At 41.1% G+C, this 72,089-nt stretch overlaps 1 protein-coding gene across 1 annotated transcript; it reads left to right on the top strand.

Annotated features, from left to right (window-relative positions):
* The first annotated feature begins 26,920 nt into the window (after positions 1–26,920).
* Positions 26,921–42,544, top strand: LOC133999820 (neurexophilin-1). Its single transcript, XM_062439139.1, has 2 exons — positions 26,921–26,977; positions 41,771–42,544. The coding sequence occupies exons 1-2, from the start codon at positions 26,921–26,923 to the stop codon at positions 42,542–42,544; spliced, it is 831 nt and encodes a 276-aa protein (XP_062295123.1).
* The last annotated feature ends 29,545 nt before the right edge of the window (positions 42,545–72,089 follow it).

Here is a 72,089-nt window from a genome sequence, read left to right as displayed (position 1 = left end):
ATACATTTTAAACACACTTTGGCCCAGAAGAAGAGCTGTGGAGTATGTCTCCCATTACTTACATTGAAAGTGCATTATTAAGGAATCTTGTAATGGCCACTATGAACAGGAGGAGAGCTGCAAAACCCCCAGAACTCTAAAGATCTACCAGACATAAGATGGGCTGATTGAGTAAGGAGCAAGTGGTGCAATGCCCAAGGCTTCTAGAGCACCTTTGGACGATCTATAGGATGATCTAGAGAAGGGGAAAAAGTGCCTAAGGAAACAACAGAGGTTTCAGTTTACCATTACAGCCACAACACTCAGGCCAGCCATGGTCCTGATGTCTGTATAAACTAAGAAAGTGGTTTGCTAAAGCTAAATGTTCCTTGGGAAGATCAGATGGAGGAGGCACAATAAAAGAAGAGAGCCAGATACACATATCTGGTAGCTGGGTGTTGAAAGAATGGGTGGAAGGTCCACTGTGAGCCAGCCGAAGGGGCTTTTGCAGGCCAGTCTCTACACCGGGTCCTGGAACTTGAACGGATATGTGGGCTGCAAAGAAGAAGAACTATTAGGAACATCTTGGAAGCTGCGTAAAACGCCTGATTGAAGAGGGGTTAAAGAGCGGTGACGCATGGCCTAACATGCTATGAGGACATAAGTCAGAGCTTGATCACACCCAGCTGGGTTGCCTAGGTGTGAGCGCGTGATATTAAGACCCAAAACACCTACTATGACCTGGCTGCACCACAAGGTGTATCAAAGACCAGCAAAAAAACATGTGTCAGTGCTCATTTAGGCACCTGAATAATGTTTTAGGTTAGACTTGAAAAATTGTAAACCTTTCCTTTAAATTAACATATAACAGCATTAAATGAAAACTAAAATGAGTATTACAAAAAACTGTAAATCCACTACAGTGCTCAGAATATAATTTGCATGCATATTGTATCATCAAACATAGAAAACATACCATATAAACAACCCTGAACACCATAAACATGCCACCCTACACCACACACTGTAAAACTGTGGTGTCCTGATGTGATTACGAAGTCATAACGATGCCCAGCAGTCAACGGGCCGAGTACTTCATCCGTAAACATGTGTATGGCACACTCCACTGGCTCACTAGGGCCCAGATGGGTCTTCCTAATTACCATAGATTAACACACAGAGTTGAAATACCAACAGAACCTCAGGAGACCACCACCCACCACTGCCAACTGTGCAGAGCTGGTAGCTTCAGTGGAGAGGGTCTGCAGGATGGGGGTGTAATGTTTCAGTCTCGCACAGCAGTGGTCAGAATTGCGGTTGTATCCTATTAAACCACCAGTGACAACCGTTTACATACCGACCAAATCGGCCTCTTTATCAATCGCACATGTTCGAACTGGACGGACAGCTGTTGTGACAGATGTATCATACAGGAAAATGGCTGCGGGTAACAATGCAATATTATGGATTTAGGTTGAAAATAGAAAGCAGGATTTGACTTTTGTGAACTGCCGATATCTACTTGACCTTTTTTTTCCCTTCACTCATGCCGGGAAGGTGAAGTCAGATTACCTGGTGTGTTCAGATAAGAGTCTGCTTCACATTCACATAGCTGTACACATTCAGTGCTGGGAGCCTCTCAAAGCAGCCACAAACCTCAGCTGATCATGTAGCAGCTCCCGTGGAGCAGTTGAGGGGTTTTTTGGAGGTGTTTCCACACTTGATCTGATAAGTTGATTCTGAACATAAGGTCACTTCAGAATTGTTTTTCACCCCCACAATTTTGCTTTCATACACAAGAGAATTACTGAAAACCATGGTGTGTTTCTGCCTATTGCTCTATATCAACAGTGCCATTTTTTGTAATTTCAATTTGCAAACACAGAATAAAAGTACAGGTTAAATTTCAGTTTTTGTTTTTGCCAGGAATGTTTTCACTGTAAGCATCAATCATGTTGAGGTTTATTTACTGTACAAACCACTGAAACTGCACCCAGTTTTGCGCTATGCTCTACATGCATTTCAACCCAATTCTCTGCTACAGTCAGATACTTCATCTCCCTTTCAAATTTTGGAATTCAAGACATTATGTAGACACATTTGTGGAGCTCATCAGTTCCTAAAAACATCAGGAGAATATTTACATAAAGATTGTCGGCTAGATTGCTTCAACACTTGTTGCAGACTGCACCATGTTTCATATTTATGGGAACCCAGGGTTTTTACTTTCATTCAATCCCATTCCACTTTTCAGGACTCAATCAGACTTCAAAAACAGTTTACCGACCGACATACTTGCAGCGTGAAGAGCCTCTCATGTGGAAAACATCCTAAACACCTTCCTCAAGGGCGCCACAAGGTTGACTGAAAAGGAATGGAGCTACGTTACTCATTCATTTTATTCCATCTGCCTTTTTCCAGGGATTCAAGAAAGCTTGAAACCATCCAGTTACAAACCCACACTTAAAATAAATCAAATTCTGTGATGCATAATGCAGCAAAAGCACTCACTAGTATTACACTTCAGTAAGGCCCGCTCACTATGCATTAAAACAGTCCCTTTTGCATAATTAATGAAGCACTTGGTTCCAAGTACCAATTATGAGGGGTACAATGGCAGAGTCCAATTGAACACTGCAGCCATCTGCTCCAGAGCTCAGCTGCCTAACCAGGACAGAGGCATAAATAAAGCTAGAGCAGCAAGGGCCCACATGCCGAACCAGACCAGCTGTGTCTTTGTCAATATGGAGCCATGAACAGGATGTTTCAGAGGATGCAGAGTCAGGAGGGAAGAGGAAGAAGAGGAGGAATACACGTTGAGCAAAGAGAGGATAAGAAGATAGAGGACAAAAACGAGGGCATGAGTTACAGTGAGGACATGGGAACTGTGGGAGGGGGAAAAGTGGAAAAAGAAAGAAAGTTGAGTTTTTTGAGAATGCCAAAACATTGTGGTGTCATGCATAATTTTTAAAGTTTTTGCCAAAATCAAATTGGTGATTTCTGTGACACTACTGTTATATTTTTGCAAGAGAAAAAAAAAGCACCAAAAAAGTGTGCCAGAAACTTTTTTCCAGGTCCTTACCAAGTTTACTCAACATCCAACCCTTGCTATCCTTGTCAGAATAAACAAGAGAAAAGTACAAATATACCAGTGAAAGAACACACAAACAAGAGTAGCAGCATACAATCAGCTAAAAAAAAGGGGGAGCAAACAAAGGTTGGAATCACAAATAAAGCAGTGCTGCATCATCGTAGCCACAGAGAGGCGAGATCAGATAAAACCACATGATGAGCATGCAAAAACAAACGGTTGAAGCCAGAAGACAAAGAGGAGAGGTGATGTGAAATGGGCAAATGGGGAAAATAAAAGTGCAGGATCTATTGGGATGGATCAGTATGTAGTTGGGGTAGGCTGTTGGAATGTGTTTGACAGTAAATCACTCACTGTGAGGAAAAGTGAAAGCATAAGGGGATCGGAGGAGAGAGGAGACAGCTGGGAAGAGGGGGGGTCGCTGAGCAAATGAGAAACATCTTTTGATTGTTTCACTCAGCAAATATCCAATGTATGATGTAAAGCAAGCAAACCAGCAGTTGATATATACAGAAACACAATGAGGAGGCTGTATACAATTCAAAGGGATGATACAGTAGTTTAAATCGAGATAATCAGCCGTCATCATCGCAGTCAGAGTGTTCAGCAGCGATCCTCTTTGTAAGCACATCCATCAAGCAGCTGCCTGAGTCATAATACTGCTAATCCATTCAGGGTCCTGACAGCAGTATGTTTCACTCAGCGGAAATTAAACAACTGAACACACCAGTCATGCAGTCTGTGATTTTGTAACAAAGTTGGACCGACTACAAGCTGAGCTCAACACTGAGGCCCAACCATAGTAAACAGGCTCGCTGACAATTACAACTACTCCGAGCAGAACTGTACTATTGTGCAGCATCAGGTATTTAGACCCAAAGCGAGCTTGTAATATGGATTACACAGAAGGAGCTACGCTGAGATGGTTTTTCATAAAGAAAGAACGTCTTCACAATAGATAGTGCAGCCAGCTGAGAGTCTTGTCTTCCTGCTTTCATTTTTTTTCATTCTGATGGGTCCTGGGTGGCTGCCTGGCTCAAGTTAAACAGAAACAGAAGACTGTAATAGAAACTGTCTGCTTTCTGCAAAACAAAGCCATGAAATAAAAATAGTCTAATGTCTTTTTTTTCTTCTCTTGGGATTTTTAGCATTAACGATCAAATGCTGACAGAACATTTCTCACACTCAGCTATGAAAAATTGTGCGTGTTCATGTGATTTCTTTTTATCTGCTGTGCATATGTGTACTGCTTTAGGTGATGGTGTTATACGCGTGTGTGTGTATGTGTGTGTGTATGTGTGTGTGTGTGTGTGTGTGTGTGTGTGTGTGTGTGTGTGTGTGTGTGGAAGATGGACACTCTAATGCGCGTCCTAAACCTATTGTCTCGGCTTGATCATCGTTCACTCTGATAGCCCTCTACAGCAGAACCTTGTGAGCCTTTAAAAACAGATTAATGAAAATAATTTTCTCCTCCCTCTGACAGCAGCCTGGAAGGCATTACAGCAGGGAAGGCAGGCAGACCTCGGACGATCTCCAGGAGCAGGATTAGCAGCATTAACCAGACAAATTAGGGCCTCTGCGCCCTCACAAAGCCAAAGAGAGAAACTCTCTCTCTGTCTTCCATAAACAAATCTCCCCAAGTTGTTAATCTAACTGCAATCCCACTTCTGAGGCCACCCGGGCTCAGCATGCCCTGATCCCCCCTCCCGATTGGTTACCCAGCTCAGCATGGTGGAGTCAAGGTCATGTTCACCTATTACAAATGATGGGAAAACAAATAAGTGAGCGAAAGTATATCGAGCAAAAATGGGTGTGAAAATAAACGACAACAACAGACATTACACGCCTCGGCAGAACAGTGCTTCATTTGTGACCAAACTGCACTCCCTTTATTTGCTTTATCAGTCAAAGTTTAAAAAACTCACCAAGCCTTTACAGATGTGACACTGATTTTAAGCTCATTTTCAGTCTGATTCACATTTACAATGAAACTCCTGTGTGAGTTACGAGAGGTTGTGTTACACCACGTATCAAAGCACATAGCTAATGCCACATATCCGACCCTCGCCACTGTGGGTTCCTGGCGCCGGAGGAGCAGGAGGTTTGTTTCGGAGAGGCTGTGAATCACGATCACTGCACCTCTGCACTATCCATCATGGGGCAGAGCACTGAGGCTGCCAAAGAAGGGCAGAGGCCTCAACCCAAATAACATCAGATAACAAAGTATAGGACGTCTCACTCGTGAAGAATCACCTTGACAAAAATGTTCCCCCTCTACCTACAGGAGGTGAAGAGAGTAGGCGCTGCTCTGTGAGCTGTAAATAAAACTTCACCTCTCATCTGGTTTCTTCCTGTCCAACACTCCTTCATTCCCTCAGCTCATTTGTCAAATTGTGACTTGGTGTTAATGGAATTTGAGTGATTGGTTATTGCTGACAGAGGCTCTGCTAGGACCTGCTCAGCCTGCACTACACTCACACAACTGTGGCTGACACTAACGCAGCATAATTTAATGTTCACTTCCAAAATGTTCCTCACATTGGATTAATAAGTCATGTGTGTGCATGATAGCTAAGTTGCATCTATGCTTTTGTTTCAAACATATCAAATATTTTATGTCTTCTCCTCACATATCAGTTTGATATTTTCCCATTTCTCCATCTCACCCAAGAGGAAGACAATTGGCAAAAGTAAATATTTTACCAGACCCAATGACAGAAAAACTCTAACTTCAACACTGAAATATACATTAAACCCCACTGTATGCCTGGCTGTCTGCCTCAGGATCCAATATTGTAGTATAATCCCATGTGGTCTTGACGATAATGGAAAATACACATATATGAGACTGAATCTCACTTTTTTGTTTTTTTCATTAGGAGACATGGTATGTGTGTCATTGCCTTGGCATTTACATAAAACAGAAAAATCTGACCGGGAGTCACTAATCTAATGATAACTCCCTGTCCTGTGTATTGGGACAGAGATTGTTTATGAGTCTTACTGAGATGGATAACACAGCACTGGTCCTCACTGAACTCTCTTCCTATAAAAGAAAAATAAATACTTATACATTAAATTTACCTGCAAACTATATATTACAATAAGTAATGATGCTGAACCCAATACATGTCATAGGCCTACACTATTGTTATACTTGTACAAGAAAAAAACTCACACTGACAAGTAAACACAGCTGGCAAGGCTGCTGTTTGGAAGACATGAAGAACCATTACTCAGTATCCATCAAATCAGGGCTGGAATGTAAATTTAGTGTTCATCATAAACATTCATACAGATGACTCGAATTTGGTCTGGATTTGTTGCAGGAGATGCAAATAATACACAGCTGGATGAAATTTTAAAAAAAGAAAACCTTTCATCTCAAAAATCAGCAGATTAACCCCCTGTAGAAAAAGCTGTGTAGTGTAAACTGACACACAGAGTCAAGATCAAAACAAGGAAAAACGAAGTATGATGAAGATCCTATAAGATTGCGATAGAAGTTGGTGCATTAGGGTCCATGTAACGTATCTCCTGTCACAGCAAAAGCATTGTGTTGAGATAAGACAGGCGTACACAGTAAAACCAGCATTGCAATCAAACAATCACTCTAAAGCCACTTCATATTTTTTAAACATAGCCAGACTGCAGTTGATTTTTTGCTCTGAGGTATAATCAATCATACTTGTGAGTCACCATTAGCATCGTGAGCACCTAATGAGTCTCCGGGTGACAAAGTGCGTCGACAAACAACTTCAACTCCCATCAGACAGCCGGTCACGTACAACTTTTTCATTAGTCACCGCATAGAACTGGTTTAATCAGCAGCACTGCAGGCCTGCGTTTGGATGCACACACACACACACACACACACACACACACACACACACACACACACACACACACACACGCATAATAAAAATGAGCAAAGATATCAAAGGGGCAGGACTCAGCTGCTCCTCAAAGTCAACTTCCCCTCTATCTGTGCTGGTCCTGAGCGGGAGAGCAGGAAGGCTTAAAACTGTCCATGGAATGACATGTATGGTGCACGAGTGAAGCATTTCACATCCTGTCATGTTGCTCAGCGGGTAATCCACCTGTAATCTAGTATTAGTCTAGTGTTGAAAACCAACAGGAGGGCATATCTGCAGGATCTGGATGCAGTCGTCATGCTTGACTCTATCCTTGGAGCCACTTTTATGCCTGACACGTCTTGGGATGCACAGCAGCCCGCCATTCCCACTATCAGAATCACGAATTGCTCTTCCGACCGCATAAAATGCTATAAATAGAATAAATCATGAATATAAAAAGCCCATAATATCAGAGAATAATATTGGCACTTTGTTGTATTGATTCCATATCCTCTGTGTTTGTCTGTGGTAGTGCTGAACTAGCTGTGTTTACGCAGGAATGGTCCGAGTACAGTCCAAGGGCAAAGATTTGGAGTTAAAAATCGCTGCCAGATAGACACATGGTCAACATTAGCCCTCTGTGAGAAGCGCATGTCTGTGTGTGTATGTGTGTGTGTGTGTGTGTTTGAGAAAGAGTCAAATAAAGGAGAAAAAGAGAGTGTGATATTGAGAAAGAAGAAAAAAGGGAGTTAATATAGTTGGGATGATGACAACGATGGTGATAAAGACAGGATAGGTCGGATTTTTCTTGTGTATGGTAAGATTTGTCCTGGATTTGTTTTATTTATGCGGCCGTATTAGAGAGAGAGAGGAGGGAAAGACACACGAGCAGAAGGCGGGAGGTACGCTGAGGATGTTGTGCTGACAGTAAAATAACAAACATGGTATTTCTAAACCGCTGTGGGCAACTTCGCATGTCAGCAGCTACAAGTGACAGTGACGTAAAACTTTCTCAAAAATCTGTTTGAACTTCCCTCAGAAATTATATGATGTTATGTCAGTAAACTGCCAATAGCTTGCTGATGTACGTATGTTTCCCATACTGGTCTGTGTGTGCTTTGGATTAAAGTGTTCTCATAGGCTAAATATCCAACGCTGCGGAGGCCTGCTTTCCTTGGATCGAGCACTCACTCACTTTGATGTTTTCATTCTTCATTTCTTGATTTCCTGCCGCCAGAACCGAACCAGAACTTAATTTAAACAAATAGAGGGGGATCAGTGGTGTCACAATTAAAGGTGAAGGGACCAGAATGATATTAGGACTTTGTTAGTGCAGATTTAGAGGGGAGATATCATGCATATTTTCAAGTCTATATTTATTTTCTGGGGCTCTGGAATATCCTTCCACAATTCACATTAAAAAAAAACCTCCCTATTTATATTTTTATGTTATTATATTCAGTCTCTGTCTGAAATAGTTTGTTTTAGCTCTTTTGTGTCTTTAAAGCCCTCCTGCTGATGAGCCTCGGCTCTCATTGGCCAGCTCCCCCTCAGCCAACTACTGACAGCTCGGGAGGCTACGTAAACAAACATCAGTACTACAATTTCACTTATTTTTCCTCATCTATTACTCAAAATGGAAACTTCTCAAATGCATCCATATATCCATAATATGCGAGTGGACAATGTGCATAACAAATGACACAACGTTGTTACAAATAGTACTAACGGCTGTTTGTGGGCATGTACAAACAATCTGCTGTCAACACAAGGAGGAAGTAGAAGTAACTTGAAAAGGCAAATTAAACAATCACAGCAGGCTCAAATTTTTGACTTGTACAATCACCTCAACTTTGACCATGTTTAACATATACATGCAACATCATGACAGTATAAAAATAACAAAAAATGTTGGGCCCATAAAGAAGGTTTGAACGTGCAGAGGGTTTTAATTACTTCAATGATTGTGTGCTGAACCATGAGTAAAAACATAACTGATCTCTCTGTTGGTCAGTTGCCAGCATCGTGTTGTGGTCTGGAAAGTCGTACAGGCAGATGGAGGACATGTCCTCTCTACCACCCACAACTCCACAGGACTCAGCGAACAGCAACAACTGTTTTGAAAAATTTGCTCGGTTGTCTGTGTGTACCCTCTAACGCTCTAATTTCCAGCTCATGTCCCCAGCCTTGTTCTGTTTGACTGCCTTGCCTACAGATTAAATAAATAAACTTCAGCGTTATCGGTTTTCCATACAGCACAGCTCCCTTGGTCAACAGAAACATGTCAAACCGCGCAAATAAATAGGTCCCCTGTAACCTAAATAGTGTAATTACTAAGATCCTGCGCCCCTGCCTGCTCTTTTCCTGAACATGAGAACAAGCTCAGAAACTCCCGCTGCCCCCATCTGGACCTAAGGACAGGAGACTCTGTGTGCCCCAAGCACTTTAACACCTCCAACTCTATCCACTCTGTCCCATTTCTGGATGAGGCCAGGGGGTCCAGTCCCCCCATGCACCCCTCTGATATAATGTCAAACAGTGTACAACGTCAATTCAAAAGGAAACTTAGTGATTCCCACAGGGCATTTCAGGGTCATTACCAAAAGCAGATAATATGTCACAGCAAGAACATACTATAGAACATTTAAAAGAGTAGAACAGTATTTGAGATTATTAACAAGCTACAGTACATAGCAATAAATTACAGTAAAAAAAAGCACAAATTGAAAATATATATAATATAACCTAAAATATGATGTGCTAATTGGCTCCTAAACCCAAGTAATAAAACAACATTCGTAATGAGGTTGAGAAAAAGTTGGAATATTACATTTAAATTTAAACCGCATAAAAAACATGAGCATACACACAGCATGCCAAATAATAGTCGTGTGAAGTATGCAAGGGGAATATCATGACATCTCATTACAGTTTTTTGTGGTCACAAATACGCGTTTATACTGAGTTTATTTTTTCAGTTTTCTTCACCAGCGCTCAGCTCAGCAGAACATTTAATCTCACATCCAGAATGCACAAAAACAACTAAAACACTTCATCCGTATCTCAGGATCAACTCTTGTACCCGAACACAAAAGAAAACTTTTTTATTCAGAACAGAATGACCTGAAAAAACACAGACAGACAGCATTACAATATGTATCACTACTGTCTTTGTTGTAGAATACTTTCTTAGAAAAACCCAAGATTTCAGGACCCAAAAAAAAGAGACTTCTTAATTGCATGGATTGTGCCTGGATCTTTTTCCATGTCTGATCCATTCCTGCAAACCTCTACAGAAACTATGTCCAGACATCACAGGCACCAGATCAATTTCAGAAGTGCAGGGGCCAAAAAGTTTGTGTGTGCTTGTGTAGTGGTCAAGCTGTAATGGTCTAGTTCCAGGTCTGAAAAGTGAAGCCAATGCACAAGCGCCTTAAACCTGCCTTCTCTCTAATGGCCAGCAGGGGCGGCTTCATTGTTTGTAAAAAGACAGATTGTATGGAAGTCTATGAGAAAATGACCCTATTTCTCACTTGATTTATTACCTCAGTAAACATTTACCCTAATGAGTTTATCATCTCAGTCGCTATTCTGAAGTCTTCTTCAACACAACATGATGTTCATTTTGTAAGTTATGGTCCCATTTTGAGTAAAATAGACGATGAAGTCTATTATTAAACCTATGATTAGGCGTGGCTAAGTTGTGATTGACAAGTCGCTTCTATGGCAACAACATTGATAATGTAATGTAACCATGACGTAACCCCAGGGTATAGGGATAGCTGCTTAATTGTTAATAGTCAATTAGTTAATGAAGAAATATACTAAAACTGAATAAAAGTAATATATTCTACAATTGCTTGATTTTGTTTTGTGCTTTGTGTTTCTCAGAGAAAGCATCCAAGTCAATAATTTCTGACCAAAGACACTAGTTGTACTGAGATGAGTGAGCAGCCTCTTAAATCTGACCATGGACATGGACAAGGAGAAGAGGCCATGCATCCTCCCTTCAGACAAGTAAAACTTGAACTTGGACACAGCACATCCCAGGGAGCAGTCAAGAGACTAATTTGCATTTGTGATTGATGATGTTCAGCCTTTCTCCTTGGTTGAGCGGCCTTCATTCAAAAAGCTTGAGGGAATTGGTGGTGTGCAGAAAGACACCCGTCCAGTGTATTGAGAGGGAATTTGCTGTGATGAAGGAAAACTTGTGTGCAAAACAATGGACTTGTGGACTGCACATGACAGAAGTGTCTTTGGTATGACATGCCACTGGATTAAGGAAGACACTATGGAGTCTATGGAGGCAGCATTGGCCTGTGCATGAGTGAAAGGACAGCATACTTAAAATCTGTGAAATATGTTTAGAGTACAAAGTACCACACTAAGTAAGGAATAAAGCTCTTGGATATGGATGAAGTTCTGGAGATGGAGGGAGATGAAGAGCTTCATTTTTTTCCCTTTTACCCTCATCAAAGATGTAAAGCACATACACTTAACCAGACTGCAAGCAATGAGGTAGATAAAGCAGGATCAAAAGGACCATCCTGGAAAGTGTACTAAAGCACAATGGGAAAGCGTGCTTCCATATGGAATAAGGAACACTGGTCCAGCTGCAGAAGTAGTGCAGGATATTGCCAGCATGAGGGTTACATGTGTCACCAGCTGGGGCTCTGAATATATGGCCTTTACTAAACTGATCGGACCTAAAAAGTTCAGCTGGGCGACATCTGTGGAAGGCTCTCCATAGACAATGGAGACATTGTGGAGCCTGGTGAGGATAATGTTGAAGCAGGCGATGATGGCAACAACAGACAAGAACCTGGAATCAGGAATGTTGTACCAGGTGAGGATGTGAGGGATCTCCTGTCGGCAGCAGTGTTTGCCCCTCTTGAATGTTAAAGAACATGATTATATACAACATTTCTTCACCAAAGCCAAGTTTGATGCTTTTGATGTTATTTATTTTATACTCTATTACTGTCATTTCCCCAAGGTCCCACTAAATTATGTATAAAACATCTAATGATCAGTCATGACTTGTGTATAATGTACCGTGTAATCCTTTGTCCCAGTTTCACCAGTAACTTTGAAGTCATGTCATTGGGTGGCCATCAGGTCTGGATATACATGATGTTGAAAGGACCATTTCAAGTCCATTGGGGGCCAAGCAAACCCAGTCATCAATTATTCAATGCTCATAGTACATAGTACACTGCATTTTTTTCAGATTTAGCAATAATAAAGCATATATGAATAGATACGTCAGTTGATTAGACATTTATTAGAGTTAATTGTTACAACTAAAACTAAACTTTACATTTTAATCAGTGCATCCAGCGACACCAAAAAGATTTCTTCCCGCCTCTCCTCTCTTGACCTAAATTGTCCCTCTGTCCTCCTCGCCTCCTCTTTTCTTCTCTCTTCCCTTGCCCTGGCCTCTGCTTCTCTCCTTCTGGCCTCCTCATATCTCTGCACCTCTTTTTTCCTGCTGTTCAGCTTCTCTCCTTTCCTCTCTTCCTCCATCTGTTTTAGATAGTTTACTACCTGGCCCTCCTCCCTCCTCCTCTTTCTTAATGGTGTACAGTCATCCTGAATGACGTGATCGGCAACAGTGGGAGCTGAGACTACATCAGACTCCTAGCTTGCCGAAGAGCACTGGGTTGGGGTGATGTATGGCTTGTAGCCCAATGCTGCATCCATCACCCTATACCATTTCCAGGATCCTGCTGTTGCCTTCTCTCCATCTGTGCTGTCCTCTAATCTAAGACACTTCAGGTCTTGCAAATTAGACACAACAAGAGAAGTTAATGATACTAAATCACAGTAAATGGCTAATCAAAGGCATACACAAAACTACTGTACCTGACCTTGTATTTCTGCTTTAGGTTCTCCCACTTTTCCAGCTGGTTACACTTTGCCCCTCAGTCCATTATCCACCACAAACTTCCTCAAGGGACAAGGAACCCAACCATTGTCTAACATGCCCAACAATGACAAATGCTCCTTTTATGACATTTCAGTGGATAGACTCCTCTTTCCTGTGAAGTAAATCCTGCTTCTCAGTTCTCCACCTTATCAAGATGTCAGTATGTCAATTAGATACTGACATTCAAAATGAATTATGTTTCCAGGGAGACAAGGCAGTTGATGACAGACCAGTACTTAACTAACAAGCTACTAACATCCTTCATTTGTGCGTGCATCATCAGCAACCCTAACTTGTTGTGAGGTGAATTATGTCATGCAGGCTAGTTGGCGACGTAGCAAGCTTGCATTTTGCTTTTTTGATACATTTGTCGTAACTCAGCTGGTCCAGTTAGGTTACAACGTCGTCAAAGTTCTCCAGGAGAGTATGAGAGTTAACTTCAGTAAACTACATAGATAGTTAGATAATGAGGTAAAGTTAAGCTAGCTAGCTATAACATTTTCTAAGCCAAGTTGAGGTAATTTTGCGGGGGATTATGGGTCAGAATAACCAGAAGAAAATGCTGGCTTGAATACTGACGAATGCAACCAGATGCAGCAGGACATCCTGGTATTTTTTGCATACTGCATTTGACACACTGAATCTTTTTCTGGCATACTAAATGGTATTGTAGTCGGGTAGAAATCAGTTTGCACCAGCATGTCAAATGGTCCTCTCTTAGAAAGAAGATGGTGAAGAAAGAAAAAGATCCAAGTAATTTATTTAACAATGAATGTCATCTTGGAAAAAAAAAAGCAATTTTCTAACTGTGCTGCCATGAAACTTCAACACTTTGGCTCACTTTACTCACAGGGATTGCAAATTGTTCGGAGGCCTATTACATTAGTTAACAACACAATATTAAAAAGAAAAAGTAGCCTAACAGCATTTGTAAATGTTAAAAAGTGCCACTCAAACTGGGGCATATCACCAACGCTGAACTGTTAAGTAGGCCTATTAGAGTTAATTCATCTTCCTTTCAGACTTATCCAAAGAAAACCTCCCACTTGCTCACTGGCAAAGCAGAAGCTGTGGAGCTCTTTTTGGAGGTTAGGGCCATCTGTCAAAATCTGTCTTTGTGAATGTGGAGGAAGAGGAGGCGATTTAGGTGTCATTCGGGCATTGCCGGCATGTCCGCAATTGTGGCCACCTATGTTTGTTTCTATGTGTCTTTATTTGGATAGGACAGGAATGACTGACATACCCAAAATGTTGCAATATAGGGGCATTTGTGGGGATACAGTGATTCACATCTTAAAAAATAGTGTGGGAGCAGGGTAAAGTAAGGAGGCCAATGTCCCTTTGGACCCCCTACTTACGGCACCCTTGCCAGACATTCAGCATTCATCCAAGAGGGACATCTGATGATGTGGCTAGTGGTCATAAATCCTCCACCTCCATGAGAGAAAAATAATTCCTCTTCAGGGTTGAGGAAAGGAGAATAAAGTGGTGTACCACATTAAAAAATGTTCTGGGTTAACCTCATCTTCCCTCTTATCTCACTTGGCACAAGTCTTTCATAGAGGTGATCAAGGAATTAAATGTATTAAACTAAATGTATGAAACAGTAAGGAGTTATGCATTTGTATTTTTATTTATTTTTAGGTGTGGCAGAATGTAGCAAATGTGAGTCTAATTTACAGTAAGTTTGTATCATGTTTTGGTTTTTAACAATTTCACAGTTTTGACAATAGTATGTAAGCATGTACAGAATAGACTGTAATTACACAGAGGTTTGGTGATGGTTGAGTTAGAGAAAACAGTTTATGAATTTTGAGGATTTGGTCATTGAATGCATTCTCGTTCATCCATTCAACCTTTACTTATACAGGGTGGTCCAATGAGAGCAACAACTGTCTCTCTTACACGGGTGCCCTGTTTACAAGGGACAATACAAACAAAAATTTCACAAGCCATAACAAACATTATTATCTCTATTCAACTTTTTTTCAAAACAATGAAAAGTGATCCATAGTTTAGTGAACATTGACTTCTGTTGTGATAACTGTGGGAAGAGTTTTGAAAATGTGAACTAAAAAAGTGTTACTCTTTATCTATTTAACAACTACATTAAGTTTGTATGTATATAAGAATGTGCAGGTTTACATCACGGTTACATTACTAAGTTGTCAGCTGCAGCTTAATGTAAATAAAATGTGTGTATAGACATGCAGTTTAGATGTAGAAACACTCCAGCACACACACCTTAAACCTCGACCTTTCATAACTCTGACCTGCACCTGAACCCAAATCTCACACTGAGCCCCCCTTGTAAAAGCTGCTCTTACCTCTGGGTGCAGTGGTAGACAGAGGGATGTTTTCCCCCACTCGTGATATTCAATAGGTTCAGAGAAGATAAACTGTGGGACACAGTAGTTGTACACACCCAGCCCAGAGCTGTTTAACTATATGACCTCCTCTATCTGACCCCAGAGGCCACAGTAACGCCGGTCCGCTCCACTGGACTTCTGTGAGAGAGAATGGGATCATTTACCTTCATGGGAAGGCCGCTCTATTTTTGTGTGTGTGTGTGTGTGTGTGTGTGTGTGTGTGTGTGTGTGTGTGTGTGTGTGTGTGTGTGTGTGTGCGTGCGTGCGTGCGTGCGTGCGTGCGTGCGTGCGTGCGTGCGTGCGTGCGTGTGTGCGTGCGTGCGTGCGTGCGTGCGTGTGTGTGTGTGTGTGTGTGTGTGTGTGTGAAAACAAGTGAGAATCAGGATGCTCTCCAGCTAAAGCTAAGGAAATGAAAAGTGTTTTCAAATGTTTTCACAATCTGGGAGAGTTTAAGGACCTTGCTAATCACTACCAGACGTCCAAAAACGGATTTTGACACAATCCCGCTCACCTAATGGATAGACACCTACTTCACACTGGACTACAGTAAGACCCTATACTGTAGGAAACCGCAGTTTACCATTGCAAAACTATCTCATTCACAAATCTGGTTTTGATGAAAATAGTCAAAATCGACTAAGTTGAATTTTCTTAGCTGGAGCTTGTGTGTAATTTAATATGAACTCCTGTACAGTATCCTGACCAGCAGCTCAATATAGCTTCATGCATCTCCTCCATCGTGACTCAAACATAAAGAAATCCCCTGAATCTCATTTATACCAGCATCTAATCCGGCCTCTCCCCTGGCTCCTATGAATATTTATGCTTTCCAGTGTGTTTAGAATAGAGTCTTACGCTGATCACTGGGGGCATGTCCGAGACGTGTAATTGTTTCCATTCACGTTCGCGGTGTTTACATTAGAAAGCTTTGCCAGCAAAATAAATGTTTTATAGACATGTAAACAGGGCATGCTAGAGGCAACAAAGATGGTGCAAAATTAGTGTAATTACATGAAGTTTGTATACAGTAGTAGAACATATATATATAGAAAGAGAGAGAGTAGACAATTACAGCAATGACCCAAATTTCGACTAAATTCTGCTTACTCTTGTGGCCGGTGGATTTCACCATGCCCTCTTGGTAGCATCTATTATAGGATTAACTAATACATTTGCTGAGGTCATAGTGTGTGCTGCAGACAGCCTGAAGCACTTCCATGTTCCTTTTTATATCAGCATGAATTTCCTGACTCCCCGCTGGATCTCCACCCCATAGAAACCAACCTTACAGACTTTTCACTTATGAAAAATGTCTGCAGGTATTCTTGTTATTACTGTAAATTTCCAGCTGTGCAATGAAACTATGTGCGTTTAGTTAATTAAGTGCTGCATTTTAATACTATGTTCAGGTTCAGGCTTAACTTGACTATTATTTGTGTGTCTATTTTACATTACTTTATACTTTCACTGCACTGCATTTAAGAGGCATTTTTATAGAGTTCTCAATTGTTACTTTGCAGATTAAGATGAAGCAAACACAAATCAAAGCAGTCTTGTTTGGTTATTGTACCTTTAAGAATAAGACTAATTTATCTTTGGATGCACTGTTTCTTGTCACCACCCAATTTGAGAACCACTGAATTAAACTACTCAATGTAATATATTGTAACAGAGGTCTTTTGTCTGCATAACAAGGACTTTAAGTACATTTTGGTGGTAATACCTCAAGATTTTGACCTTTAGTTGGTATTTTAAATTGTTGTATTACTGTATTACTCTCACCACATATTAGATACGAAACCTTTGTTGATAATATCAAGAAGCAAATCAAAACTTATTTCTGTGCTCTTGCTTATGGCTTTTACATCTTATATTATTGTATTATTTTCACTACAAGTTATATCCTTTTATCTCCCTATGATTTATCTCTTTTAGATTTGTATTGTTTTATTTGTTGTTTCTAAAAGTCTTTCTTGTGAAGCAAGTTGAGTTGCATTTTATGTTATGAAAGGTATAAATAAAGTTTATTGTCATTATTATTATTAGTATTAGTAGTATTTACTTAGTAAAATATATTTTTGTTCTGAATGTACATTATAAACCTATAATATCCGGTTTCTACAGCCCGTTGCTGGTTAGCTCCTGTTAAACAACATCTGAGTGAGTTTAAAAATCAGGTGAACAAACAGTAAATGCAAAATGAGCCTTTATTTTTCTCCTTTTTTTGGCAGACAGTTGTCCTGTACTGATCACTTTGTGCCTCCTATCAGCCCAGCGCCACCCCCACCTTGCCCCCCTTTAGTGACACACCCACCTCTAAAAGCTTTTTTAATTATGGCAGCCATTAAAGCATCGCTGGCTCTGGGCTCTGACTGATGGCTGTGTATGCACCCCTGCTCCTTTGAGCCAGCCACATGCTTATATGCACTTACTGTATATAACAACACACTCACACACACACACACACACATGTACGGCACATACAAAAGACATACACACATGCCTACAAATGCACTTGTAGACACAAAATGCTTTGACCAGACAACCAAACTGCCTCCAGTGGCATTAAATCTGTTGAATCATCTTCTTTTTTTTTTTTACGTCTGGAGAGGAGATGGTGGCATGCCCTCATCTACTCAAGTGAAAGAAAAAAGACAGCAAGAAAAGAGCAAGATGAAGAGAATGGCAGAGAGGAAGACCGAAAAGGAAAAAGGGCAGGTGGTGGTGGTGGGGAGGCAAAGCTATAAAATACACTTTCCATGTGTCTCCCTAAAGTGGAGGTGTGTGTCTGCTGCAAGATTGTTCACATAAAAAAAAACTGTGCTGAAAAATATATGCAGGGCTAAAGATAGAAAGGGCAGCACAGCACACTAGATGACTCATCCATTGAAAACAGATAAGTACACTTCAATTATTGATCCCCTATCATAAAGCAAAAATGAAAATCGTGACATCATGCGCTTGATGAGCTCCACTGATGTGGTTTGAATATAACAGGATAAACCTAAAGTGAGCTCGAGTGCCTCGGAGCCAAGCAGTTACAAGAACATTTACAAGTACAAGTGCTCCCAGGCTACTTCTACCTGTGTGAGTGTGTCCATGTTTGTGGGATCCCAAAGCCGTCTGGCCTACATGAGACACTAATCTAATTGTCACTGTTCTAAGAGGGGTATTTGACCCCTGGGGGCTTCAAGGGGTCACGCTTGCTTCCTGTTTGGACCAATGGGGAAGCTCCATCCATGGTCTGACAAGCTGCTACAGCCGCTCTCAGGTTACACCGCCTGAGTCTGGGAGCCACAGTGCTCCCAGGGGTTAGTTTTTGGAGGTGTCCATATGTGATGTGTGGAAGTAGGGTGGGGATCCAGGAGGGTCAACGCAGCCACAGAGTTGCAACCGTACTCACTTCAAAGGGTCCCTGTCCTTCATATCCCTGAGGGCACCCTGCTGGTTTCCCTCCATTGCACAACCCAAGCCCAATCGGCAGGGCCCACCTCACAATGGCGGATGACGCAAACCTCCGCTCAAAGGCCTTGAAGTCGGACACCTTCCCAGCAGCCCCGCCTGATGACCTTCCCTGTGTCTCTGACGCTCAGAGCATCCCAGTTGATGGTGGCTCCTCTTTGATCCCCCCCCCCCCCCCGCGCCAAAAAACAGTGTAACTCGAGGACGTCACATCAGGACCACAAGACTCCCTCCCGTATAACCATATAGACCATATGGAACGACCTGCTGTGGCTACACTATCTTTAAAAGGACAATCTTATGTTATATATAGGTTGAAACATATTGCAAAGCCTCTCTGTTATCAGGTTGGACAAAAGAGAAGAAGATACAATGGCTACAACAAAGCCTCACCTGTTCTCCCCGTTATGGTAATGCATGTGAGAGGGTCTGCTGAGTGATGATACTCTAAAAGGTGAGATGAGAGATTTCCATTATGTGATGACATTTAATGGTAACCTTTTAGATTTTGTTTAGTGTTTTAAAAGCATTCGTCTCACTGCTCCCCCCGCACCTGTTCTCCATTCTTTAATTTGCCTATTTTCAGGGTTTAGAGCACATTTCTAGTCTTAAAAAATACATTTAATTTTGATTAATTCTTGTATAGGAAGAAAAAACACTTTGCACAGAACAAGCTATTCCATCATTGTAAATTAAGAGTCTTCATTTTAATACGTCAACGTTTGTTTTATTGCTGTTTTATTGCGACCAGTGACAGCAATGCAAGATGACTGAGGAAAACGCAGACCAGATTTAGAAGTTAATGGGCCATAACTCTAAATACCGCTCATATTCTCCTATAATCTCACACTTCTCCGGTGATGGATATGTTAAGCGGACCAAAACGCTAAAAGAGCCTTAATTAGGGAACAGTGGAGCATGACCTTGTGGCACGGCTTCTATTTTTCTCCATTGCTTAACCAATACTGATGGCCATCACTCACACTGATTAAGTAAACCCCTGCGTTAATAGATTTGCTACGGAGGGGCTTTAGACAAAAGTGCAAATGTATTCAGGCTGAGCCCCTGAGGTGCACCGCTGTGATACATGGCTCCAGTAACAGGCCGGGAAATGTTTACGAGGGGACCAACTGGCTTGTTTAAGGTCAAAGGTTATATAAAAAGCCGGATTGGTTTAAACTGTGTCATTTGATAGACACAAAAGGAAATTTGAATGATCTCTCAGTAAGAAATCCTAAGCTGGCTCTCTGGGCTCCCTGAGATGTTTATTTTTAGTATTAGAAGGAGTTTAAACATTTTAGGCAGATGGAAGGTGCCAAGGTTGAAATCCACTGGTGTTAAGACTGAGTCACTCTCGACCCCCCCATGTTGTCCAAACCCAAACAAACAGCAATGCGGCACTGAGTCACTAACACCTTTAGACACGCCTGGCCCCAAACACGAGCTGCGGACAGGTCAGCAGGCAGGGACTCACGACTGATCAGAAGCACATGAGCAGATGTCGTCTCATCCTGGATGAAAATAGCTCACAGTTAATGGAGACCAGGCGTCAATCTCAGCATAGATCTACTGTACTGTCTCCTTTAATTAAAACTATAGTATCGGCTTGCAATTTTAATTTCTTTCAGCACTTAAAAAGAATTGGCACTGTGAGACTGGAAGTTGCCATGCAGTTGTGGTATTGTTGTTTGGTAAAAATATTTTCCAAAAGCCTGGTTTTAATCTCGATGGAAGTGTTTTTGACATTTTACGGTGGGTTTTCTAAAAATATTATGAGTCTAAAAGGCCTACAGAGGAACATATTAGAACTTTCCTTTCAATGTCTTTCTCTTATCTGAGACCAAGAATAGCATAATGTTGGACATAACATAGATTTTCGTTTGCTCACGTTGAATCTTATAATATAATAAAATATTGGAGCAACAAAGAGTAATGGGGGGAAATTGGCACAAATAAATATATTAAATCTGACACTAAATGGAGAGAAAAAGACTAACAGTCTGCTGTCATGCTGGTCGACCTAAACACATAAACGTTTAATAGATAAAATAGAGAAAACGTTGCTTATTCTAGGCACTAGTGGGGTAAAAAACATATATTTGGGCCTGAGTGTAGTTACAGATGAGGCCACGTTAGGTTACATCACTCTGAAGTTGACAGGCTCTGCTCTGCTTTGTCAGATTGGCTCAACCCAACTGTATGAAGCTTTGGAAAAAACTAAATGAGTAAAGTTTTTTCCTCTATGGTTGAATCTCCCTTTATCATGTTCACTTTCTCTAAGTTCATAAATATCAACATCACCAAATCTGAACAAAATTATCTTTAAATCCTCCTGTTGGCTTTACTTCATCACCAGCAGAATCTAAACTCAAGGGAGATGCTGTCCTGTCTCTTCTCTTCATGAGTCTACGCCGAATGAGGATAATTCACAACTATACAGTCTAATCGTCAAAATATTGCTTGCTGCTAAACTCAATACATTTTGTTATAGGCAAGGAACGTTTGTTTGTGTAGCACATTTCAACAACAAGGCAATTCAAAGTGCCTTACATAAAACATAAAATGCATCAAGACAGGATATAAAATCATCACATGAAAAATAAAAATAAAAAGACATTTAAATAAAAAGTGTAAAAGTGGAAATAAAAAACAGGAGAATAAAAAGTTACAGTGCAGTGTAAGGTACTAACCATAAAATTTGGATTTAATAAAAAGTAGTTAAGTAGTAGTAATAAAAGGTATTCAGCCATATAGACCAAATCTAATCCAAGTCTAATTCAATAAAATGTAATCATAAACATTAGACATTGATTGATTTTTTCTTATTAAGTTTTCAGGACGAGCTAACCTTTTTAGCCGCAGCTGTAATTAGGTTCAGCTGTGCTTGGAGATATCAAAGCATATTAATATACCTACAACTGGCACATTTACATTCATGTTAACAACTGATATTACAATATTTATGTTTGAAGTGAAATGTTTAGCATTTTTCATGATGCACAAGTAGGAATGGTGACCTGTTGGTGACACTTGATGAAAAGTAGAGGGGAAAGTCTTCATCCTCTGGGGACAATGAATGTTTGTACCAAATTTCATAACACTAATTATCAAGATATTTCACTCAGGTTGGATGTGTTGGACCGACAAACCGACCAGGATGACTTCCCTACAGCCACAACGAGTGTGGATAAAAACATTTGGAGTAACATTTGGATAGAACCAGCCTTCATGTCTGGAAGTAATCCACTCCTCTTCAATAAAGAAAAAAGAAGGGAAATTATAAAGCTGTGACAAGTCCCAAATGTGTATCCCTCCCCTCCTGCAACTCAATTAACCCTCTGTGGTACCTTTGTGATCTCGAAGCAAAACTGGAGGGTGAATATTCTTCTGGAAATGAGAAAACCATGTCGGACTTCATGATTAAAGAGTTGATAGAGAATACTGATGATTTAGGAAAGTTAACTTCTCAGAAATCTATGGACTTTTTATTCTTTTAATTTAAGAAGAGGGAGGAAATGAAACAAAAAGAAAAAGAGGATCAGTGTGTTATTAATGGAGCCTGAGTGTATTGATTCGGTTCTCCTCCATCCATCCAGACCCACATATAAACCTCCCTTCATCCCCTTGATCCCTGATTTCTCTAGTGCCAGCATCTGTCATCGCTGCTGCTTCCCTCCTGACCTGTTCTGTTACTGTGCCCGGTCCTCTTCTCAAGAAAGACATTGATTAGCAGAGGACACAATGACTGACTGCACTGTCACAGGCCAGCTCGTGGAGATTCAATCAGTCCATTGTTAGCTTGAAGTGCCTCATATATTTATACCTCTGAAGGTTAGAGATTAAGACTGGGGAGGAAAAAAGATTAGGACAGAAACATAAGAAAAATAAAAATAACTGCTGGTGTCAATCTGCTATTTTTTAAAGGGCCAGTGTGTAGGATTTAGTGCCATCTAGTGGTGAGGTTGCAGATTATAGCCAACTGAATACACCTCCACTTCCAAGTGTGTAGAAGAGGATGTGGTGGTCAGAAAACCTGAAAAAACCGAAAGGCCCTCTCTAGAGTGTTTGGTTTGTCCATTCTGGGCTACCACAGAAACATGGTGGTGCAACATGGCAACCAACAGGGAAGAGGACCTACTTACTATGTAAGCTCCATATACACTAATTAAAACATACTAATGAATATTATATTCCATTTCTGTCACATCCATTCTGCTAGATGCCACTAAATTCATGAAACTGGTCCTTTAAAGTCATGCCTCCTGTTACTGTTATTTCAACATACAGATGGTATTTTATGTTGAGCCACACTGAAACAATATGGAGACTGAAATATGTTCCAGATTTGAAGTTTGATACTATCTGTGTGTCCTCAACAAGGAACATCAGCCAGAAATAGGCACTTTCCGTTCAGCTGATGTGATTCTCACAAAAACCACTGACACAACACCTTGTTCATACTGTCAGACATCCTTCTCTCTCTCTCATGTTTGATGGATGTCCATTCATATCAATGCAGCAGAAGTCTGAACAGAACCAGAGCTGTTCAGTGCTGCCAGTGGGGGGTTTCCTTTGATTATAGCTCCCCCTAGTGTCTGAAAGTGTTTGTTTAGACGATCTGAAATACAGTACATTGCAGTTCAACAAGCACATCTGTCTCACATGTGAATTTGCACACTGAGATAAATTTGTAAAAAATATAAATAATCTGCAAAAAGAGGAAAAATGCTAACAAAATCAAGAATTCATTTTCTCTGTGTGTGTAATTTTGGCTCTGTGAAGCCTATTTGGGGTTTACGAAGGGTCGGTTCATGCAAACAATTTTGTTTTGTTATTTTCATCTTGCCGGGTTTGGATGGGTTTAATACTGTTTGTGCTGTCAAAAGCTGTAAAAACTATACTTTAAGATATCCACCAGCAAAGAAACACTGTCTTGGTTAATCTAGAGGATCCAGAGATTTTACTGTGAACTGTTTTGATTGGGACTAAGTTTTTCTGCACAATAAATAAATCAAACTCCAAAGTCTCCCCCTGTAAGCACTGAACCCTCACAGACTAACTGGTATCACCTGTATCATAACTATTACTGGAGTTTCGGCTTGGGGGCTCTTATCATTGTGTGAGGATCAGGGCAGTACTTTGTAGTTTGCTGCTGACTCATAATATCATAAGAAAAGTTGTATTGTTGAACCAAATTGACATTTTTTGAAACGTCATCTGGCATGATGACGTTTTATGAGACAGATTAGTGTTGCGGGCATTCTGACACCTTCCATGTTTTATTTTTCCTTTTTTACGATGTAGACTTCCCTCGTCATCACCACTTTAATGCAACAGCATGATGCATTGTGGGCTATTCCCTTGAGCAAAGTCGTTGTAATGAAAGTGTGCATAAATGGCTCAGAGAGCAAACCAGAGTGTACTCAAACATTTGGTGATTTAAAAATCTAGACAGGTCCTTAGTTACTAATTGTTCTTTGTTTTAATTAAATCGTTTAATTAACTGTGTTCTTGATTGGAAAACTGTTTTTGGAAAGGGATTTAATTTTCAAAGCTATAGGATGGCAGAAGAAATCGATATAGTGATCGATCCAGGAAAACCTGGATTAATTAAATCAAAACTATCTGCGTGACTAAATACAGCTGGTAAATAGCATTATTTTACATTTGGGTGAATTTCCCATTTAAATCACTTTACCCAACCCTTAATGCCACCACAATTGAAGCTTTGTCTTCACCTTAAGAGGTGCATACATGAAAAAAAGACACTAGATGGCAGCCAACGCTCATCTTTTCAACCCAACAATCGGGGGTCTCTGACATCTCACCAGGCTGTCTGCTGCCTGCAGCTCCTCATTCAAACTGAATTATACTGTGAAATAGGATTACGTGTCAAGCAATGCAATGATTGAGCACAATTGTTGGAGTTTGGCAGGAGAATGGAATAAAAAGGAAATATACAAACAGGCATTCGTATTTGTCATGTTGATGTGAGTCGTCTGTGAAACGAGATTAAGATAAGTCGATTCTGGGTGTCAAATAATGGGTATCTTAGCATCCACACCGCTTTTTTTTCTTCCCTTTTTCCAAGGGAGTAAAAAATAGCAGCCGCTTGTCGGGCTGCTCCCCAGAGAATATACAGACTGAGTTACGGCCCTATAATTATGTGCAGGAGTGAAAGTGTGTGTGTGTATGAATGAACGTGCTCCGTTTTAAAAGCGTTTTTATTATGGTTGCTGTTTCTTCAGATTGTGGGCCAGGGAACGGATCTCCCTTTATAGGTTGCTGTTTCCTCTCCCAGAGAGTTCCCTGATACCCTGGGCAACTGAAGAGGCTGGCTCAAATTATAAAGAGACACGTTTAGCGTTTGAAATAATCTAATAAAAAAAGAAAGTAAGAAAGAGAAAGAGAGAGAGTGAGAGAGAGAGATCAAGAAACCTCCCTAAGTCGATGAGCTCATTCCCATCTTTCATCAGCATCTCCTGCATCATAATGAGCAGAGCATCTGTATGTGTGCACACATTCAGAGTGGAAAAAGAGCAGACTCTCCTGCAACCAAACCCTTTGATGTCTCAGTCACACCGGATTGGCAAGGCCTCTCCGCAGGCCTCGTCTCCTCGGGTGACCTCTCAGCTCTGACCTTACAACTTCAGGGATCGGGTGCCTCAGCATTAGGTCTGTTGAGCCAATTAACCTCCGAAGTGAGATCAATTAACCCCTTTAAAGCAGCACAAAGCAGATAATACCACATGCATTATTAGCAGTTGCAAGAAAAACCGCTAGATCAAAAAGATTTAAAACGGGTTGATCCAAGATTAAAAAAAATGTTACTAGAGTCATAAAGATACAGACTTCTCCTGTGCTTCCAGAGAAATAAGAGCAAGAGTAAAGACTGAGATAGACTGACAAAGAGAGTAAAGCTCATCTATCAGTCTAAATAAACAGAAATTGAGCTGTTGGGAGCCAGGGGACCTACGTATAATGATACCTTGCATTTCAGTCCATTAACCTGCTCTTAATGAACTGTGTGTTATTGGGGAAAGTCTTTATTAATCACACTCCTCTGAGGTGACGGTCACTGGTTTATCGGTGCTCACACTGTGTGTCAATACTCCAGATCACTGCCTGGCCTGTGTGGGAGGAGAGGGAGGGATGAGGGTCGGGGCACAAGCCTGGGACAAACAACCATGATTGTAACATGCATGATGTGACAGCATTGTGTGAGGATCAAGCTTGAGTGGCTGCTAACCTCAGCTCAAATGTCACCGTATGACATAGGAGCTGTGTTTGTTGTGACAGACATAGTGTGAAAACAGGCCAAGTCTTTCCCAATCAATGACTTCCATCCTCCCACGGTGATGATTATATTTAATGACAGGCTCGGTGATGAGAAATGCCCACAAAGTTGTCAGCAGATTAGTGTGGTCTGTTCTGCGTTGAATAAACTCATGTCAGATATATTGATGACGGATGGGACGGGAGAGGCACTCATACAAGTGGAACAGATGTTTATTTTTTGTTTGGCTACTGTTTGTTTATTTTAATTGCTCTTTATTTTGATTGCGTGTCTGAAATGCATTGAGTGGATTGGATTAGAAAAAGAGGGAGATGCTGGATAGGTGGAGAGAGATGGAGATAAGGGGAGGGGGCGAAAGAGAGAAAGGAGATTCATGGTGAGAAGGAAGAGGGGGAGAGGCACAGATAGAGAGAGAGAGAGAGAGAGAGAGAGAGAGAGAGAGAGAGAGAGAGAGAGAGAGAGAGAGAGAGGATGGAAACTGTTAAACTGTTCCCTCTTCACAGTCTCAGCATCGCTCAGTTTCTGCAGGAGGCTGCAGCTTCATCCCTGTAGGATCTCCACTGGCACCGATAACAAGATATGATCTACCCACTTCCCAGTTAACCCGTTTCAGTCTGAGCTGGGATCTCTTTTATTTTCTGCATGGATAATAACAGCCTACCGCATATTCATGGATTTCTCACACCACTACTAATTTGACTCAAACCCGGGGAAAAGACAAAAAAAAGGAGGGGACTCCAAGTGGTTTGTAGGTTTGTGGAAGCAGCACTTCAGCCTGCCTTGGACATGGGACCGTGCGTCAGCCGAGAGAGATCCGGTGCCGGAGGAAAAGCATCTTCCTGAAGGAGGAAAAGCCCGTCTGCGGGAGTTTTTTTTTAAATTTTATTTTTGTTTTTTGCTACCGGAGAGGGGGAGCTGTGGGTTTTACGCGCCGGAATGATGCGTCCCAACCACGGCTTCATCCTGCTTCTCCTTAACGGGACCGCTTGTTTGGTAAGAAACAGTGGGAGTGAAGGGGGGTGGGGGGGGGGGAGTCACACAAAGGTCTTTACTCATTTAGCTCCAAATGACCTTATATACACCTAATACATGCGTCGTGAAGTACGGTGAGGTATCTGCTTCCTTATTTGCGCCAAAACTTCCAAACTCGGTCATATAAGTGCACTAAATGTGTGTGTTCCAACATGAGGGGACGGTAACTGATAGCTGAGGGGATGCTGGTCAAAATGATAGATTACCAGATGCTCAGATCATTTGTGCATCTCGCAGAGCTGCAGGGATCATTCTCGCCTGTTGTGTTATTTTCGTGGCTTTCAAACGTTTTTCTGTCGATCTCTGTTTTATACTATTTGTCTATTATAACTCCTGAGACAATAATATTCTCTGTGACCCAACTCGGCTGAGGTACGGCGGGTGCACTATCACTATTCCCAGCGGACACTCGTGCTGGCAGCGTGCAGAGCGCACCGCGCCGCCGCTGACTAACACCAGTGTATTTCACTCTGTGCGTAATTGTGAGTCGCATCAGTCTTTTAACCTTTCATTCTTTATCTATTATTGGATTAACTGAAAGTGTGTAACACAGTTAAGCAGGAAAATTGCACCATCATAATTAAATAAACTGGAAGCAGACATTTTAACCAGTGCAAGAGAAGAAGCTAATACAAAAATAATGTTGCAGTTTAGATTAGTTACATTTTGCATCCATTAGCTTGTGTCTCCAACCAAACTACAAAAAAAGTTGGTTTGCCTCCAAATCGTCCACATATTTGACTTTAGAATAGACTTGTTTAATCTAAGGGTTAATTTAACCCCATTTAGACACTCCAAATGCATATTTTATCAGTTTTGTTTTTAATGACCCTCAAAAACTGTTGTGCTGTGGGGAGGATAAAGAGGAATACTTTTTCATGTCAAAGATCGACAGAAGGACGAGACAAGGAGTGCTGTTTTTGGAAAGTCTTTACTCTGAGGACCTTACAGCAGTGTCAGATATTACATACTGAATTTATGATGTAGGTGGGGAGATGACTTTGAAGTGTCTGAGTCATTTTCTTCTCTTAAATTGAGCTGTTATTAATAAAGGAGATAAAAGAATGTATATATTTTACCTAAGAAATCTGTAGTATGTTCCTATAGACCTCAACTGGCCAAAAACAGGATCTGTGTGACATTAACTGTTCTGTCTTAAATGAATGCTTCCATTATTACATAACCTTACAACCAAATCAAGATCACCCACTCCTCTTTCCTGTGCATTTGCAAATTTATTAAAAAGCAGCCTTTTAATGAGAAATTAGCTCTTGATTCACATGAGATAACTTGAAAACATCCTGCTCGGAAAGCCTCTGGGCTGAGTAGCTCGCTCATCACAGGACCCAGGAAATGAGCAAGCTCCAAAAATGAAAGAAAAAAACCCACACACACAAGTGCAGCAGAAATATTGAAGTGAGGTCGAGTACCTGTTTGATGCACCCGTTTGTGTCGGCGTCTCTTCAAGGATGACCTTAAAGCTTTCCGATTAAGATGTTATTCAGGTGCTCAGACTAAAGTAATGGCCCTTTTGGTGATCTGAGGTCAAACAGACCATGTTTGATGGTTGAAATGGACTGAACACACACACATTTACTCAGTTGAAACAGAGCAGCTCTCTGAGGAGGAAGAGACCACACGCTGACTTAAAATATGGGGAATGAGCCTTTTCAGCCGCTGTATAACTAGATACAAGAGTGCTGGATAATAGGCTTAACACTCACTCTAATGTTGTCTTGGTTCTGGGAGCTTTTTGTGAGCTGCAGGGCTACAGCCTATCATAACCCAGAAGGTCTGTGGCTAATGATAATGAAATTAATTGGAGCTTTTTTTTCTCCCCCTCTCTCTCCAGACCATGTATCTATGAAAAACGTACATGACATCCCTCAGCAGGAGATCTTGGGTAATTCATTAGCCCCGTGACATTGATAAATTATGGAGCAATTCATAAATTAAGTAACTTTTTACTATGCAATAGAGCGGTGATTAATCAACGTATAAGCCTACTACGCATTAAAAATTCGATTTGGATGATTTTCTGTTGTAATAGCTCGGCAATTCTCAGAGAGGGTTTTAAGTCTCGAGGGACATTTTGTAAATGGAAACTAATATACTGTAGATGACTATTAACACAAGGTGCCACTGTTGTGGCTTAAATGATGAATGATAGGTTTCAAGTGTTAATTATTCTCTGTATTTGAATGAAGGGTTATGAATAATATAAGTCATCTCAGTTATGTAATTGACTGCTTGAGATATTATGTTTATTTTTGGCAGCAGAGTTATTTTTCAGCTGTGACGCTCAGCAAGCAGACTGGATTTGTTTCAGTGAACTAAATGGCTAATGTGCACATATATCAAGAGACTAATGTGCGGAAAATTTAGGTGTATTTTTCGATATTTGGTGTTTTTTCACTGTCATTGTGATTAGGGGACAGTTGCTGGTGAAACAGAGCTGAGATGCAGGAGTTGCGATCGTTGTAAGGACAAAAATTAACCACTTAACAGATGCGACAGATGCAAGGTGAACTGATCCAGTAGTGTGAGCAGACGAAAGACAGGTGCCTGTCGAAGATAAGTTAACACATTGGAAATAGAAAGAGCAGGTATGGAGTGGTGTAAAGATGAAGAAGAAGAGGCAGTGTGAGGAGATGTAGATAAAGTGCTAGAAAAATAATGAGTTAAACACCTTAAGAAGTTTTTGCACCTCATTGACAGTCATCACAGATTCTTTCTCCCATTTTTCCTCTAAAAACATCCAAGAAAAATACACTTACTATAATCCACACATAATTACAACTGCAGCAGTGTGTCTGAAAGGTTGACAATCTGAATCCTCAAACCCAGCCAGTGAAATTTGGGAGGGGTGAGGTGAGCGAGACACTTCCCGAACAGTGTGAATGATTACCAATAGAAGAATAAAGTGCCCTCGACACTCTGCAATTATTCTGAAATCACTCCACTTTTCATCGTGTCTGTTCTGAGTGTTATTTTAAATAGGGACGTTCTTTTAACTCAATCAAAATGTTACTCATTCAGTACTCAGATAAGAGGGCATGAAATAGATGTTTGTGCTTTAATACACGTGCACATGCACAAAACAGCTTATTTATTCAAGAATTCTGACCTTGTGTGTGCAATAACCTTCATGTGGAGTTCGCAGGGGGATGCAGGGGCGCCGCTCTTCATATATGCTCGCCGTGAGCTCACAGCTGCTCTTTCACACAAGATTTTTTCGAGAAGAGATGAGCGTCAGGTAGCCTCTCTGTGGCCATGAGAGACAGGACCGCTTTATACTCCCTCTGATTGCTTTCAGTGCAGATGCAGTCTTCGACCATCATGCTTGATAACTGAATTTCACCTCCGTAAGCTGTGCACAGAATGTCACTTTTTTTGCAGATTGAATTTCGGCAAAGACATTCATACATATTCTAAGGTTTCTGTGTCATCTTCTCCTTGCATGCACGTAGGTAATTCAAAAATATAAAGAAAACGTGAAACATGCATGAATGCACGTTGAAAAGGAGCTTGGAGCTTGCAGTGTAATGTTTTCCATTTCTAAACTTTTATCATCACCCTCCATTTGACTTTGCCGCGAGCAAGGAAAGACTTACTTATTTTACAAGGCTTGTCAATTAAAAAACAAATTATATTCTTACAATGAAGGCTCCACAAAGCCACAATCCCTTTCAGAACAAAGACAAGTTGAGCTGTACACCATAGCAATGGGGCACTTGAATCATACACTACAAGAACAGGGAAAACAAAAAGTACAAATCCCAGCAAAGCTGGCTGTAATTTGCCTTGATTGCCATTAGAGGCGTGGTGCAAACACACACCGTGCAAACCTGAAGATTTATATGTGTGTGTGAGGTTAAAAAGCAGAGGCTATCTGACACTAAATCTAACCACATCAGACTCCTCTCTCCGTTTTGGCCTGTCATGAAGCCTTAGATTCATGTTTCTTAGATACCTGTCCTCCTCGCGGGGTTGCTGACCTTGTCCACCCAGATACATCCCCAGCTAAGCAGAGATACCACCTTAATCCTGAGAAAACAAATGGAAAAGATCTTCACTGTCTGATGCAGCATACAGTATATTGCATGCAGACACAAATGTGAGACAGCAGGAACAGACTGAATACTAATTCTTTTTTTTTCTTCTTTTGGCTTTCTCACTCTCTTGATTCTCCCTTTTTGTCATCATCGTTGAAATCTGCATGTCAGAGCTCATAAGCTTCCGCTCTCCACCTCACATCCCCTCTTCACGTCTCCCACACAGATGCCGGAAACGCAAAACTCATTATTGTTAAATTTCTATCATAAGGGAGGGTTTGGCTGCAGCTACAGACAGAGCTGTTTATAACACTGATGACATCTGTCCTGTACTTTTCCCCTGTGAGGGCATAAAGGATCAGGAGGCGGTGATGTCGGAGAGATGGCTAAAGGGCTTCAGTTGAATAAACCTTCGCTCGATAAAAGGAATTAGCAGTCAGAATTCAGAGAACAAAAGTATAAATGTTTGATTATGTTTGGTTTTTGGAGGTAGTTACTTGACCATGATACCTCAGAGAGATGATGGATAACAACACACCTGAACTTGAAACCACATTTTAATATAAAAAGATCTAAAATATGATTACATGACATGATTATTGCTGCACAATTAACCTTTTTGTAAGTTGTTGTTTGGTTAAAAACAAATAAAAACACTTACAGAATATATTTCTTAGAATTTGCTGCTCTTATTGATTGTTTTGCTGTTCTCAATGTTTTCTAAAATCAGCAAACTTGAGCTTGTTAACTTTATTCATCATTTGAAAAAAACACTCAGCTTCAACTTCATTCTCAAGAACTTCCATTAGCCCAAATTAAAATCTGGATTTTAGCTGCCTCCAATTTTGTAAACATGTGTTACGAGAATCCTCACTGCCAAATTGACACTCTTAACAGAACAGTAGTGGTCAGTTTGCACAGATGATCGAATAACAGTTGTCTGTTTTCTTTTGCTCCAGAAATGTGATGCTTACTCTTGAAATAGATCCACATGGCTCTTGGCTTCTTCTTTTTTTGGCTCTGCCAGCAAATCTGTGGTAGTCTAACCATAAGATTTCTCTGTGTTTTAACTTATTTTATTCTATTTTTTTTTAACATTTTATTTTTATTTTACAAATGATGAGAAATCACAGGAACAATATATATGAAGAAGCAGGGCAGCTGCTGTTATATTGGAAAGCCTATGTAACTTCCTGCCTGTGGTGTAAAACAGCTTGAGTTATGCACAACCACAGCATGAATGACCCCAGTGGTGTGCCTCTCTCCCCCCCTTGACCACCCGCTGAGGAACCCAGTGGAGGACCCACCCTCCACTCCCCCCCCCCCCCCCCCCCCCCCCCCCCCCCCCTCGCCTCAGGCTCCCAGCAGCCCCACAACCACAACATAGACAGGCAGAAAGAGAGAGAGAGCAAGAGACAGACAGAGAGAAAGCGTGTTCCCTGACACACTGACAGCCCTTCATGGTGAAATGCCGAGCTGTCCTGAGACGGAGTACGTTGTCTGCTCTAAACCAGCACAATTTACTGTGGCATTGCTCTCTGGGAGACTGCATGGGAGACAGTGCAGACCCTGGAAGAATATCTGTAGGTTTGTCTGCTGGTTTGGATAGTGAAAGGTGGATTACAGTGCACAGCTTAAAGAAAAAAATGATTCATAGCCTTGGGTAGAATGAGTGGGCGTAACTCCCGGGGGATCCAGATAAAGATGCGCTTGACTTTCACACGGAGGAATAACGAAGGATGGGAAAATCCATAATAGACGTTTTAATTTCAGAGAGGTTCTGCTGGCACTGACAATAGTAAAAGTTGTTTTACTGCATTGTGAAAATGCAAACTGTTATAGAATACTATAAATAGTGTCAAAATAGAGTAAAATTCTCATTGTTTCAAGATCCAGACAATATAAGAAAAGGGCCATAAGGGAACAGGGAATGTGGGTTTATTAGAAGAGGGAACATCAGACTGTCACTGCAGTTTAACGCTGAAGGAAACGAAAGCTTTGCCTCCTGCAGCAGGCTTTGAGGCTCACGCTGACCACATCCTGGTGTGACTGGAGCCACTGGACACCACGCCAGAATGAAACCAGGGAGCAAAAGCCCATTTATATTCTCAATTCTCTCACAATCTGTAAACAGTCTGTCCTGCATGAATGAACATCGAGTGTGCTAGTTCACCAGCATGCTGCCCGGTAACGGTACAGTGATTTTCAGGGTCAGAGTGGTGCACATGTCCAGAAAGGCCCACTGAGGGTCTTTATGTGGGGGTTTCCAATTAAAGCGATGCACAGCCACAGGGATCTAGGAATTTGGCTGAGCTTGAAAGAGAGCATTTCAAGTACAGTAAATGGATAATAGGATCATTTTAGCACAACACAGGGATTTCTGTATTGAACTAAGATTGTATTGGTGTAGAATATGTACGACAATGATGACTCACAATTACATTAACCTTTATTTATCACGAAAAAGTCAATTTGAGCAGTCATGCACTTATCCATGCCCCTCTTCACACTGACCCTGTTAAGAGCTGCGGTGTCTGCTAACCTAAAGCGCAACAAGGTATTTTGTTAGTGCATTAACAAAATGTCATATGACTTTTAAAAGCATTTTCTGAACTACTGCCTCTATAGTTAAGGCCTACTTAGGTTAAGGTTGAGAGAAGATCACTTAATACTTAAAAGAGACCAATGTTGACTGTTGGTGGGAGATGCAATACAAACAATTGTCTCTGGTTGAAGTATCCTTTTTCATAACTTTTTGAAGCAGGATCATGGTATATAACTAGGGCCCGACCAATACTGGATTTTAGGGACCGATGTCATATGCACAGAATATGTAAATAAACACAATTGTTAGCAATAATCCCTCAAATGTGGTTATCAGACACTTGTGACAAAGATATGTGATGGAGGCTGTGATATTTCACAGTTTAACAATAAACTTTATTGTGTAAAATGACATCAATGCACTGAAACAATAAACCTCAGTGGGAATTAAATAATTATAATAAGCTATGAATAAAAAAAATCCACACAGAACAAAAAAACATGCATATATTAAACTTGAATTAAGAAAAATGATCAAGTATACATAAAATGATGCTTATATATCAGCACATACCGGACAACATATCCGTCAACACCAATATATCTGTGATAGGTCAATATCGGCTGATAATATCAGTTCACCGATATATCGGTTGGGCTTTATATGCAACATTGTTTACTGCATTGACCAAAGACACCATCAATGGTCACTTATCACAACACACAAGTATCATTTAAAGTATCTGAACAAGGCTGTCATTTCCAGATTGTGTCTATACCACTTGAGGTGAACTGTAGTTCACACCTGTTGTCAGGATGCACATCAGTTGTCTTTGTCTGTCGGGTAAGCACATGGGATCAGACTTCACTTCGCTGCTCATGTTTTGTTTTATCTGTTAAAAACTGTTGCTGCCAAAAAGAAAAGAAAAAAAAGTTCTGCAAGAGAGGCAGATAGCTGTGGCAGTTTGGTTCACTTTGGGTAGAGACTTCTCAGTAGTCCTGGCTGTTGTTGGCATATGCAAATCAATTAGTTTGTAGTCTTATGTGCATGCAACCCGCAAAACGTACTAGACAGAGCTTCAAAGCAATCAGGGAGGCGTTCGTGTTCCCCATACAAATGTGGACACATCTGGTGCACCTTCGAGCTGAAGCCATCCAGTCCTGCAACCACAGCTGTATTTAGAGATGTCCACTAATTATCCAACGCCAAGATTCATTGCTTTTTAGTGATGAGTGTGAGCATATTCACACAGTTGCACACATCTCAAAACAAATCCTCCATATTAAATGACAAAATATGTCTTTTGTCTGCACACTCCAGAACGAGACATTGATTTTTCTGATTAGTGGGCTTTGTCACTTGATTCTAAACATACTGTATGACTGATTTTTATTGGGAGAAGAGTCTCGTTAGACACATTGTGTGCTGGGAGCTGTACAGTCAAACCAGTCACCTTCACTTAAGCAATTTAACTGCCTTTTTGTGTGCAAAAAGAAAGAATTTTTTAACTTGCAACTGTTCAGCTATTTGTGTTTGTATGCACCTGGGCGAGTGTTCAAAATCCAACAGAAATACTAGAGCATTAAGTCATGCAACAGACCTCGATAAGCCAGCATTTGAGTGAAGGTTTTGAATTTTTCTTGAACCTCCATGATACGATGGTAAAGTCCTGGCAGCTTTTACCAGACAGGTGTGAATACTGTAGCAGCACTTTAATCAGCTCCGTCCCATCAGCCCTTGCTTTGCTCCCCACTCCCTTGGGAGAGACTGGGGAGAAACCATCCCCTTGCCGCCCCCCTCTCCACCCTACTCCTCGCACCACCAACTTGTCGATATCTTATAATGTAAAAATTTGATAGCCAATTCAGAGCCCGGCTTCTCCCTGAGCATACAGAATGAGCCCAAATCCACTGGGACCACACAACTGAACCTGTCCAAAATGAGACAGGGAAGAAGGTGGAGGACGCAGAAAAAGAGAGAAGGTGTAAGAGAAGGTGGAAAAGAGTTTAAAAGAGAAAGATTCAGTGTCATGAGTTTGTTCACCCACTGCAGATCTAAGCTCCAGTGACCCACGAGAAGCTGGAGTAAATTATTCATTAAGAGTCAAATGGCTTGTTTCTTGTGAAATTGCCTTTCTCTTCCTCACCTCCTCTTGGATCTACACTAGCCAGAAGAATAATTAGTTATAAGGGCACAGCCATTTTCAGACTTTAATCATGTAACATAGAAGTCTCCTGCAGTGAGCATATTAGATGTGGAGACGGAGAGAGGAGACGGAAAGAGAGAGAGAGAAAAAAAAGAATAAAGCATTGAAGAACACTTAAGAAATCTGAGCTGCCTGGGTCTTTAATTAAAAATTGATGTCATATTAGAGATGAAGATTTCAATGCAACAGCCAGAGGAAAATTGAGTGCTTATTGAACTTGTCGACTCACCAGGACAAGCACATGCTTTCATCCCTGTTGGGTGGCTGTACAGGCTGATTCTCTGTATCAATCAGTCAATCAATCAACTTTTTTCCAAATCTTGTATCTTTACAATGTTTGGTGATTTGCAGGTCACAAGACTTTTGACATTTTAAATACTAGATGTAAAATTGATCTATTTGCTGAATTAAAATCAGTGAAATGCTGTGGAGGGAGTATTTTTATGTAGTAAAGACACCTAAAAGTTTTCACTCAATTAACCAAATGAAGTCTGTTTTAACAAAGACTCAAAGATATTTTTTCATCAGGAAATTGCCAAATGAGTGCTCACATATAATATAAATTTAATACATATGTATATATCTTTTAAAGTGCACAAATAGAGCAACAGACTAGCAATAACTTAAATTGTTATTATATGCCAATCTATTAAATCATCTATGATATTTCCTTTATTATTTAAACCACCAATAACTCATTTATGGCCACTAAGGGGCAGCAGAAACAAGCTGTGAGCAGAAACACTGAGAACTTATAGGTTGATATCGCAAACTTGTTAAACAAACATTTGCCTATTTACACATTGAAGCAGATATAAAGCGACATACGATTTCATTCTGTCTTGCTGGTGTCCACCCACTGAATGAATCATTCTCCTTTTAGCTCTATATATCTAGCCCTTTAGCTGCTAAATGCTATGCTATCTGATGAAATTTGGTGCTCAATTTTTAGAGATGTTATGAGAGCTGTGACAGTGAACCAAAACAAGAGTTTGAAACCAAAATGATGAGGATGCTGTAAAGCTCTGTGGAGCTGAGGAGAGCTGCAGAATCAGGTTACAATCCCAGGTGGGTTCCTCATTAAATGTGGCCCCTAACACATAACTATTTAATTAATTGATGTAATTATAAAAACACTGATTATAGATGCTTTTATAAATTAATTGATCTATAACAAAAAACGCCTGTCAGAATTAGCAAAATCTTTCCAAAATCTATAGATGTTGATTTTATAATCAAATAAAACAGAGAAAAGCAGCAAAAGAAGCTGCAACCAGATAATGTTGAATGTAGAAAAATATGTTTACTCATTTATCAACATAGTTTTTGATCGACTAGTAGCTGCTGTAAGGACGAGTAGGATTAGTAGTAGGACAAGTATTCAGCTCTTATCTGCAACTCCTGCATTTTCAGGAGGCCAACAAATGATATCTCTGTGTAAACGTAACTGATTTTAATTTCAGTGCAGTATCCACTTCATTGGTTGATACACTGGTCTGTCACCAGTCCCCGGCTTCTGTGAGAGTTATGGCACAGATTTCAGTTAAGTGGCTCCCTTATCTCTGTGCTATATTATGGCAATAGTGTGCTTCTGTCACCAGGGGAAAGGGGTTAAAGCGGTGTACCTGTCACTGTAACAGGCTGATTATTGCCTGTGGAGCTGGCAGGCTTGTGAGGATCGCTCCCCTCTCCACACTCCCTGCTGGGAAAGAGGCCTGGGGCCTGTGCTCATTGAGGCTGAATGACTCACAATTACCACAGCGACAGAGCCTGCAGCCACCTCCCATCCTCTCCAGCCGATTCACTGACTCACTTAGCGCACATGACAAATGACAAAATCACCCTGAACCTCCGCCCCCTCACTAAGACCTGATTGCCCATCGCCCACACTTTGCCTACTGTACTTAAAGCTGGGATAAATCTTGCCAAGCTTCATGAAACAAAACAAACTTGTTCTGAAATTATAACATTCTTCTACTGACTACAGCCTTTCAAAGCAACAGTTCACTATACACTGGAATATTCACATGTCAACATAACAATATCCAGAACGGGCTATTTGCTTGGCCTCAGGTATTACTGCTTGCAGCTTTTTTGAGAGCCGCTCATCCAAACAACTTCACCCTCAACGATGCATTTCCTGGGATCCTCAGCCATACACCCACCAAGTTTGAAGTCGATCGGATGGGACAGACACGCATACATGCAGACAGACAGACACTCTTTCCATTTTAGTTAGATTTTTGCTTAGATTAGTTTCATTGAGGTGAAACTGTCCTTAAATAAGATCATGTGATTCTTATTTCCATCATGTGTTGTCTGTATTAGCTGCTGTGTGTCACTTCAGGCAGGTTTAAGATCCACTAGTCTGTATCTATACAGGAATTTGTGGCTGCCATATTGGAAAGGGTCGAGATCGGCTACACGTGTTCTTTTAATGATATAATTTCTCATCCAAACAACCTCACACTCCATGTTGCACTTCATTGCATCCACAGCAACACACCAACCAAGTGTGAAGTAGACTGGATGAACAGTTCTCAAGATATGCAAAAGACATACATACGTCGACAGACAGAAAGACAGACAGAGTCCTTGCTTTGTAGTTAGATGCATATTTTGGTATGACCTAGTGAACAGTAAACTTTTTACATTGCATTTGCAGCCCTAGAATAATCCACTGAAGTCTTTTAAAACACTTCTGCAGTGCTATGACACTGATAACTAAAAAAGAAAAAGTAGAAACCATTTCTGGGTGCATCATCAAAGGATGACTTCTTAGACTTGATTTTAAATATGAAAGCAAGTGAGTGAGAGGAATACCCAACATTATGTCTTGCCTGTTAACAAATCAATGTCAGGGTATGCATACAAAAAAAACAGTTTAAAATATTCCAGTAAAATGAAGCAATGTATTAAAACCGTTGGCATTGTGGGGGGAAAACAACAGAGAAGTCTGGGGTTATTCTACACCATTTCAACTTGCTTACATTGCATGAGTCAAAGTGGGAAGAGTGCTGATAATTAAATCCTACACCTCATATACTTTCCTAGTTAAATGCAGAGTGGCGAGAGAGTTGTAACAGTATGCAGTTTTGAGAATGGAGTGAAAAAGTAATGCTTGTTATAATATTTAACGATGAGAAATGTGTTCTTTGCTGCCATATACAATGTGACCTCGGTGACCTCAGAGATGTGGCATTCCCCAAACCACCAACAGTTTGAACACGTGAAAATTATAATTAAAAATACACACTACAGGCTACTTATAATAACGTTTACCCGCAAATTAAAAGACTGTGCATTTAAATTGCATTTTAAGGCATCATAGCGGTTTGGAACACTGCACAGTATGTGTTCTTTCTCTGCAGCAATAATTACACAACTGGCTACGTTTTTTTACCTCTTTTTGTCAGAGCCATATTAAGCTCATTGTAACATTTGTCTTTGACAATGATGCTGCACACTGAATCTGACACCTCCAGTGGTGCCAGACACTTAAATCATCTGTTCAACAGAAGCACAATGCTCACTTCATCTCTTCTCCTGCAGCCTGGCCTCTCAGGCTCTATAATGAAGACTGTGCAAGAGAGGGAGGGATGCCTTGCTCAATACGTTAGCTACAAAGATCCCTGCAATATGTTTTTGCTCAGATACGAGCCTTGGCTGTGTCTGAGTGTCACTCTAGACAAGCGACAGTGTTGGCAAAATTATCAGGATCTTAAAAGCAATGGGCAGTTTCATAGAAATCAAGAATGAAGTATTTTTTCCAGAACCCTAAAGGGCTTTTTTGTAGGAAACTGCAGGGGCTCTTAACTGCTATCTAGGGAGGCAGGCAGAGTGCTACCCTCTGTGCCCAGCAGCCACTGGCTCATTGAAGAAGAGAAATCAAACACAAACTACAGCTTCAATAGGAGCTATAAAATGGTGTATTTGTCATCAAAGTCATTCACCCTGGCCTCAACTTCCCTCTGTCAAAAAAAAACAAAGATACATATAAAAAGATTAAAATCAATATCTCTTCAGCTCCTCTAAATTTTTGTTTATTATTAATGAGTTCGGGATTCGCAAGGAACATATCAGAACTATCTGATTCAAGAGGAAAGAGTCCTTGTCAGAGCTGTTATCAGTCCCTGCGGGGAGGCTAAAGGATCTGAGTGGCAGTGTAGCGTAGCGGCAGACAGGTAACTAGAGGAGAGGGCGTCTGGCCTCGAACTCCCCTGTGGGAATAAGGCCAGATTAAGGAAAGAAGGGAGTCCTCTCATCTCAGTCCAAACACCAGACCACAATCACATCAGTGGGAATCCTCGCAAGGGAAGTTGAAATGCGATACACGTTGTTATGAAAGGAAATACATGTTTTCAGAGAGGCAGAAAATCAATATCGCTGACTGACTGCGGTGCAAGTGAACAAATCTGAACCAACTTGAAAAACCTGCATAAAATGGAATAAAAATGAGTCAGACTTAATAATCCTGACTAAGCCTGTATAAGGAAGCACCGGCAGTCAAGACAGTAGATGGATCAGAGCACAGACAGGGATGCATGCATTATGCATCATTGTAAAATCTCTCCGGGTACAACGCACACACACACACACACACACACACACACACACACACTAACACAAACTTACTCTGCCGTTCGCATTTGCATCACTTATTGTTTACGTTTACCACAACTTAAAATTCACAAAGGCTGTGTGTGCATGCGTGTGTGTGTGTTCTCCACTACTGAACCCAGGACATAACCATGCTGGATACTTCCATGGCACATTAGACAGAAGCTACCTGTTAATAGAGCATTACTGTTGAATAATTACCCATTACTTTGCTCTCACATTCACATCCTCTTCACAAAGCTACTGCTGAGCACAGCAGCACTCTTATCTCCCTCACTCCTCTTCCCCTCCCTTCAGTTGATGTTAACATCTGACAGCTTTGTGTGTGTGCCGATACAGATTTTTTTTCTTTAATTAAAACACTGGAAGTCTTAATTGGACATTAGACTTTATTCTTCTGCCCCCCTGCTTGCTCCCCTCCCCTTTAAAACACTTTGATCCTCCAACCAAATATTTCGAGGCAATAATACATTCCCCCTGTTCACAGACTCACACCGCAGTGTTTAAGAAGCTAAAAGCTCATTTTAAAACAGGAAAAACGGCGTAGTCTGCTTTCCTCTTCCAGTTTGTTCATTTGCGTTTTTATATAAAACAATTTCTCTCCAGTTAGAAGATCTTCAAGTGACCTTTTCTAAATCTAGTGAAAATATAATAGTTGAGAGTGAGAATCATTAAGATAGCACCTCGGATGAAGCTTTGGCAATACAATAATGAGTGTTTTATAACTGCTACCTTGAATCCTGCTCATTTTGGTCCAACATCTATTGTCAGGGAAACAACTTTCGACGGCATTTCTTAATGACATAGCTTTATTGTTTTACAGGAATGCAGCCTCTAAAGAAAATTGTCCACCCTCACAAATATCGATTAAACTGCCCGTGACCATGGGAGTAACAGACTTTATGTGAATCCAGTTTTGGTGTGGATTTTCTGTTTGAAACCGCTCTTTGATCCCTTTGGCATCTCCAGTAGCTCGAAAGAGGCATACGGGCCCATTACATGTGAGCTTAGGGAATTACATCGGCTCTGTGAAAACTAGACATAAAGGAGTATTTTCTCCTGCAGCCGAGGTAAACAAAAGAATGTAATAATAGCTATACCTGCAAAATTTCAACCATTTATTTATATATATAACATTGATAGAATGTCACGGTTACTACCACGAGAGGTATGAACGGTAAATTAAGTATCGATTAAACCTTTAATTTGTTTTCTGTCCACATTCCTTTCTACCTTGCTAATAACTGCCTATTTTCTTTCTCTATTTTCTCACCGCCCTCCTCCTTCTTCTTCTTCGACCCCCCCGCCTCCCTCTCTTCTCTCTTTAGGTGGCCCTGGGTCAAGAAGACGACTCGTCCAGCCCCAAGAGCTCTTCAGACGACTCATCCAAGACGGTGGGCCTCCTGAGCGGGCAGGCGTCGATCTCGCCCCTGAGCCGCTGGATGCTTCACAGTAAGAGCAGAGCGGCTAATGCCACCTCTTTGGAGCTGCCCTACCGCTCCCCGGTCCCTTTCTCCAAGGAGGAGTTTCCTAAACAGGAGTTCTGGGAGATGTTGGGCAGCGACCTGCTTAAACCTGACGGCTCGAGCTCCAGGGTTAAACGTCGGCCCATCGTTAAGACCGGCAAGTTCAAGAAGATGTTTGGCTGGGGAGACTTCTATTCCAATATCAAGACGGTGCGGCTTAACCTGCTGATCACTGGCAAGATCGTGGACCACGGTAACGGCACGTTCAGCGTCTACTTCCGACACAACTCAACGGGCCAGGGAAACATCTCGGTCAGCCTGGTGCCACCTGTTAAGGCGGTGGAGTTTGATCTAGAGCGCCAGAGCGTGGTCTATCCCAAGGACTCCAAGATCTTCAACTGCCGCGTGGACTATGAGAAGGTGGATCGCAGCAAGCGCACCTCGCTGTGCAACTACGACCCGTCCAAGACCTGCTTCCAGGAGCAGATTCAGAGCCATGTGTCCTGGATTTGCTCTAAGCCTTTCAAAGTCATCTGTATCTATATTTCCTTCTACAGTACGGACTACCGCCTGGTCCAGAAGGTTTGCCCGGACTACAACTACCATAATGAGATGCCCTACCTGCCCTCGGGCTAAAACACTTGAGGGGGGTAGGAGAGGTGGGAGGGGAGAGGAAAAAGGGGTGTGAGTAGGAATGACTGCATCATTTGAGGAGGAAACCAGGGCTGTGAATCGTCTTCAGTGCCACCGTGGTAGTGAGACACCTTAAAAAAAAACCCTCTCTGTAGCCTGACTATAGTAAGATGTAAAAACATATATGCAAAACAAATACTACAGTATGCAGATAACGAGGCATTTGGAATGCTTGACTGCAGCATTCATTAACTGGACTGGTAATGTAAATTAAATACCGTCAACACGCACATTCTTACCTCAACCCAGTTTCTAAATGCCAACTTCTCGCCAGGTTATTTCTCTCTTCCATTAAGTCATTTGTGAATGTTGTCTTAATTTCCTTTTAATCACCATCTATGAAATTGTTCTTTTACACAAGTCACAAGACAGTCTTTTCAGAGAAAGCAAGCATTTAAATGCTTGGAAAAGATTCACCGGAGAGTTGTATACAAATTCTGACTTTATTACAAAACAGCATACAGTGTTTAAACAGCGTACACTGTAAAGGAGAAAGAAAAAAAACAATCGTGATGTAAAACTTACCAGAGGGAACACAAAGCATTGTTTTTTTCTTTCCCACAGAGAACAGCTGAATGTAAAGTGTAACCAACCACAGGATCATTCAGGTAACACTCAAGGTCCTTTTAAAGGGCATCTTTTTTATGTGAACTGAAATCCATTCCCAGAACATGTTTTAAAACTACTCTTCTTACTCAGTTTCTCCCTCCCTGCTCACTTGTAATCATCCCATCATGTCATTCTGGACGTGCAGTGTTTACTCTTAACACCCTGGCAAATTTATATCCAGCATTTCTGTCACCTGCCTTCTGATGAAAGACGGAGAAGATGGAGGGGGGGGGGGGGGGGGGGGGGAATAAATAATAAAAATTTGCAAGAAAAAGCAATTGCTCAACAAAGATTCAGGGCCAGGGCTTAAGACAAGTTCAGTGCGAGGGAAATAACTAGATTCTGCATAGAGATAGAATTGGCCCTCCACACTTAAGAGAGAGAGAGGGTGGTGGGGGAGTGAGAGAGGGAGAGAGAGAGATTCAGTGAGCTCTTTTAATTAAAGTGGAGAAGGAGATGTAGAGTATGCAGCTCCTTCTATTGTCCCCTCTGTATGAAAAAGATTACATTTTGTTGCCGTCAGGATTCCTGATTTCACGCCTTGATAACTTTGACTGTGTGAGGGAGATTGCTCTCTCCCGACAAATACTGTGCTCACTAAAGTCAGCCCGTTATCTTGAATAAATGAAAATATTATCATAATAATTACATATAATTTAATCTCCTTTAGAACTAATTAAGGTTTCAACGAGAGGGCAAAATGTATTCCTAAAAATCAAGTCAGCGGGTAGGAGGATAAGAGGACGTTCACGGGGATTGTTGTGTTTTTGCATGAAGCCAGCAGCCAAAGCTCAGCCCAGAGTTAACTGCGCTCATTAAGATAAATGGCCACTGGCTGGCCCGTCTCATGTTGCTCTCACAAACAATATCAGTGAAGAGCAGCGTACAATGGAGGTATGAATTAGGAAGCCTGACATTTTTGTGTGCTGAGAGGTTACCGCTATCCTGTTTATACGGACGCGATGACTTCTCGGTTCATTAATGATGAGGAGTCACAAGACAGGTGTGAAGAGTCATTAAACGGTGATATCAGATAACCTGTTTGATGCTAATGCGCTCTGATACCAGGGACACGGACGAGATTTGTGCATGTGCACGCTTGGCTGAAACTGTGCAGTGATGTCCCAGGTGGACAGGTGCAGCAGTGAGCGGTCACCATGAAGCCATCCTCCTGTGGGGGGTAGCATAAGGCCAGACATGAATGCAATCGCCTTGCCCCGCTCTCTGTGAGCTCGGATGAGAGAGAGTAGGAGGGGAAAACACAGGCGCAGAGCTAAAGATAGTAACAAGGACCTGTAAATCTGCACATCAAAGCTCAGTTTTTAATTTACTCTTAAAGAGGGGGGTAGTTCCTCTCCACGTGATCAAATCAACTTGTGGCCCAGAGCAAATGGCATCAGCGCACAGGCATGTCTGCAGGGGACAGACAGCAACACCACCTGCAGCCGCGACAACGGCTGTTCACCTGGCAAAGCCAAAAATTCTGTCTCCTCTTGCTTGTGTTTGTTTCATCTGGGTAAATATTTCATATAAGCAACCTCGCCTGTTAACAACACAAGTATCCATCCGGCTTATCTCTTACTGTTAGTGTCTCACAATCAAGAATCCCTGTAGAGGGGATTTTCCAGAGTGCCAACCTTGAGAAAGCATACGGTATATATAGAGAGACTTTGGATGGAAGTAATCAGATTTGTGATTTCCTCTACATCACAGTAACAGTTTATGTAGTATTTATTTGAAGGTATACATACAGGTTCCCAGTGGAGCATGCAATATAGATGTAGTTTTGGAAGCAACTCAAACTAAACACCTGACACTTGCCTGAAGGTTCTGCTCCTGTAATGCTAGAAAGAATGACTGCCTCATGCTGTATTCATCCATTTCCTCATCCTCCACCCCTGTCTGCCCCTTTTCCCTCCAGACATCTGCATGTTATGCCCTGCTGTCTTCACACTGTTGCCCCCCAACTCCCTGTGTGTGACTGGCCTCAACCTTCGTACCCTCACTACCTCCCTTACCCTGGCGTTGAACCCTGCTGTGGGTAGTTCCTCATTGCTGCCCCACCCTCTTGTGCACAGTGCTGAGCTGAGCCGGCTAATCTCTGTGAGTTTAACGCCGAGCCAACTGAACATCAGCAATGAGAACTCCCCTCTCTCCTTCACTATCTATCTATTTTCTCTATATCTATATCCCATCAAACAAATGCGTGCACACACACAGCTCTTAAGATTTGCTGGTTTAGGTATTTTCCTCTCTCCTGTTCAAAGCATCTTACATAAGCCCCTGGATTGTGAGGACATGAAATCTCCTCGAGAGCATGCCAACGGAGTGCCCGACACAGATACGCCCCAGTAACCTCAATACTCCTCTCCACCCCTCCTGCAGGGCATCCGGAGAGAAGCTGGATACTCACACATGTTGGAATCAAAGCTGGGCAACATGAGCTCGCTGCACCGAACTGATGTAGAAAAAAATAAACATGGACACATGTTGGGTTACCTGCCGGGAAGAGGCCCCTTATTTCGCTCCTTACCGATCCTCTCAGATTTACAGCAATACTCTCAGTGAGACTCCACCCTCTCCGCCTCTCCAGGGTGACTTAAAGAAAAGGCTGCTGAACTAAGTTTTAAAAGACAGTCATGTTGCTGTGGGATGAACAGTGTTGTTACAGCAGCAGCCTTACTGTTGACCCATCTAGTGCCAACAGACGCGTGGATATTTGGCCTTAGAGACTGCAAGACAACATCGGTCCACTCAGCAAAGAATAGTAACAAATCCTGACTGTCAAAACATAAATATACATATATATAAATATATAAATAAATATATATGTATATATATATATGAAAGCTAAGAGTCCTCAGACCTGAATAAAGTTGTATTTAAATGTGGGTCATGCAGTGGAGGTTGTCTGTTTTATCTTTTTGTTCCTTATGGTTTCGTTTCTTTATGTCAAATGGATGATATACTGTATGGATGATACAATGGCATTTACTGTGGTTTTCAACATTCTAAAAATCAATAAAGTACACAAAAGTACTTAAATCGTTTCAAATAGTAGAGAAACGGACTCTAGTCTTATACCTGCTTGTGCTTTATGTGTAGGAAGAGTGTGTCAACAATGCTGAAGTCTGTATTTTCTCATATTTGCATACCCGTACTGTGTGCCAACGGCAAAAGAAAAGATGTGACAACATTTTTTTGCTGAGAGCTCTTACAGATATACATGCAGACAGAGGGAGAAACAGAAGAAGAAGGAGCAGAGAGGAAATGGGGTTGAGAGAGAGAGGAAGGAAATGTTTCAACTGGAATGATGCATGAACACAACTCCTAATTAGCCTCCTCTTTCCTTTTTTCCTCTCCACTTTCTCTATCTCTGTTTCTTTGTTGTGCATCTTTGCACACCCCCCTCCCACTCCCCTTCATTTTAAGATGTAATTGACATTAAATTCATTCTACTTCTTAATTAAATCCCAGACAACTGTTAACGAGGGGATGGGCTCAAAGATTCAGCTCACAACATCCCTTTAAACAAGATCGATTAAGGCATGGCTGGCGGCACAGCTAGGCCCTACACCCCCCCTCCCTCCTCCTCCTACACGCCCCCTTGTTCCCATAAAAGTGTTGCCTGCCTCGGGATAACCTTGCCGGAGATGATGAAAGGGAAGCAAATAAGTCAACATGGAGACAGAAGAATAGAAATCTAATTTGGAAGAAAGCAGGATTGAGGTTAATGTGAAATATGTGAGAGAAGCATACTGGGTCAAAAACATGCACATGGATACAAATACTGCGACACGTGCACAGACACATACAGAAGGTGGTGACAAAAAGCGCCTGAATGTGTTGTAAAAACCTTCATGTCTGTTATCAATGATCGCTGTCCAAAAAGAGAAAGCAATACAGGAGCGGGAGCTTCTCAGAAAGGAAAGGGCATTTCAGCATGAGTAATGGGAAGCTGGACTATAGTCAATTGAGAAAATAACTAGTCATGGCACAAGGAGGCGGGAGAAGGCGTGCAAAGCTTGAAATGATAAATAGACATTCAGAAAAATAACCTTGAGGTATGAAAACGTGTGTCTGGAGAAAAAAAATGTAACAAGAGACAAGGAGAGCGAGGGGAAGACAGGAGGGATTGCACGGTCTTCTTGTTAGCACCTTGTTTTGAATAACAAGGCTATCAGGTTTGCAATTTTATCCTGTAGTATAATAATTATCAGTAATTTACCTCGAGGACATGTTACACCACAAAGTGTAGTATTGCTCTGCTGGTAGATATTGCACCCTGCGACATCATCTCCTCGCTAACAGTGTTGACAAAGTTGAGGCTGAACCACCACGCTCTCATTTCTTCACACTTTGAAATCATCAGTGAGGATTAGACTGGTGTACCAATTTGATTATATACAGAAGCAGACTGGGTACAGAGGTTTTATTAAAAAAAAGAAAACTCAGATTTCGTTAGTCATCTGTTACTAATATGATCCAGGTTTCTCCCAGATGGCAGCCACATTAAAAGTCTGCAATCAGGACAATCTTCTTTGCCTAATTCAGTTTTTTTAATCTATTTTTTTGTGAATTATTTCTTCATGTAAAAAAGACTAATGTATCCCCAAAACCTTCGGGTCATCCTGCTAACCCATCTGAAAATTTCATTAAGTCTGGGGTTTCAGAGATTTTGGTGTCTCATTATTGTGTGAATGCTGTTTCGGAGGCTTTTTCACCCCAAGAAGAATGAAATTCTGAGGAAATATGAGTACCAATGAAACTGAAGCATATCGGAATGAGTTGTACATAAAGTACGTTTAATTAAAAAAAAAGAATTTCACAGACTAACACTGATAAAAAACCTTTGTATGACACTATTAAGTCTTTTTCCATATCATGCTGGACTGCAGATCGTATAGAAACTGATGAGCCTTTTGTTACCTGGATACCGACTCCATCCAGATGTAATTTATTAACATACCTCACCTCGCTGCACTCGCTGCATTCAAATCCACTTGATGTTCTTTGACGTTCTGGATTGTGGATTGCCTGGGTGGTCATGGTCACGGCTCTTTCTACAAGCCACAAGTATGTAAATGCAAAAGGTACACATGCGCTCGCTGCCCACACACACACACACACACACACACACAAGAATACACACATACAACTTTAAGTGGTTTCATGTTCCAGCATCCTAATAGTCCCCTCTCCCCCTGCCACGACAATCATGAGAGTGCGGAGCGGAGAGTGGACAAGCAGGTGAGCTCAAGTCTCCGCAACCAAAGAGCTTCATGGGAGACAGCTTACATCAGACGAGGACAAATACAGGATCAGACTTTCAGGCTTCCTGATTGAGAACTACAACCCCTATATGCAATTCACTGTATTTCTGGACACAAGATGTGGGGCAAACATGTTCCATGGAGGCCGTAAGAGAAGAGAGGCTGGAAAATTATAGTGCAGTGAAGGGGTTGAGGTAATAGTGTGTGTGATGTGGAGAGGGGTTGGGGGGGCTGTGAGAGCTTGTTGCAAAAGAAAGCACAGATGGCCTAAGGCTAACAACATGGTGGGAAGAGGAAAGAATAACCGAATAAACTAATTAGAAGGGCAGAATTTCACATACAGTACACCTCCATCAATTCAACACTTTCCTTACATCCGCTTGAAAAATACCTTTTATCTATGAATCATTCTTACGCAGGGAAAACAAGACAAGGAGATATGAAAATACTAATATCAAAGCTCAGGGTTTTACATTTCACCGCATCCTGTAGCATTAAAAAAAGAGTTGGGAGTGGAGTTGGGATTGCAGTGGATGACGGCAAATTGCTTCACACGTCGGCGCCAATGTGGAAATTCAACCTGGGCTGTCTGTGTCATGCAACGCGGCAGGATGAGGTAGAGGCCATGATGAAGACATTAAGGCCATGATCTCTCTATTAGCCAGAAAAGAGGACATTTCCACTTAACTAAAGGAAGCGATGAAGAGGAGGGGTGATTTAAATTCAGTGACAAGGCTTTAAATACCAGCCAGGGAACACAGTTGTGCCCTTTGGCAAAGTAATTATTCACTCCCTTAGAAGACGATCAGGTGTGGATGTGTGGACGTGGACGCGCGTGCGAGCTCAAGACGTGTGTGCGTGTGTGTGTGTGTGTGTGTGTGTGTGTGTGTGTGTGTGTGTGTGTGTGTGTGTGAGTGAACTGGGAAGGAACGAGGAGGGAAGTGTGAAATGTTACAGTTTCTCCTCTTTTTGTGTAACTGAGAAGTATTTATGCCAAACTCTTCAGAGGGGGAGACAGAGTGTTCGTCTTAGGGCTCATATCAGGTGATGAACGTGTGAAGAGAAAAGGAAAGAGAAGGAGAAAGGAGACATAAAACAAGAGCTGGTAAAGGTTAGCTTTCCACCTTTCTATCACTGTCTTTAGCCAGCATGTTCTCTCCCTCATGTCCATGTTTTTTTTTTTTTTTAAACTTTGTAACCTTCAACCAGAAGTGGTGTGATCTCAGGAGAAGGAGGAGTTTCCTCCCGCTGAGGCCGGCAGAGGCCCAGCCCAGGGGTTGATGGGATGAGACTCTCATTGGGATCTGTCCTTCCAAAAAAAAAGTGCAGTCTGATGGATTTTTTTTGGCCCTGGTTTTGCTTCTATCTTTCCCCAACACCATCTTTAGTGTGCTTTCCTCCTGGCAATGTTCCATCTCCCTTGAGCTCCCTCTGTTGCCCCTAACCAAGAAGAAGAAGAAGATGCACCAACACACACACACACACACACACACACACACAAACACCTTTCTGCAGGTTTGCTTCTGCTGACAGTCCAGTCCTTAGTACTGCAGGGCTGTTTGCTTGATAAGTCAAATTCAGAATTTTGGGCCCTGATATTTCTCGTTATCTTTGGGGATGCTCACAAGAAATTACACCCCTCCAAAACACACACACACACACACACACACTGATTTTTCCTACCCAGACTTGTCATAGGAGCGTTATCAGCACACCCGCGCCTGAGTTCATCACAAACCGAATGATGTGCAGACTAAGTGGACTCCTCCAGATGTGGAGGAAGGCTGATTGTGAAACATTTCTGAGACCTGACTGCTGCTGGGTCCAGAGGTTTCCAAAACCTGAGCTGCAGGCAGTGGAAGAGCAGTCACCTATAACAGCATAACAGCAGAATATTCCCCCGCAGGCAGGCAGGCAGGCAGGCACACACTGCAAATAGCACATCCGTGAATGCTGCACAAGTAAAGCTCCCATCGCATAACATTAAGATGCAGTCGATGGACAAACAGCAGCTTCCTCTAAAAGACAGAAACAAATGCTGTCAGAGTTTCTTCACAGGATAATGGAAAAGTTTGACCGTGGTCCTTTTTGTAAAACGACAGAATAAACGTCTTTTTTATTGCTGAGAATGAAGTGATATTGGTGGCCGGGCTTTCCCGTTTACAACTCAATAAAAAGAGAAAGCTACGATGGAGACCGGGATCATTGCAGGACGGTAATTGGAAGACTAGACGTTAATGTGACCTCTCAATGACAATGGATGGCCTTGCAGTAAGTCCCAGTCTGACATTTCAGCAAATTATAAAGGGATCACATCTCAGTGTGAATTAATTATTTCATATATACTGTTGGAAAGCCTGAAATTCAGGACAAAAAATGGGGGAGGGCAAGATAACCGTCATCACAGTTATCTTGGTTTGGGTTTGAGATCTAAAGGTTTATAAGAGAAAGTCTGTGTTACAAACTGGTGCTGTGGGTTTGAAAGATGTGGACATTTCAGAGGCAGAAGGAGCTTCTATCGATTTGCACGATGAGAAATATGCAATCAGGTGTTTTTTTGGAGTTTGACCCACACAGATGTCGGTTTTAATCTGTCTGGAAATACAAAACTATCACTGAAGTATTCCTCTAAGTAATCAGAAAATGTTGCATTTAAGAAATAAAAGTATTCATTATGCATATTGATCCTATGTTATGTGTTGGATTAAATAACATTTTCTTCTGAAATGTAGTGGAGTGCACAAATGGCACAAAAATATGCAAATTACCAGTGCATTAACTCAGAATTATACTGAAGTGCACACAACGAATAGAGCTGCATTAAAGAGAGTTTAAACTGTGTGAACTAAGAGAGTAAATCATGGATATTGAAATTATTTTGATTAACAGAGCTTTTGTATGGGGTCAGACAGACATATTCTTCATTTCCATCGTTTATTGAAAACCTTCCTCAGCTTATTAAATAAACCCACAAATACTGTAAGTGGTACTTAAGCTGAGCACAAGAAATAGAAGTGTTGTGTCATTTGGTCAATGCTCTTACTAATATCATTTTTGTTTGTCTTTCATTTATATTGTCTATGATATTAGACTGATTTCATCACAGTCAGTGCTGAGATCTGGGGACCTTGCTAAAAAGAAGTCTGACAAGATGATTCGATCTCAGCAGTTAACCAGGTGAGTGCAGTGTAAATGTTTCACTGCTCGCTCTGGTTGGAAAACTATTTCACCCCTTTAAAATCCAGTTTAGTTGTGCCACACTAAACAATGATAGATTGTCAATTGTTTCTTCTTCTTCTTTACAATCTGAGGGAACACATCAGAGACATTTTTCTTTTACACAACATACACACAACACGCATAAAAACAATCTGCTCTCACCACATTAACTTGCATGTATCCCTTCACCAATTTTAAACCATGATAGCAGCTAGACGCTATGGATGCTAATGTCCGTCTATTGGTCGGTCAATCCACCACTTCTGTCCTGACTGAAACAGCTATCAACTACTGTAGATGGACTTCACTGTAGACAGATTGTGATTTCATACATTATTGAATCCCAGACAATAAATGCTGCTAATTTTTGGTGATTTCCTCACTCATGTAGGTTCACAAAAACTGATAGTTTTCACTTATGTTGTTAAATATCTCAGCCTCTATTTGATGGAATAGCACAACATTTGGTACAGATATTCATGGTTACCAGAGGATGAATCTAAGTGACTTTTTTCTCTCGTGCCACCATGAGGTACATATTTGTGATTTTGAATGAAAAGTCTCAAGAACTATTGGATGGATTGCTATAAAGTAATCCTTTTTTTAATCCATTCCCACCATCAGGTCCAGATTTTGGACAGCTCGATATGATTGAGGGAGAGAAAGTCGGCATTAGGCAGAGGAGGAAGAGAAAGTGAAAATACAGAGAAATGGAGGAGGAGCAGAATAAGAAAAAGGGGTCACTGAGTGAAGATGCAGCGAGGGATAGTTTTCACTTATTTTGTGAAATATCTCAGCCTCTATTTGATAAATTGGCACAAAAAGATATTCGGGGCTACCAGAGGATGAATCTTAGTGCCTTTTTCTATAATGCCACCATGAGTTTCATGTCAAAGTCTCAACAACTATTGGATGGATTGCTATAAAGTAATTTTTTATCTATCACCACCATCAGGTCCAGATTATGGAAAGCCCAATATGATTCAGGGAGAGAAAGTCGGCATTAGGCAGGAGAGGAAGAGAATGTGAAAATAGTAAGAAATGGAGGAGGAGCAGAATAAGAAAAAGGGGTCACTGAGTTTAGATGCAGCAAGTGATAGTTTTCACTTATTTTGTGAAATATAATACTATCTGATTGATTAGCACATCATTTGCTACTGATATTCATGGCTACCAGAGGATAAGTCTTAGTGACTTATTCTCTCGTGCCACCATGAGGTTCATGTCAAAGTCTCAACAACTATTTAAAAGCAAGTAAATTCATTTTTTATCTATTGCCACCATCAGGTCAAGATTTTAAAATGTCTTGTAGTTTTTCCAATAAGCCTCAACTGCTCTTTGTGTTTAGTGCTCATTAGAAAATGTTAGCATGCTAAGATGCTAAACTAAGAGAGTGATTGCAGTGATGTCAACTACTAACATACTAACTTTAGCATTTAACTCAAAACACACTGTGTAGCCTCACAGACTCTTGTTTAAGTAATAACAGCTACCATTGACAACCTGCTCATTTTGATGATAGATATCTCAATTCAGCAAATATCTTTCTCTTCATTACCAGTAGAATAATGTCAGCTCCACTGCCTGCAGACTGACAACTCTGACACAATTCAGCAGCGCTCCTTAAAAACTCTCTGATACTGCAACCAAACACGGAATCACACGCTGCACTGTTGTGAACTCCAAACATGACCTTAACAAGAGCTGTCTTCACAAGTCATGACATTAGCTATGAAATACTGCCATCAGGGAGTAATAGCACCCCAGGGATCCCGTGCCATTTCCCTGACTATCCCGTAATGTGTCGACCTTCACCTTAAAGATTTTAGCATACTACTATAACTTCTATTTTGGCTTTCAAATAATTGGATTATTGAGGTTGCATGGGCCAGGGGATTCTAATTCATCGCTGGATGCCTCCTGCATTATGATGATAAATGGCTGAATCTGCAGAGCCCTCCTATTGGCTTCAGGTTGTCTTTTTTTCAGACACATGCATATGATACCTGCTCAAATATGTTCTACTGTAAGATTTTCAATTTAGGGTTAGTTGTTTTTTTTGAAGATCTAAATCATGCTCAGAGCTCCTCCTCAATATGTACAGTATATATATATATAGACACACACATAAAGGACACACACATACACACTTGAAGGTGCTGGGTTAAGGCAATTCCTTTCACACTGAGGGATTTCTTTCTGCATCAAACAAGTCAGGCAATTGGTATTATGTCTGGGGTCAATGCTTCAGATGAAACACCAAAGCCTACCCTCCTCCTCCTCCTCCTCCTAAATTCACTTTCCACTCTCCACCCCCCCTCCATCTTGCCTCTGTCCTTGACTCCTCTTGACCCTTCCACCTTTGAGGGAATTGAGTTATTCAGCAGTTACAGCTCTCACCCCGCTGCCGTAACTTTAAAAGCTGACCTTACCGCCTCTTGCAAACATGCTAGCCCGAGCGCTGGTTTATTGATAGAAGCTCTTTAACATGGTGCCTTTGTCTCTGCCTGAGGCGTAAGGAAATAAATCAACTTTACCAATGTCTTTTTAATCTCCTTCCTACATCTCTACACGCCAATAGGAGCTACTGATTATCCGGGGTCAGGGGCAAAGGGGCCGCCCGGTCACTGTATATACATGCAATGACATGTCACTCTTGAATCCTGTCGTACGATGTGATCTATGACTCACACAGTCATCAAATTGGGTTCGCAGGTGGTCCTTGCTCTCATGACTCCGTCCATCGCTATTACCACGCCACAGGAGAGGTGCGTCAGGTCCTATTTGTTGCACATGAATACGATAACATAAGAACATAACACACAACACAAATTTAAATGCCTTTACACCTCGAATATAAAGGTATCTGAGTCCTGAGTCACAAACAGAAACACTTGCAGGCAACTGATAAGGCAGTGGTGTGTGTGTGTGGGTGGGGATTTAGGGAGGGAGGGGAGAGTGATTGTGGGAAGGTGGTGGTGTGTGTGTGGGTGATGTGGGGGAGGGCAGCATAGGACGAGGGCGGGGAAGAGGATGTTTTATGAGGCCCTTAACATTTACTTCCCCAGCGTTTCAATCCGCCGTGTCTATTAAGGACGGCTGCTCCTCCTACGTGTTCCCCATCCATCAAAGACAGAGAGACACAAGGCCCCACACTGACGGACAGCTCGATATGATTGAGGGAGAGAAAGTCGGCGCTGGGCAGGGGAGGAAGAGAAAGAGAAAATACTGAGAAATGGGGGAGGAGCAGAATAAGAAAAAAAGGGTCACTGAGTGGAATACAGTCACAGGCAGAGAATGGCGACGAAAAAAACCAAAACGCTTTCAGGTAAAAATGGTCTGCGAGGAGACCCACGCAAAGAGCTGAAGCAGCATTTTTGTCTTTGAATATGCTTTGTTCAAGGTGGGCTGCTGTCCGTTTCGCAGGCACAGTCTGAAACGCTACAGAATTTTTGTGGCTCCGCACAATAAAAAACCAAACGCACACTGCCTGCCGCACAACATTTTGTGAGGAGCAGCGAAGTCAAACAAGCCACAAATAAAAAGAGACCCTGAGAAAATAGATGAGGTCTCCATTCGCTGTGACAGAGTGTGTGAGGTGTGTGTGGGTCAGGGAGGTGTCCAAGCTCTGCTCAGGCTTTAGTAATACGTGTAGCCCCTGCAGGTCACCGCTATTAATTACAAACTTAGCCATCTACACTTCCATTAATCTAAATTTAGAGTCTAGACTAGCTCCCGCTTGATGCTGCAGCTACAGAGCGCTGTGCCAACCAACCAATCACATAATAGATTTTCTGCCCTCTGGCCGACCAAAGACAAGGTCCGCTATCTGCAAACTAATCATAGCCACAGTCTGACACTCTCAACCTGCTGGCAGCCAAGGTCAGCCGACCACTGACCAACACAACACACACTTGAGGCGAGAATTACTGGAAATCACAGTGGGAGACTCTGTGCAGCTGAACGTTTTGACCACCTGAAACGTAGAAAATCAGGCTTGTTAATGAATACATGGAGCTAATGATCATTGCAGTGATGAACAGCTGGTTCGCGTTGCTGTTCATCTGCCTTCAGCCTTTTTATCTTAATTAACGGCATACATATGTGCAGCGATGTTCCCACTTTGAGGCGGCCCTGGCCGGCACTCGACTTGCAACATGCTTAGGTCAGACAAGGAAACGTGGGGGAATTTGCTTTACAACACATCAACAAGGAGAGAAGGGAGAAAGATAGGGTAAATGAGACAGAGATGGAGAGAGGGAGAAGTGGAAGAGAGCAAATTGCTGAAGGAGACAGAAAGAGAGAGGGAGAGAGGGAAGGGAAGGGAAGGAGGATGGGATGAGGAGTAGAGGAGGGTTATACCATCCTGTAACCTTGTGTTCCCCCAGCCATACTGCCCCTGGGCTGCTGTACCCCCCTCCAGCAATTAATCATCTGATACTGAGCTTACTCAACCGACAACCAGCTCCCCCACATCCTAATTAAGCCAGGAGACGAGAAGAGAGGAGAGGAGAGAAGAGGAGAGAAGAAAAAAGGAGAGGAGAGGAAAGGAGAGGCAAAAACAAAACAGCAACTAAAAAAAACAAAACAATAGAAAAAGGATGTTGCCTGACAATGCAGAAAAACAGAGGTACAGTACAGTAGACTAAACTGGAAGCCAGAAGGGAAAGAGAGAGAGAGAAGGGAAAAGGGAAGAAATCCAAAACTCAAGGCCAGTTCCTATGGATTGGTAGTGAACATAATGAAAAGCCTGTGCCAGCCTGCATCGAGGACCATCTATCTACCAGACTGGCGAAGCAGGCACCATGCTGGTGCCAAGGTTATTCTACAAGGCTCAAAGACTGTGTGTGCATGTGTGTGTGTGTGTGTGTGAGCAGACGTGTGTGTGAGTTTGACAAAAAAAAATAGAGAAAGAAAAAGAGTGTGTAAGTGCAAATGCTGCAAGATGGGTAATAAAAAATAAAACAGATAATATGCATGTGTGTGTCATAGTTTGTGTGTAATTGGCTGTAGGAAGTGTCTGCATGTACTTTTCGCTTTGTGTGTGTGTGTGTGTGTGTGTGTGTGTGTGTGTGTGTGTGTGTTTGTGCATGACTTGTTTTCATTTCGGAGAGAAGCCTTTTCATCTTTCGTCCAGGATACCGGGAGACTTGATGTCCTCGCTCTCCTTCTTCCTGGCTAGAGACACACACTCGCGTTGTCCCGGCCACCTGCCAGCCAATTAGCTGAGCGGGCAGAAGCAGCTGCCCAGTAGCAGGTGGACGTCCATCCCAACATCCCTACCACCTGCTAATGCTAATGGTTCTGATCTCAGGGACAACTGGACTGGGCTGTCAGGGGAGGCAGGTCATCTGTGGATAGAAATCACCGAGCCGAACTAAAGCCTTACAGAGGCACTGTAGAACCCTCTAGTGGGCATGTCAGGAGACCGGCACATACTGTAACTCTAGTCTAAGTGGCTAGTATGATTTTTTTTGTAGTCAGCATGATAAAGCTTTGCTAAGTGGTCGGTTATTGGCAATCCGGAAAAAGAATAAGCCCTTAGTAATGAGTTTGAATGAGATATCACCCCTAACAAAAAAACAAGAGTCTATGAATATGCAAATACTTTTCATTTCAAAAGTTTAAATGCGCCAGCTGTCTCCTACTTCACTTAAAAAAACACCCATCCTCAGTGTATGTGCACAGGAGTTTCCACATAACACTTGTTGTAGATGAATATTTGACCATTATTGGCTTCGAACTATTTGTGATGTCACAATTCACGCTCAGATGTGCACACCTTAAAGTCAGATTTAAGGTGAGCACAGAGAAACTTTCCACTTTAAGCAGATGCACGTGTTAAATTCTGTCCATACATCATTCTGTACAGTGAAGCTGAAACCAAATGAAGTCACACAACCAAAAAAACACTTATTCGTTTAACTTTAAGGCTGATGTTATTCTACATTTTTAATAAACCAACGTGTTCATCCATATTGCCATGCATGACTTTTTCATGTCCTGTTCCAACTTAAAAAACTGTTCACAAATATATAGTTTAATTTCCTAAACATGTTGCCACTGTAGTTTTTGAACAACTTTCATTAGACCGGATCAAATAGTACATTTTTGAGGACTAATTTTAGCCATGAATCTCATGTGTAGCCAGAAGCATATAGGACAGTGTATGTGGGATTGACTCAAACTAAACTACAGCAGCCGTGTTCATTGCAATCAGGGAACATGTCACCCAGGGACAGTAATGAAAGTCTATGACACAGAGGAGTACATTATATCTGGCTTTGGGCTACGGGGGCTAATATTAAGCAGGATCAATCACCTGTGATGCAGTAAACTATGCTGGATGTCTGCATGTACTGTGCCTTCCCAGAAACTTGTTTATCTCAATTACACTTTTTTGTCAGTAGTTATGGAGCTCAGATTTCTTCTGTATTTCCGTGCATGTGTTAAATCCAAATGAATCATTTTTGCAGAAAAGTTAATTGCATCACTTTTGTGCAGAAAAAGATCAGCTGTTCTTTGAATAACCCTGACAACCACGTAGAGCAAATGTAAAATGTTTCATGAACTGAGTATAAGTAAGTACATCGGTCAGAACAGACATTAAAGCAAAGAGGATAATTTTTCACATAAAATATGTCGATTATTACTCGTGGAATATCCTCAGCAGACACGCAAATATTTCATGGAGATTTTTAACTAATAGACCATTTTCTTTCTACATCTCTAAGTCACTGATAGGCCTACAGATCAAAATCACGTCGACCCTGAGTCTGACTATCCTCGTATGCTCCATCGATCCCTCTTTACTCACCATCGCTCTGCACACAGAATAATTAGCTCAGTCCACAGGTGGGGGGCAGTGATGCAGAAGCTTTTTTTTTGCGATCAGGCCCCCCGAAATAGGCTTTGCTCCTCTTCCCCTCGTAAAATGCCTCGACCCTTTTTCACTTTTATAGATGGAGGAGTAATATACGGCTTTATTTACGAGGACAGGCCCTGACAGATTTAATATTTTAATTCGGTTTTATGACCTGAACATAGGGCCGCGCAAAACTCTTTATGAGCCATCGGCATGGAGCGAATGGAGCGACGGGGACCACCGGGCGGAGACGGGAGGTGGGGGGTGCAGGAAGTGACAGATACAGCCATTCCTCATGTATCTCATACCTAAATACCAAGCATATCTCTGCCTGCTCTAACCTCTGCCCACACTGCTCCTCCCTCGCTTGTCTCTGTCATCCGTCTACAGTCCTCCCCCCCCCACCATCTCCCCTCAACCCATAACTCCAATGAGAAGACATGGCCACGGAGCAGACAGTGCAAGTCTATTAGAGGGGAGATTGATGCTCGAGAAACCTCAGAGCTATTGGTTTAGAGATTGATGAATCAGAAGATACAGCCCTAAACTTTCCAAGCTTTTCATGGCTTCAGCAATACCCTGCCAATACTTTCAGAGTTCAGGGTTCAGGCTATTAACAGCTGATATTGGGAGCTAGGCATGGGAGGGTTGATTGATGTGATGATTCGAACTCCTCTGTGCAGATTGGTGGTCATTTTGAAAGCAGAAGTCAAATAGTTTTTCACAATCAAAAGAAATATTCCCACACCCATCTAGTACCATGAAAAGTTTGATTACTTTTAATGGAAATCAATAGGGTTTCAGCACTCGCTCTCTGAGAGAATTTTTAATCAAGAGAAATTCATTATTTTACGGTACCACACAGACACACACACAGACACACACACACACACACACACAAACACACACACACACACACACACCCAGCTATCATCTGTCTTTTGAAAAAGAAACCAATAATAACCAAGATACCCTATAACACGAGCACCAATTTTTTTGTTCCAATTTTCCCACCAATTAAAACGTTTATCGTTTGACACAAAATTAACAGTCCCTCAAAGGTTGATTTAGTAAAACTTCCAAAACAGAAACTTTGAGAAAAAATAGAGGAGGTCTTCAAAGTGCCATATCCGGTGGGACTTAGAGCAGTTCCCATGGGAACTGGCAAATGAGCGTCTACCCAGCCTCACCCCTCCGAGCACAGCGCCGGGAGAACACAGTGATTATCGATCTGTCTGAGGGGCGAACAGCTCAACCAATCAATGGCTCTTTGAGTCCCCTAAGGTTTGTGGGATAGAGGAGGAACAGTGTGTGTGTGTGTGTGTGTGCAGAGAGGAGGGGGGGTGGGGGGGTGTTGAAGCGGCAGTGCCAGAGTGATTTCTGTCCAACACAAATCACCAGCTTAATTGACGGGCTTGAAATTGGTTTAAAAGGCCTGGCGCTCCCCTCCTCCACCTAAACTCCCCTCCCGCCTTGGCATCAAGGCAGAGCGCCGTTTACAGGTATTAGTGTCATTATCCCCCCTGGGGATGGAGGTGAGGAGTCGGTCAGGGGCTGAACAAGCCCGGACAGCAGCAATCAAAACACTTTGCAACCTGGTGAGGTACAGTTCATACATTTCATCCACAATCACTGCCTCCTTTTTGCATTAGCACCATTACTGTTAAGTGTTCAATCACTGGTAGCACAGAGTAAACTGGTTAACTACACCAAACACAGAAACAGGGTGACAGAAATTAAGACAACACCACTAGGGATGTGCATGAGCCCATTTTTTCATGGTCAACTAATCGGCGGGGATAACCTACGACTAATCAAATGTACACTGCATGCCAACATTCACAGCGGCTAAATAAATAATGAGTCAAAAAATAACTTTCAATATTCATAACAAACAACAAGCTTTAACTGCAAAAACTTGCGTTTATTAAAATGATAATCAGCTTTCATTTCTCTGCCGAAACATATTAATTAAAAGAAAAAAATTTACAGACTTACAGACTGCTAAAAATACTCAGCGTGGATTTTTTTTCTACCCTCCATAAACAACACTGAGCATATCCTTTACAATCATGTTAGTGATGACAGATGATACTTTTCACACTTTCGAGGAATTGTTACAAATGTTGATGTACTAGTTTGGTGATTAGCGTCAGGCTAACTTACTACCGAGTCATAGTAGGAGGGCAGGAGTAAAAATTCCCCCTGTGTCAGACTCTACTTCGAAAAATAAGGTGGAGGTGGTTTACAGAAACTTACAGCTTCTTTTCAGTGGCTGAAAGTGAAAATTGCTCTCCAGTGGCTGTTAATGAATCCTTCATACTAGAATACACAGCTCAAACTTGATTAAAGTTTTTCAATGCAAAAAAACCCGACCACAGCACAAAGGTTGACTTCAGACTCCGTCGACGATTATTAGATTAATCAGTTTTAATGACACATCCCTAAACACTTCAGAGTATAAACAGCAGAGCAAGCCCTATACATGTTGATGTTACATCCATCTTTCCTGGCTTCTTTTTTTCTCTTTTGGATGAGAGCTGTCTGTGTGTCAGGTCTGCCATGCAACCTCTCTGACTGCTGGGATCACCACACCAGAACTTCATCTATTCAGTGGAGCTATTTATCAACCCCCAGAACCAGTGGCCCCAGTGCCATTTGGTCGATGATTGCTGAGTTTTTGCTGCTGTTGCTGCTTTGTGTCTTTTGATAGTACATTGGTACAGCTCGGATTAGCTTGTAGGCAACCTTTAAGGAAACCCTGTAGGGTTCTCTGCCATTTTATTTTCTTCTATTTTTCTCCCGTTTTGTGGCCAACCAGGGAGCCTAGTATTGTTTCATTTTGTAGTATAAGTGATCCTTTATTTTCAAGTTAGTGTGGGGTTCTGTTTATTATTTTGTCCTTGGAGACCTTAGCTTCCATTTCTTTCCAATTTCATTCTGTTAATTGTTTTTTATATGTATAATTATTTCTATTTTATTTTATACATGAAAGTATTTCAGCAGCCTTTTTTATTGTGGTCATTTTCCTGTTATGCAAAGAGTTGGATAAGTTTGGTATGTAAAGAAACTGCTTTTTACACAATTGACATAATTGATGAACAATCATTTAAGCATAATTTACCTGACCTATTAAACAAAAATGTGTTTACACCCACTGGCTGTAAATATGAGGATACTTACTTTCTTATTATTGTTAATTGAATATCTTTGCTTTTGTACTGTTGTTTGAATAAAACACATTTTTACATGATTTAATAAACTGAATCATTAAAGAGGAATTATAACTGAGTGCAACCTTTTGGTCACTATTGCTTTTGGTAATAATATCATTGTACTCACTGAATCATTCATGTAGTATTAACAGTACATTAACATGTAGATGAATTAACAGTAAGTCAAGCATGACTTAATGCAAGTGTGATCCGTTAATTAATGCAAGAAGTGAAGTATTTCAATCTTCACGATTTCTGAATAATTAATTATGTTCATGCCTTTTTTTATAGTTAAGTCTGCGCAAAAGAAATGTAATTAAAAAAACTGACCAGTCACAGTAGAAATCCAAGAGTGTAATTGTAATTAACCAGTTTTTTTTTTTTTCTTTTTCATGACTTATTTCTGGCTTTTGTCTTCAGTGAGAACATTCGGGTACATTCAGCATTCATTCCCAGGTCAGAAGACTCTGCAGTAGTCATGGATGTTTATCGGCTCCATCTCCAATTTGGCAGTGATGGAAACATGACACCCGGGTGGACACACTAATTTTCAACCCTTTTCCAGCTGCTCTTTCATCTGTTTCTATCTGTAGATGTCCATAAACATATGGCCTCATCCATATGTTTATGTAGTATTAGCATGCTAGGCTAACAGTATGTCAGTTGTGTGACTTTATACTTGAGTTGTGATATCTTTCAGAGACCTGCGCAGCACGGTTTGCAAATTTATTTTTTTCCCCAGGATGGTAAAGTCATGCCCCACTCTACTCTACCTCTGACTGGCTAGCGCTCATTGCTTTTGCTGGTTGGGTTGGTTAGGTTTAGGCATGAAGAGTGAGATTGGTTAGAGTTAGGGTAATTATATCAGCGTAAGCCAATCAGAGGTAGAGTAGGGAAGGTCATGACTTCACCATTCTGGGGAAAAACATTGCACATGGTGCTGTTAAACCTGCAACACCACGGCTATACCTTATTTTTATACAGTCTATGGGCTACACACAGAATGGCATGGCTATAATTATGATGCTAGCCATGCTAACTACCTGTTACACATGGTGTCGAACATGACACCAGTAAAAAACAAACAAACAGAGAAGCTCATTTACTGGCAATGGTAAAGGAGTCAGTTGACTATTTTTAGTGTGTTTAGTAGTCTCATTTTGGGTTGTAGTGTTTGTGGTCCTTCAAAAAAGTCGTCACATTTATCTATAGAGCACATCTAAGAACAACAGATGCTGACCAAAGTGATATATGATAGGTTGATGACAATTATAATCAAATAAAATCACACACAAAACTATGAGGATAAACAGGAAAAATGTAAAATATGATGAAAAATGTATGATAAAATCATAAAAACACAATAAAAGCATAACAGGACCACACATCTTGGTGTTTATTAAAAGGCTAAAGAAAACAAATGTGTGTTAAGACAAATTTTGAAGGTATCAATGAGGGAGACGATCTAATGATGGATGGCAAACCGATGGCCAACAATGGAGAATGGCTGGTTACTGCTGGATTTTAAGTGGGTGGATCGAATAAAGAGCAGCGACTGGTCAGCAGATGTGAGGGATCTGGTGATAGAATAAGGGATGAGGACCTCACAAAGATAAGCTGGTTCAAGCCCATACAATGCTTTAAAAACGAACAGAAGAATATTAAAATCAATTCTATACTTTATTGGTAACCAGTGATATAAAAGTGATAACCTGGTCCTACTAAATAATCTACATTAGGGCATTCTTCTCAGTCATTTCAGTTTGTTTAAGCATCTAATTATTTTTGCAGTAATACAAATGTGAATCTGAGTATCATATTATCATTTTGCCAACCTGCTCCATTAATACTTAATATTAAAACATTTAATTACCTGCCACCATTAATCACAAGTTATTCATCAGGGGCTGAAGAAGCACCGAACCACAAATATGATGATGTCGTGGAAAAGTCATGCTTAGTTAATCATGATTACAACAGTGTGTGTGTGTGTGTGTGTGTGTGTGTGTGTGTGTGTGTGTGTGTGTGTGTGTGTGTGTGTGTGTGTGTGTGTTAGTAACTTTGTTTTGTCCTTGTGTTCCCAGATCTCAACAGTAACTAGTCTTATACAATAATTGTTCGATGAATCAATATTGAAACCCTTACTTAAAAATATAAAACGACGTTCTGTGTACTCGGTCCGTGGAGAATATAGGCCCAGTGAGAAACTGATGTTTAGCTGCGGGCCTTCTTCTACACTCAACAAGTCACACACTGATCAAACTGAAGGCCGAGGATGTGCTCGCCCTCCGGAGCGGACTAAATTATTAACAGGCCTTTAATTAAACCTATAAGTGAGCAAATGACCGCAAGCCCCCCAGAGAGGCATTGGGGGTGCAGGGAGAGGGAGAGGGTAGAGAGGTATGTATGTATGTGTGTGTGTGTGAGTGTGTATGGGTTGGAAATATCAGATTATGGTAACAAACAAGGAGAAAGAAAGTCGCCCGATGAGCACATACGGCAGCACAGCCTGGCCAGCTCATTTACTTTGACATTTGAGCATGAGCCGTCGCCACGGGAGGTGACTATAAGGGGGCAGATACAGAAACGTCTGACTCACAAGACTGACTGACACGCTGAGGTCCATCCATCTGAGCCCAGGTGAATGAGACGAGAGAGCCCAATCAATAAGGCAACGGTTTGATAGAGTGTTTGTGAGTGGCTGCATTTCCCAGCTATTGAGCTTTTCTGCTTTTATAATAAGGGGGGGGGGGGGGGGGCATTTATAATGAAGACTAACTAATGACTGAGCAGTTGAATGGTGAGCTGACACTTTGAAAATCAGGGTGTGAGAACTAGTGTTTATTGGAAAAAAATAAGGACTTGTATCAGAGCACTAAACTGCTGAATATCAGGCTCATTAATTTAACCCTTACATACTGTTCATACTCTACACCCTCGCAGTATGTCTAAGAATTCCCTCACAAAAAGGGTCTTTACCAAATTTTGAACCACTAATCTGTTTAGAAAGCATCAGTAGTCGATCTGACTGATCAATAAACATGTGGTTAAACCTTGATTAATGTTTCAGAGAGCAGAGAGAGCGTATTTTTTAGCTCATTTTGGAGAAAAAACAGCAACTATCACACAATATCATGTCCTATTTTACCTAAGACGTGAACATATAACATAGCAATAGTTATTTAAATGTATTTTATTGAAACTGAAAATTGCAAGAACTTTATGGAGCTGTGGGGTTTATTGTATAACCATTAGAGTCATCAGTCTCCACTGCTACATCATAAAAAGAAATCCTCATAACTACTGTCTTATTAAAACCATTAATTATTCATTTAACAAAAATACATTATCAGTAGATATGGTTCAAATTTGACCCAGAACAGCTTTAATGGACAAAAATGGACCAAAAATAAATAATAATTAAATTTTAGGGTGTTTTTACAGCCATCAAATGTAAAAACAGGTTAAATTTGACCTGAACAGTATGTAAGGATTAAGTACAACCATGTCCTGTACATGTGCAATAATACCCTGATCATTCACTATGTGCAATATAACTGAGTCCATGTACTCACTCTGCTTTTATACCTCTGTTTAGTACTATTTATTGTTTGTTTTTATGTATTTATTCAGATTGTAATGTGTCCACTTGTCTGTAGTTTCATGTTACTGTATGTAGTTATGTTTACTGTAATGTGCATTAAATGGAATATATGTAAATCACCTTATATCAGTCTCACAGTTGATTGACAGGTCTTTTAATATACCTAATTAACACAAGGTGACACTACTTATTAACATTTCAGTTAAGTTACAATTTAAATTTCACTTTCTTCAGTTGTGTTTATATGTTTCATATGTATATGTAGATTGGGACTTTCACCTTGTTTTTATTGTCTAGCTAATAACTGATTGTGATGGACTCGCTGATTATTCGCCATTTAGGAGAAAATGCATGGAGAGAACTGTCCTATATTGTCCAATTAGTTCTCCATTTCCTACATCTCCAATTAGTTTCCCGTCCCGGTAATGTCAGACTTCTCAGCTCTGACTCCACCAAATATTACAAGACATGGAGCATAAGATCTAAAAATGCCATCATTTTCATCAGCCTAATATTGCAGAAATGGGAGTAAGATCATCTTTCTCATTGGTTACAGTGACAGCACTCTCATTTAATCAAATTAAATCTCAAGAAGCGTGTCATGCCACACACATACACCCCCTACACATTTTCTCTCTCTCTCTCTCTCTCTCTCTCTCTCTCTCTCTCTCTCTCTCTCTCTCTCTCTCTCTTCTCTCTCTCTCTCTCTCTCTCTCTCTCTCTCTCTCTCTCTCTCATCTCTCTCTCTATCTCTCTCTCTCTCTCACACACACACACACGTTTCAATCTTCTCACATGCCTGCACACACTTTGGTTCTTTCTTCAGCTTCCAAGTGGCACAAGCACTCAGAGAGCCAATCAATCACACCTTCGCTCACACACACACAAACACACACACACACACACACACACAAATACACACACGGGGGCAAAAGGGGCTGAGGCGGACTTGCTCTAAGTTCACCAGCCTGACCAATGATATCCACCATCTTACCCATCACTCTGTGGGTGTGAGCGCTTTGAGCCGTGGCGTGTGGCAGCAGAACGGATCACTCTCTTACTCTCCATTATAAAAGAAGTCGCCCGACCCCGACGCATGTGCCTCTTTTTAAACGGTGGTAAAGAGGAAATTAATCTCTCCCTGGGCTTCTGTGGCAGGATATTAATCTAGCAGCTTCACTCATCTCTCCATCTCTACTCTCTTTCTCATTGCCTGATAATCCTTTCCTAATCAACAAACCACAGGTGGACCAGCAGAGTAATTTATTAGGATGAACAACGTCTCTTGCATCTCTTTGCTCCTCGTCTATTTTTGCACATTGTTGCACTTGTACAATTTGCCTGTCAATCTCTCATCAGTTATAAGAGCTTATAGATGTGACTTTTTTCCATGTTGTTAAAAAGAAAGTCAGTTTAGGATTGACTGCAGCAGTTTAGCGTCATTTGGTCTTTGTTAAAAAATAAAAAACTCTCTAATTACTTCTGTAATTACACTAAATGACATTCATAATTAATTACTATGTGCAAAGCCCTTTCATTACCTCACGCTACTTGCTTAGTGATCACTGTGGAGATTTAAAACAACTTAAAAGACAAAAATAAACATGTACCTCAAAGAATGAGGTCGTCTCCCTGTGGCCCGCTCAGTGACAAAAATACGTCACCTTGTTTTGATGTGTAATTAGAGCTCCCCTCCCGGGCCAATCAATATCATTTTGAAATTGCCTCCACATTGGAGCGGGGGATATGCAACCATGAATCAGAGCTCACAATCAAAAATTAAATAAACAAATGACAAGATTTGTGTTTTGAGAAAACGCCGGTGCGGTATGTTATTTTCTTTCAATCCTAGTTAAATCCATTCAGTATCCAGTATTTGACAAATGAACGGGTGTAATTGTGGGAGATAAATTTATTCCTTTATGAATAGAGTTCCTATCGTTTCGTAAGTGCATCTTTGTGCAGTATCTGCCCCCTGGGTATATTGATAGCAGTTTTTTTTCTAGAGCAGCTCTCAGCTAAGGAGCCTCGAGAGCCGATAAAGCAACATGATTCTTATCTGAGCATTAACCCCTGTGCTGCTCCCAGAGTGTACACCCGCCCGATGGATCAGGGTGAGGCTGCCGTGTGAACCCTCAGGGAGAGAAATGGGGCTGATAAAGCTAAGTTCATTATCTTTTACTGACACATCGGTCGGGGGTTAGGCCTAATCTGAGCCCAGAGGAGCCCGGCCGCTTGGCCACAGCGCGACCTGGCTCTGTTACAGCTCTTAATCGGATCCAAGGTTAATATGCTGCCTCTCTATGACAAAAGCAGCGCGAGACAGGAGAAAGCAACTCCTCACCTCACCAGTAGAGAAATAAGCACCCTCCCGCTCTCCCTGGAGATCCAACACTTAGCCCACACGACTGAGCCATGACTCAGAAGAAAAAGAGCACGCTGCAAAATAAATATCATTAACCCACAATTAAAATCCTGTTCTCTGTCCTGACATCCTTTATTGTTCTCATATCTCTGTCCAATTACAACATGCTGGAGTAATTACGGCTGCATTAAAAAGTAATGAAGTTATATGAGCAGGGCAGTTTCCACAGGGCAATCTGACAGAAGGCAGAGAGAGAGGGGAAGGAAATCACTGAAGCTTTGTGGAGGACCCGCTCATCCTTGCCCATGAGGTGAAATGTCAACAAGATGACTCTGCAGCAGCCGGGAACATCCACAATTCAGCTGATTCTTTCTCGTGGAAAACTGCAATCAATCACTCTGCCTCCCGGGTAGCCATTATTTTTTTGCTGTTTAACTGGTCAATATGATCTTGTGTAGCCATGGAGACAGGGTCGTGCCCAGAGGGTACAGGATATAAATGACTCCCTGGTCTTTGTAATGTGTGTTAAGAGATCAGAGTCCGTAACACAGTTGCACACCGGGTAAAGGTTCTGGCAGCTGAATTAAACCAACATTTATTTATGTTTTGTTAACTCTACTGCAAGTGTTTTAATGTTTAAATTGCATTTCTCTGTTTGTGCGTGTGCATGTGTGTGTTTGCTCATGTTTTTGTTACCTCTTGGGGACCTTTTCCACTATAAACACCAACCTTGTCAGGGCCAGTAGTGTGTGTGTGTGTGTGTGTGTGTGTGTGTGTGTGTGTGTGTGTGTGTGTGTGTGTGTGTGTGTGTGTGTGTGTGTGTGTGTGTGTGTGTGTGTGTGTGTGTGTGTGTGTACCATGGTCATATATAAAGGATGAATACAGGGTGATCAAACTGGATTTTACATGTCAAATCCCTCATGTAATCCCAGCACTTGTCACTTTCATATATTTCATCAGACTGGATTTTAGATTGTGTATTGCATTCAACCTCCACTGTTACATCATTTTATTATTAATGCCCATCACATTTAATTTTGTTCTTGTCACCTCCATGGCACAGTCCATTATTCCTTTGTACAGTCAATATTTCAAGTTTTATAACCCATTTCAAAGCTATAAATATTACTATTAACAAACAGATTATACATTTTGAATTTAATTTTAACATTACTTTGTATATTTCATTAGAAGAAAATCTTAACTTAATTGCAATGCTTCAAATTCAAGTATCCATCTATCTATCTAACCTCATGAAAGACGTCTAAACAGTGACCGTTGCTAAGCAACTGGACTTCTGACAATATACAGCTATACAGAGCTATAAGGGGTAAAAAAAAATGACCCCTCAGCGGTCCGAGGTATAAATGACCATAATTGTATTTTATTTTCACTATATGATAAATGACCTCATCTTAAAATATTCAATACATTTTCCACTCAAAATAAAAGGAGCCATTTTATTCTCCTTGTGGACAAAACCTTGATGGTCAGATGACGTGAACACAGGCCAATAGAAAAGAATAGACCACACACACACACAAAAAAGACATAGACATCTCACAATTTTAGAGCCATTATTGCAAAACTAACACATTTTGCGCTTTGTAGCTTTGTAGAAATATAGCTATTACACAATTTGATGTGAGACTGGGTTGCTGAGTGAGGCTGTTAAGCGAGGGTCAGAAATGAGAGCAAGGCAATTTGAGGTTGGAAATGAGCGATGTCCTTTCTCATTTGAGCACCACAGAGGCCTTAGCTTCTCAGACGCCACCTCCTCTTATATGTCAACATGCCCATTGTGTTTCAGCTTCCCTCTGTTGTGTTTGTCTCTCATTACATTGAAGAAAGAGAGCGAGAAAGAGAGGAGTGGTAAAAACAACTGTGAGCCACAGTGATTTGGAAATGAAATATCAGCCTCAGCCTGTGAGGAGGAGGTAATCTCCCTTTAGAGGAAAAGACAGCAGATGAAAAAGACAACTAGGCGGGAGAGAGGGGGTGAGAGACAAAGAGGGGAGCAGAGGGGAAAGAAAAAAAGGAAGAAGAAGAAGAAGAAGAGGAGAGAGAGTGAGGGAGTATTGGGGTGCTGGGCTAGATTGAGCTCGTGTCTGAGCTGCTCCACACATGAGTGGAGATCTGACACTGACACAGCACTGGTCCTGCTGGTCTGAGAGCTTCACAGAGAGATGTGACTCTGAGGGAAGTGCTCAGATTCCCATGGATGGAAAATATATAATCTTAGTTACTGTGTGCATTGCATTTTAGGTTTATTTCAATTATGTAAGTTAACCATACTAAAATATCTTGCTTATTAAGCTTTATAATATACTGTAGTACGGTTATACAATTATTGTATAATCATCTACAGCACTTTACTATTATTTTTTATTTATATATTTATATGCACAATATTTAAGTTGTTTATTCATGTCCCCTTTACCTGAGAGTAACTTTAGTTCCTACCTGCCCTTGTTTTCAGGGGACAGTTGTTGGTGTAACAGTAACAGAGTAACATGCAACAGTGAAGTCATACTGTCTTACTATGTTGGTGTCAATTATAAAAGATTTATAGATGAGAAGAGAAACTGTAGACCTGGATATTACTGGAGAGTGCTACACAGCAAAAATCAGGGTTACTAATGGATGGATGGATGGTGGATGGATGGTGGATGGATGCCCAGAAGAATGAATGAAAAAAATACAGTGGATTATAAAAAATAAAAAAAGGTGTAATCTTGGATTTTTACAATTGGAAGTTGAAGTGATTTTTGTGCCTGAGTGATTTAGTAGCTTGTGTTTAAAGGCTTAAATGTAAATGTGCTGGATTAATCAGCATCTCTGGATCAGGACCACAGCCAGAATTTTAGAATTACTGAAGTCATATGTCCAAATTTCCGCAGTATACTTGACTTGCTACCAACAAGAAAGATTCTGAATATTAAAAAAACACACACTTTGGCAATTTAGTTTATACTTGTAACTGTTCTGGTATATTTTCTTTAAAGTGGAAACAAACAACTTTACAACTATCCACCGCTAGTGTTTCCAAGTGGTTTTATTGTTTGCCTCAGAGTCTATCTCTGTGAAGAAATGATCATCATCACCACTTTGGAAGTAAGAAAGAAGAAAGAAGCATGTTTACTGAGGAGGTAAACGGAAATTGCATCAACTCTATACTGAATTTGAGGAAAGCTGAAAGCTATTGTAATGATGTGCATTGCAAAGTACTAACACAGTTTGAATAATGTTATTGATTCATACAAAAAAGTAACTACAGAAGGGGTTGGCATTGTGTAAAAGGGGGGGGGGGGTTATGTTAGAAAAAAACATGAGGAGAAAAGCCTGAGTTTGTTCGTTTTCAGTCTATAAACACACGGAAACAGATAGAAATCCTTAAGTATGTGTTAAAAAAAGTGAATAGGGTTGGAAGAATGTTTATGTTTTTTATAAAATGAAAGAAAGTGCAGAGACAGTAATAACATATCTCCTGTCTGATGATTTTTATATGAAGAAGTAGATCCACCTGACTGGAACCTGATCCCTACTGTAGCTGTAAGGTTGGTAACTTAGCCACCTGATCTCTAGAGGACTTTTTCCTGTTAGCCACAGTAGCTAACGGGAGGAAAACCCTCTAGAAATCAAAAGACATGTTGATTGAGGTAGTATACTCAACACAACTAAAACATACCTTACACAGACATAAGTACTATAGATAGATAGAAATAACTACCACTGAAAACAAAAGCGCTATCCTCTTCCTCTTTGGTTGCACAGTGGTTGACGTGCTTCCTTTGTGCCGTAAATTAAGCGTTTATTTTCCCAGGATATTGAACCTAGTGGCAGACAGAATTGCCCAGTGAAAGCAAGCTTTATAGAGGTTTAATCTAAACGTTAATTGTTTCATTATTCTACAACCATTACACTGTGCAATCAACCATTTATTACATAATGGTAAGTTAAAGCCAAAAAAAAAAAAAGTCTATTTCCACTTTAAATTGTATCTCATTACATTGCTGCCAGCTATGTATGTTATGTAATACTAAATTCCTTTGATTTTAATTTAATTCACTTTGTGGTTTTTGCCTCAAAATATTAAGGTTTAATATAAAACATCAGAATCTCTTAAGAAAAAACCTACACACACATGTAAAATGTGTGTAATTTTAGAGCGTAAACTCCTTTTAATGTCATTATAAACTCTGGAAATGTTCTGAGGACATGAACTCTGTATCCTCACTGATAGCTCCCGCCTTGCTCTGAATGGAAAGTCTTTATTAGGAATAAACCCTTGAGATATACAATCCTGCTTCAAAGGGGATCCTAAAACAAAATAACCAC

Source organism: Scomber scombrus, chromosome 18, assembly GCF_963691925.1.
Source record: "Scomber scombrus chromosome 18, fScoSco1.1, whole genome shotgun sequence".
Classification (NCBI taxonomy): Eukaryota; Metazoa; Chordata; class Actinopteri; order Scombriformes; family Scombridae; genus Scomber; species Scomber scombrus.
The sequence above is the reverse complement of the archived record's forward strand: the minus strand, read 5'-3'. Positions and strand labels throughout refer to the sequence as shown.

Bases quoted from the DNA above. Each gene is read 5' to 3' on its own strand.
- LOC133999820 (XM_062439139.1), top strand. From the start codon at position 26,921: ATGATGCGTCCCAACCACGGCTTCATCCTGCTTCTCCTTAACGGGACC. The intron at 26,978-41,770 runs GTAAGAAACAGT...TTCTCTCTTTAG, and splicing joins TTAACGGGACCGCTTGTTTG to GTGGCCCTGGGTCAAGAAGA.